A 72089-nucleotide genomic window follows, 5' to 3' on the forward strand; every position below is an offset into this window, starting at 1 on the left:
AGGAATTATGGCCCTGTACACAGGTTAGGTTGGGGGAGGAGTTGGGGTGTAGCATCTACACGACACATGCCCCAATTCTGTTTCCAGTGTGGCATGATGCCATGCGACACACCATACAGCATGTGGTGTCACGGCACTCCTCTGGTGCTGTGTCCGCATGACACAGTGCTGAAGGAGCACTGTAAAGCTGCGCTGCTACAGCTATCACACCATTTGAAAGGTGCAAAAAGGAGCCGCTTTTTGCAGCTCCTTTGCACCCTGCAAAGGCCAAATCGGGGCCTTGGTGTGCAGTTGCCGCGGCCCCGATCTGGCTGTAAAAGGGGTGACTGGAGGCTGCCCCTTTGGGGCTGTCTGCACAGGCCCCCCCCCCATTTCCTCTACTGTTTCTGACTTTTAACTGAACAAACCAGCAGCTAAAAAGAAACCCCCTCACTTTTTAAAACTGATTGAAGACCAGTTATTGTGTCGCAGAGGAATACAGCAGATGGAGTAGAGCTGGATTTGATGAGGTCGTGCGCCATAATCCATATTATGCAAAACGGAGGCCTTTGTATAAGAGAGTCCCTTATCTCTGAAAAGGAGGGCATGAAGCTGTTGTCATAACTATTTCTGAGGAAGACCTCATCCAATTCATGAGGAGGATTCTTGGTTTTGTCATTCCTGACAAGAAGTATTAGCGGAGGAAAGCACTATTTTCCAGGATTGGGGTCTCAAAAGCTCCTTCCCTGCTTTTGGCGTAATTGTTAAGAAATATGCATTTTCTTGTGTATGAAACAGGATGGAAATGCTGACAGGCTCTATCGTTTGTAGCTGCTGACACAAACTTTCTGAGCATCAGCCATAGACATTCTGCTGACGCTTACATTCTCCTTGGAACAGCTGGTGATGCTGATTCTTCTCCTCAGACTGCATCCCAGCCATTGTCCTAAACTATTCCCCTCCAACTGATGATATTAACTTAAAATGGTGAGGTGTTATTAATTGAAAATGGTGAAACTAAAAGCAAAGATCCCTACACTATCCTAACTACATTCCTTATTTCTTACTGCCTCCCCCACCCTTGATCAAACATGCTAAAGCTTCCCTGATGTGTGGAAGTTTAGAAAGGGTTATGTGTTGCCATAGTATTGGTTTAAATCTTCTCTTGTTTTGCCTATGTTGTGTTAATTTTGACTTCCAGCATGGCTTTTAGTCCATTCACTGTAGTGGATTTCCTCCAGTTGAAACAGTTGAAAATCCTAGAATCACAAACAGTTGAAGTTGGGCTCTTAATGCTCTGTGGTACTCGTCTTGAAATTTTTAAAGGTATGTATATAATTTTATTTTTGTTTCAATGTGTTTTAGTATTTTAACTATTTTGATATGTACTGTTTTAAGTGCTTTTATCTTTTGACTGTATGCTATTCTTTTAATAAGTGATGTTTTAATATTGTATGAGTTAAATGCCACAGGGTGATTGCACAATAAAAGCCTCATTGGACAAAGGTCAAAGAATTTAATATTAAAACTGATTTGAATGTGACACAATGTTTCTGCATATGACTTTGAGCTTGTCTGCATTGGCAAAAGAAACCACGGTCACTTCACAGCTGCCAAGAGCTGGTCACACAATGTTCTTCACAATTTGCAGGGAATTCAGTCTGAATTTTCAGGGGATGTGGTTCAGAGGACTTTCATGTGATTTCTAAAACGTCATCTTTTACCCCAAACATTTCTAAAAATCCGGATTTTTAGAAATGTGGCCAACACTCCCAAGTGGCATTGGTGAAGCAGTAGGGGCAAAAGGAGTTTTTGGTGGGCAGGACTGGTTGGGTCTGGCAAGCCTAGTATGTGTCATTTTTTTTACTTCAGTCTATGTTCAGCCATGAAATCAGCAGTGAGGGGTTAGATTAGGCTATCCCTTCCCTCTATCTCTCCCCTCCCCCAAGTGTTGCAGTTGCTTTTACTGTTTTTACTCTTCCCCTCTAATCTTCTCCCCACTCAATCAACATTGTGTCATCTTTAATTTTTTTACTTCAGTGAATGGAGTGCACACATTTCCTCTACACTGATCATTCTCTGTCTGTCTGTCTGTCTCATGGAAATCTCATATACTCCCTCCCCACAATCCCTCCTCCCCCATAACTCACTTGCAACAATGTGGGAAGACGGATTGGATGGGTAGGCATCTAACCAGAATGCAAAATGACAAATAATAACAGCTATTAGTTGATAGGTTGATGCATGATGGGAAGGCAAAAATAATGCAAAAGGTGTGGGCCTGTAGACTAGTCCATTGCACCAAAATGTGTTTGCCAGAGAAAATGTGTGGCCAGTTAGGTTGATGTCACTTCACTTTATCTGTGTATGGTATCAATGGGTCTCTGCGGGTCACTGCAGGCCAGAAAATGTGAGTTGAGACAGATTTTTTGGTCAGTGTAGACAAGCCCTTGACTGCCCTTCATATGCAGCAGATAAGATTAAACAAAATTAATTGGAGATTGAGTAAAGACCTTTTTCAATCAAAGCCTTGATTTAATTAGATGACTTTGGAGACAGAATACTGATTTGTTCCAAACAAGCAAGAAAACCTGACTTCGTATTTCTTCCTTGTATTTGAGAGAGGGCCACTTCTTTCTTAGAAGCAGAAAGATATTTCCTTGTATATGTTTTTTAGATTAATAAGGATGTGGTGCTAATGAACAGATTTGGCCCATATAAACCGTTCCCCCCTTCTCTCCATCTTTGTGTTTAATGGAGCTAAAAAGCTGTGCTTGTTTTAGTTAGCAACACAGCCTCTACCTATCAGCCCTTTGTCAAACATCTTTGTTCTGCATTAATGTTAACCTTGCCTTGGGAATTATGGTAATTTAGTTGCTGCTGCTAACAGATGCATTAAGGAGCAATGTTACTGTGGTATTGATGAGAATTGGGAAATAATGCTAGTTCATTTTTAATAAATGCTTTCATAGCAAACCTTCTCAGAGTGGCTTTTGGCTGTTTTATTCTTTTAGCAGGAAGGTGAACCAGTACACCCAATCTTTTAAAAAGTCTTATCTGCTCATATGTATGGGCTGTAGATAAGCATGCACCCTTCTAAATAAACCCGAATATGCAGATTCTCCTCTGTGGGTGTCTTCACACTGCAGAAATAAAGCAATCTGACACCACTTTAACTGGCATGACTCTATCGTACAGAATCCTGCCATTTGCAGTTTGGTGAGGCACTAGAGCAGTGATTCCCAACCTTTTTAATGCCGCGACCCTTTAATACAGTTCTTCATGCTGTGGCGACCCCCAACCATACAATTATTTTCATTGGTACATGCAAATATGTGTTTTCCAATGGTCTTAGGCGGCCCCTGTGAAAGGGTCATTCGACCTCCAAAATGGTCCTGACCCACAGGTTGGGAACCACTGCACTAGAGCTCCCTGATGGACAAGGCTGAATACCTCACCAAAAGACAAATCCCAGGATTCAACCAAATGGACCCATGACAAGTAAATTGGTGTCAGACTGATATTTCTGCAATATGAACATATCCTATATTGATAAAATTCCTGTTTTTCATGGTTCCTGTGCTGTGTGATAAATATGGGGGGGGGGGGGGTAAAATGAGTGGGAACCTCTGCATGCACGCATTTCAGAGTTAATTCTCCATGTTAAACTGGAAGGAAGCAAGGAAGAAAGATGCATTGGCCAGAGATGGGGATGGGGGTTGGGGTGGGGAACCAAGCAAGTGAGCAAAAGGAGGGAAAAGGGGAGGGAAGATAGATGATGATGATGATGATGATGATGATGATGATGATGATGATCATTCTTAATATATATACCACATTTCTCCAAATAATGGGACTGAAGGCAGATAACCACATATTTAAATCAATACAAATTAAAAACAATACAAAAGCATTAATAAAAGAATAAATATAAGATTGTAAAAATAAACAGATTATAAAGTTAAGACATTAAACATTAAAGTCCCCCAGCAGCTCAAGCCACACACCACATTTGAGACCACCTTGGCTAGCTCAGGAAGAGGGAGACTGTTGATCAGTGGAGTGGGTGCTACACCCATGAGCCTCATCACAGGAGGTGCAGACTGCACCAGGTGACACCCTAAAGGAGGGTGACATCACTGCTCCCCAGACATCTGCCTTTGGGCAGGAGTGGATAGTGGCATTTGCCTGCATCCCTGCAAAACATTGTATGAGTGGGGCGAGGTTCATTGGGAAAAGAAAGGAGAGGTCCCAGGGTTTTTCTAAATATAAAATTAAATTTTAAATTTTAAATGTTTAAAAAAGATTAAATATTTTTAAAATTTTACTTTAACCCCATGAAACTATGTATATATAAATACATTTAGTCTGTGTATATGATACTGTAATTTAAGGGTATAATTTAAATTTTGCTAGTTGTTTACGTCACAACTATTGCCATTTCATTCAGTGATATCCGGGAATTACGATTTATGAGTAACATTAGTACCAAAAAAATTACTGAGGATTCTGTATCGTGTGATATGGGAGAAGGTCAATGTAAGGGGTGACACTTTGAGTTACTACACTGGGTGACACCAATCCTAGTGATGCTACTGGGTATGCCAACGGAATCCCTAATCTGTCCTGGCTATCCACCTTTAAATAAGCACAATTGTATCCTACCAACTGAGGGATGCGGCACCTGGTCAAGGGGATATTATCCCGATAGACCACTATGACATCATGTCTCTGACCCCTAGGTCTTGCTTCCTGCTGTACAGGGTATCCACCCAGCCACATCCAAACAAGTCTCTGCAATACATGCCAGGTCAGCATTTTCATCAAGTCCTGAATGGCAGTTGTTTTGCCATTCACTGACCTAGCATTTAGCAGCAGCGTTTTCAGCTCAGGCAGTTTCCTGCCATGGCTATCCATGGCAGGGTTGGGAGACAGTTTGGGAGTCACTGACACCCTATTGTAAGCTCGCCTCAGAATAATGCAACCATCTCCCATTTCCGTATCTTCTTGTACCCCATATTACTTGAGTAGCTATTTCTTGAGCACCATTGCATCCCTCCCTCTGTTGACAACATATCTCCCCTCTCCACAAAAATCTTCTGTTGTTTATCCTAACAGGGCAACATCTGTAAGAAGGCAAACATTTCTTTCCTGCAAAACAGCAGAATAGGCCCTTGTACTACCACCCCAAAGTGGCTCCCTCAAAGTGGTAACCCCCCTTCAGCTTCAACCATGCTGGCAGCAGAAAAGAAGCAGCATCTGAACAATATTCTTTGCTATTTTTTTCTTTTAAAAAATGATGTAACACACACCCCGACACACCCTGGCAATACTGCCTTCAGAATTTCCCCAGACAAGCTGAGAATGTGGAGAAACAGACCTCTGTTTTTACAAACCTGAAAGTGTGACCAAGAAAGTGAATCATTCTTTGATCAGCCCTGCCAGCCAGAGACAACTGGGTCAGTGATGCACTAGTTCAGTTTCTGCCCCTTGACATTCAGAACAATGTGTGATTTAAACATGCAGCCACAGTTCAAACTTCAGCTAATGAACTCTTCAGTAAAATTGTCATGAATTTCAATATCTTCAAGGAATACTAAATGAGAATTCCCTGTTTCAGACAGAATATTCAAACATTTGTGTTTCCTCTGCCCACGCCAACCAAGGCCAATCCAGGGCTTTCTCAATAACAGAGTCCTCCTTGTGAAACACTTTAGGGAAGTCCACCTGGTGTAATTGCGTGCTGTCTTTTGTAGGCTAGCAAACACCATCCAGTCTAAATGTGTTTAAGGCCCAGTACACACTGCCAGGAAGCGGTGTCTTGGTGGTGATAGTAGGGTTCAGGAGCGCACACCAATCACATGCTCCTGAGCCCTATCACATGTGGACAGCACCATTATTGAGCAGCACCACTCACATGGGGAGTGTATATAGATGATGTGTGGGCGTCTGAGCACTGTAGCAGTGATGGAGAAACCAATACCACTAACCAATTGACTTTAAATTGACGGTATTTTTATCACATGTAATAATTGTGATGTAACTTGTAAGCCTTCTGAAGTGCCCTTGTAGGACTGAAAGGTGGAGGGGACAAGGGGAGTTAAATGTAGATATACCACAATACAGAAAACACCAGGAGATAAAAGCTTTGCTTTGCCAAAGAGCGGCTCCATGCATGTAAGTCTGCAAAGGATTCTGCTGTACACAGAAGGGACAGGAAAGATTCAGAGACATGTTTTCCTCCTGACAGTTGCTGTGCCAGGGGTAAATGAGGCTACACAGATGGATGTAGATCTTTAGCACCAGTTACAGAAGCACACAAGTGCCATCTGTTACGATCCCGCTTAAACCCATTATAATCTGGAAGGAGATGATGCCCAGAGCTAGTTGTCACTCAGCAGAGTCTGGATAACTCCTTGAAAGGTTGAACTGAATACCCCACTGACACGGGAGCCTCCGTCTCCGCCTGCTCTTTCTAGATGTATGCAATTATTTGTGAGGAAGGATTAAAAACCCCTCATCCCAGCTCTGCAGTCTGAAGGATGGACTGTATCAGTGATGGAGAAGCCAATACCCCCTTTAGGCTACAGTGATTTGGAGGAAGGTCTTACAGTGATGGCTGATATTCCCAGCTGTTGTGAAAGGGCTGAATACGAGGCAACAAGGCAAGGCTAGTCAATTAATTGAGGAAGAACACACAAGCTAGGAAAGTCTGCAGCAGGTTGCTTTTACCTGAGTTTACTAGGAAGGACACGATTTTGTCCTTCCTCTTCTGCCTCCTTGGCTGAGTTTATTGGAACTTTTGTACTTCCAACTCAGTTTGCAGCAACTGAATTAAACTGAGGACATGGGGGAAAGTGGGAGGAGGAGACAGAAACTGGGACATTTTAAAGAGCAGTTGAAAATGTGGGATAACAGAAAATTAATCAAAACTGTCCCTGCCAAATCAGGACAGTTTAACGGTAAGAGACTGCTTGCCTGGGCAGTGGGCTGGCTAATCTGCAGTTATACAGCCAGCATGCCCTAGAAAGCTACTAGGGCAGCATCTGTAAGCAGGTGCATCCAAATAACACTTACTGGGAGAAATCTGTGGCCAGTGTTAACACATTTCACTAAAATAACTGCAAAACCTAGTGGGATCCAAAAAAGCAAAGGAATGCAAGTTGGCAGCATGAGCTTTCTTAGACTTAAGTCTACTTCCTCAGATGCATTCGGTGGAGTGGTAAACCAGGGGCAGACTTATATATGACCTCGGTGTGTGGGAATGTAAATTTGAATTCAAAATCCTTTGCGCATGGAAATTAAGTGGCAAATTCAGTTCGGCAAAGTGGTGAAGAGAACAGACGAGTATAGGATCCCCCCATAAGAATGAGGTCAGGTTGAAATATGTGTAGAGTGCCAGGAAGCCATTGTCTTTGTTCAATCCATTGCTGAGGGACTGTAGTTTGTGAATGAGCTCCAATTCTGCTGTTTCTCTTTCCAATCTACACCTTTCTAGTTCTTTTGTTCAAGGACAGCTATTCTGAGATCTGAGATGGAATGCTCTTCCACCGGTTTTCATGTACTGTATTCTCATTCTTAATGTCTGATTTATTGTTGGGGTGTGAGTATTAAAGAAAAAATGACAGCAGAGGTTTGAGGAAATTTAACAAAACTTTACTTAACAGAAGTCTCAAAAACTGCAGCAAAACAATATGATACAGCAGCATGCATACATTACCATGAGGGTAGCATGGAGAGCAGGATTCAATGAATGCTCCCAAGACCCAGTAGATCCATCAGGCAATTATATCTTTCTAATGAGTTACCTTAATCACCTGGTCTACTTATCTTATTACCATGAGCTTGTACCTTACACCTGCCTGCCTGGATAAATGTGTGGGCAGTATTGGCATCTTGGTTTGTGGCAAGGCTTAGTACCTGTGTCCCCATCCAAGTTTAAAGATTGATTCATCCTGCCCCCTTTTCCCTTTCCTTCAAAAACAAAATGTTTTTTTCTTTTGAAAGGTGTGTGTGTGTTGGTCATTACTGGAGGATTTTAAGAAATGAAAAAAAATTAAGGAATATTCTCTGCTCTTCTCTAATCCTATTATGATTCATACAATGGAATCATTTCAGCCAGGGAGTCTGCTGTTATAGACTTTTAAAATGAAATAAAAACAAGGATCCTTATGTTTTTCAGGGGGAGATGAAATAGCTGTGTATAGTGATAATCTTGAGCAGATTATGAGTGTCTGCAGCTTGAGGGCAACTAAGAAAGGGCTCTTGTAATATCTGTAGATGCAAGAAAAAATTGACATTGGTTAAGAACAGACTTTTGTAACATTGAGATTGAAGTCTAAATCCAGTTGCTAGTCCCAACTAGAGTAGACTTGTTGGATCGGATGGATTTATCTAAGTGTTGATTTATACAAATCCTATTGATGTAATGGATCTACTCTGTTTGGGAATAGCAATTGGGTTTAGGTCTGATAATGAGACACTTTTTCTTGAGAACATCCTGAAATTATCATAATTAAGGCTTTGGCTCACTTACTGCTGAATTATCTATTTGATATATACAGCTGGGATATATTATCCTGAGCAGAGACCTTTGTTAGATTGGATAGTTTTCTTTTTCTTGGCGATGAAGACTTCACAGTACTATTTCCTGCTGGCTTCAGTTCTGATTAATGAACCATGTGCAGATGCCTTCTGAAGTTTCAGTATCAAATAATTTGTCAGTTGGTTTACTGAATGAGGAAGGCTTTCAGAATCCCACCTGCTATGCCCATTGAAATATTGCACTTATAAACCATTTGGAAGCACTCAGAAATGAAAACACATTTAATTTTCCAAAGCAAATCTGAAAATGAAGCCTATCTTCCACATTCTAAGTTAATTCAGGCTTTTATTATGGCACAAGAAAGATTCATTCCCCATGCAGTGAAAACACAGAGGTGATATATTTCAGGATATCAGACACAGTCCCAATTAATCCTCTGTTGTCTCACTTTTTCAGCTGCTTTTTAAAAAGGTTCCAGTTTTTTTCTTTCTGGCTCCCACTTTCCCCTTTTGTCATAAGTTTACTTCCATGGCTTCAAACTGAGTTCAGAGTGCAAAAGTAGTTTGCACTCAGTTAACTCAGCCAGGGAGAGAGGAGAGGAGAGGAGTGGAGGAAAGTTGTCCGTCACTATAGGCTCAGGCAAAAACAAACTGCTGCAACTCCTCCTAGCTTGTGTTTTCTTCCTCGTTAATAAATTTTGCCATTTTGACCAAACTCAGATGTTACTTGGCCACACAACCCTGTTTCTATCTGGACGTTGGAAGGTATGCTTTTAGAACTCCACAAAGAGGGAGCAACCCTTCCTGCAACGTGGCTCCCAATCTTGATTACCCTAACCCTTCCTGGAGAAACAGACTGAGTTCCCTAGCTGTTTTAACTGTAAAAAGAAACTTGGATTTTTTTGGTTCTGCCCTTTCACTCTTGGCAAGTTCACAAATAACTTGTGCTCAGTATAAAAGCATCACCATAACACTTAAACCAGTTGTCTCTAGCAATGACAGACACACACATGTGGAAAATGGTCCAAGTTTCCTAGTGGTTCAGTTCATTGCCAGACTCAAGAACAAACTGTAAGGAAAACAATATTCAGCATTTAGTGATTGAGGTATCCATTTTGTACAAATCCTATTCAACGGTATAATGCTGTGAACATGCAGAGAAGCAGGGGGGTGAAATAGATGTTTAAGTGCCATTTAGATGTCATAGATCCCACTTCTGTGTCTGCCTACTCAAGAAGAGCTAATTCAGGGGTCATTCCCACTGGCAGTTTGAATTGCTTCTTGGTTCACCTTTGCTCCATTTTACAAAGTGATTCAAAAAGGTCCCTAGTTCTCACTATTAAAAGGTTTTTTTCCTTACCCCAGTGTGATCGCTTTTTTTTTTTGCCACAATTGTTGTTCTCATTGACAGCTCCACTTCAGAACCCCCTATCAATCTTCAGATGTAAGAGGCAGCCTGGGCAGCCTGGCTTGGAAATTTGGGGGGGGGGGGGGAGGCTGAGAGAGTGTGAGGAGTAGGAAGAGGAAGAAGGAGGAGGAGGAAAGTGGAAGGGTCAGGGACCCTGCAGGAGAAGGGAAGGAAGGCTCTGGGGAGTCAAGGCAAACAAAGGCAGAGGAGCAAGAAGGTTCTGGGGAAGCAAGGCAAACGGAGACAGAGGGCCAAGAAGCCTGGGTCCGGGGGATTGGTGGAGGAGGAGGATGGAGAAAAGGCTGGGGGGCCTGGCGGGGGGCGAGGAAGAGGAATCTTTTTTTTTTTAATGAAATTAATTGCAAAAACGATAGAATGGTTTAGCAACTAGTTAGCTTTATGATTTATTTATTTATTTATTTATTTGGGGGGAAAAAGAACCCAAGAAGGCAGCTGTGGGGGGGAGGGGTGACATCTCTGGGGGAGGTGACATCCCTCTGCCATTTGCCCCTCCCCTCTGAAAGAATAAATTCCGATCTGGCGTTCCCACTCATGGGACTTGTGTCTGAATCAATTCTTTGGGGGAAAACCTCAAAAAAGTACTACCAAAAACCCCCAGGCTTTTTGTATTTGCTCCACATTTTTCCCATTAGAACTGATCAAATGAGGATTGGGATCAATTTCCAGTGGGAACTAGGGGTATATAGCTCAAATCAGGATTCTGAGCTTTTTGTAGTAGGAATGACCCCTCAGTGTACTTTGAAGAATCACTGTGGTCCAATACAATTCCGAATTATTGTCTCAGTTCAAGCTTCAGATATCTCACAGTTCTGAAAATAGGGCTGCACCTCTTCTCTGTCCTTCTCGTTTGATGCTTTAATAAGAATAACACAAAATCCTTTTGCATTGCACCATTTGCATTCCTAATGTTTTAAAGGCAACAGCGTGAAGACTGATTTCATTTGCTTAATTCTTAGGAAGGACTGCAACTCCTTGTTTTTTATTGTATGTTGTTAAGGACCTTTGCTTTTCCAGATATTTTGGACTTCAGCTCCAAAAAGCCTCAGAGAAAATGGCCAGGACTGAGACATTAAGGGAATTAAACCCAAAATGTTTGCCAAAGATTCCTCAAGATATGCTGAGTTTAATCTGGGTCTGTTTGTAATGTTATTTACACTGCTAACAATGCAAATCTTTTTTTAAAACTTGGGGTAATCCCCAGGTTCATTTGCCCCAGGTTAAGTGGGGGCTTTGGTAGGTCTCCTCCAAACTGGTTCAGGTGCATTTAGGGTACATGTGAACAACAGGGATTTAATCTGAATTCAACCTGGATTATTTTCATCATGTGAATTAACTCCAGGATTCCAATTCCTGCTCAGCCATGGAAACTTACTGAGTGACCATGGGCAATTCATACATTCTCAGCTTCAGAAAACCCCATGATAAGTTTGTCTTAGCATCATCATAAGTTGGAAACAACTTGAAGGCACACAAAAACAAATATGTCATCTTGTATAGGTTTACCATATTTTGAAATGCAAAAAGTGGACACATTTACCGACTATTTCAAACCACCAATCATTATGATGACTCTCACTTTAAATACTCTATAAACTCTAGGCAGATTTAAGAGAAACAACTGCTCCTAAATGGTATAAATCCAACAAACAAGACAGACCTTCCTGGTCTGTGCGGCACCATCCCAGCCACAGGGGTGGGTATCATTCTCCACTTCCATCTTCCTCCCTACAGAGCCTTTCTTTCAAGATGGAGGAGGGTGGTGGCCCTGTGGCAAGAATGGTGGCAGTGGTCCCAACCCAACTGGAAGTGTGAGTCATTGTAATCCCTATAGGGCTGAGGGCTGCTTCAGGGGCTTCCCTTGCCCTGCTTTAGCCTGGTGTGTCTCTTCCTCCTACTCAGAGAACAACTACCTGATTGCCAACTTACTCCAATCCAGAGCAAGTAAGAAAACTCACATGTTTTAAAAATCTATTTGGACAGAAATTTTAACTCTGGAAAAGAGGACATATCTGGGAAAAGGAGGACGTACTGTAACACTAATTTAGTGTCCCCTGGGATAAAAATATACTCACTCTGAACAATGACAGGATTGTCATAGCATGGGATGGGGGTGGGTGGGAGAATGAGGATAAAGAAGACATGCCATTGCTGTCAGGTCTATGTATCTTTATGATCTCTTTAGAACGGGTCGGCAAACTCCGGCCCGCGGGCGGGATGCGGCCAGCGGAGGCCTGCTGCCTGGCCCCTGGCTGCTGTTGCTGCTGCCGCCGCTGCCGCACCAGCCGCCCATCACGACTTTTCGCCGCTCTGGGCGCCGCCATTTTGGGCAAAAAAAGGCGGCGCCCATAGCCCCAGAGGCCGCTATGGCGGCGCCCAGAGCGGCGAAAAGCCGCGATGGGCAGCGGCGGCGGCAGCGGCGGCGGGCCTTTAGGAGGCCCGCTGCCGTCCCTGGGGCCCTCCAGGAGGGCTCCAAGAGCGGCAGGGGGCCTCTGGGGGGCCCGCTGCCGTCCCTGGGGCCCTTCAGGAGGGCTCCGAGGGCGGCAGGGGGCCTCTGGGGGGCCCTTTGCCGTCCCTGGGGCCCTCCAGGAGGGCTCCGAGGGCAGCAGGGGGCCTCTGGGGGGCGCTTTGCCGTCCCTGGGGCCCTCCAGCAGGGCTCCGAGGGCGGCAAGGGTCCTCTGGGGGGCCCGCTGCCGTCCCTGGGGCCCTCCAGGAGGGCTCCGAGGGTGGCAGGGGGCCTCTGGGGGGCCTGCTGCAGTCCCTGGGGCCCTTCAGGAGGGCTCCGAGGGCGACAGGGGGCCTCTGGGGGGCCCTTTGCCGTCCCTGGGGCCCTCCAGGAGGGCTCCGAGGGCGGCAGGGGGCCTCTGTGGGGCCTGCTGCCATCCCTGGGGCCCTCCAGGAGGGCTCCGAGGGCGGCTGGGGCCTCTGGGGGGCCCTTTGCCATCCCTGGGGCCCTCCAGGAGGGCTCCGAGGGCGGCAGGGGGCCTCTGGGGGGCCCTTTGCCCTCCCTGGGGCTCTCCAGGAGGGCTCCGAGGGCGGCAGGGGGCCTCTGGGGGACCCTTTGCAGTCCCTGGGGCCCTGCAGGAGGGCTCCGAGGGCGGCTGGGGCCTCTGGGGGGCCCTTTGCCATCGCTGGGGCCCTCCAGGGGGCCCTCCAGCGCTGGCGGCCCCCACCAGCTTTTTTGCCGATCTCTGACGGGGCCTGGGGCCCCGTCAGGGGCCAGCAAAGATGGGGAGGCCTGGCCCCCGGAGGGTGGAAGCTCCGCCCACGGCATGCGGCCCCGCCCCGGAGGGTGGAAGCTCCACCCCCGGCACGCGGCCCCGCCCAGTAGGTTGGAAGCTCCAGCCCCCGCATGTGGCCCTGCCCCAGAGGGTTGAAGCTCCACCCCCGGCTTCGGCCCCCCAGTCGCCTGAGGGACACCAACCCGGCCCCCGGCTCAAAAAGGTTGCCTACCCCTGCTTTAGAAGAAAGTGTTTCTGCAAGTAATGTTATGAAGTTGAGGGTGAAGAGGAATGAAAACACTCATTAAGTCTCATGAGAATCATAGCTGTAAAATTCACTTAGGCGGGTTACAGACCGCCCATTTGGGGCGGGCTGTACCCGCCCCTTTCCCCGGTGTATCGGGGCCTCAGCTGCAAGAATGGCAGCCACTGAGGCCCTGATCCGCCGCTTTTCACGCTGCGGGGAAGCGGCAAAATGCCACTTCCCCGCAGCCTGGAAATGGGTGTCCTTGGGGCTTTAAGCCCCAAGGACACCCCGCGGTGGCAGGGAGGAGGAGAAAGGGGCCGCTTGGCCCCTTTCTCCCTGGCTTCGCTGGGCGCAGCCGTCTGAAGGCTGCGCCCAGCGACGCAAAGCGGCGCCGCAAACCAGGAAGGAGCCTTGAAACGGAGCTCCTTCCTGGTCTGCGCAAAGGGCGCACTAAGCGCCCTGGCGCGGACCGACGTCACATCTGCACTGCCCCGTATAGAGGCGGCGCGGTCGTGACATCATCATGGAGGCCCCCATGTGGAAGGGGAGCCGCCATTTTGTACGGACTCAGTCCGTACTTTCATGGCGGTTTATAACCCGCCTTAGACTCCTTTCTCCAAAGAACCCTGTCTCTTCATATTTTTTCTGTACCTTTTTCTCTTCTCTTCCCAACACTCTATTGGGCAAACCAATATTCAAATATATAATGTTATTAGATGTGTTCTTCTGTCCTGATTTCACAGTCTTCTGGAGACCTGTCTGTATGTCTGTTATTTTGTATTAGGACAAAATATGGGTTATAACACAAATTTACTGTTCTACATTGCTAACCAAGGGTGGGTAACATGCAGCCTTGCAAATGGTTTTGGAATATGTAATGTAATGTAAGTATTGCTATAACATATTAATGGTTTCTATCAGAAATTAAAATAGGGTTACCAAAAAAAGGGTGAGTCAACTTGAAGGCACATAAGAACAACATATTGGTTAAGGGTACTTGTGTGGTTGTGTGTATACAGTGATTGACAAACTTGAGATGACTGGCTTAGTATCCTTGTACAGTATATGGATGGGGAATGGCTGAGAGAACAGGAGTAGGAGGTTTTGAATGGTGTTGTGTGCATGAGGAGGAAAAAGGTAAGTGGGAACAGTGATTTGGAGAGGCTTGTTCAGAAAAGATAATTGAGAAACTGTTGTGAGTTGAGAGGGAAACATACTGAATTTTTTAGTATACAGATCTTAGCTGACTATTGTTGATGTATGTAGAGAGATCTTGTAGCACCTTTGAGGGCCTGAAACAGATGGGCCAACAGAAGCAGTTTCAGGCCACTTTGGGAACATAGTGTTTAGATGATGCACAAACTCCCAAAGTGGCACGAAACTGTGCAGTGGCGATTAAGTGCATCTCCGATCAGTCCCAGCAAGTGATAAGGGTGATGGAAGCTGCAGACAAACAATATCTGGAAAGCCATACTTTCCTCACTGTGCTATAAAACTTCTTGGTGCATATTCCTTTCCATTGGCATGATTTACAAATGATCACATTATTTTTAGTGACCACTGGTAAAATTCCCATTGGAGGACTTGATTCTTGGAAGTAAAGTAGTGTCTGAATCACTTTTTTTTTCATAGCTAAACATTATTTATGATTACAGTTATCATTATGCAGATACTAACGGGCTGAACAACAAATATTTTTGTCTACCTATTATTGTTGCTGCTTCAGTCTGGTTAGCTTATTTTGGCTTTCCCATTTTTTCAGATTATACAGTATGACCCCCATATCCATGGGACCAGTATCTGCAATTTCATTTACCCCCACCAAAAAAAAAAAGTTTTTTAGGCATTTTCTAGGTCTTGCAGTGCAATTCTATGGCACGCTACAAAATGGGTATTCATAATAGAATTGCGCTGGAAGACTTAGAAATGCCTAGAGAGGTTCTCTCTAGAAAACTCTAGGTCCTCCACGGTGACTATGGTCACCTTCCTCCAGAAGTCAGTAGTGTTCGCTGTTATCTGAATTTTCACATTTCCACGGTAAGTCCGGAAATATATCCCCCACTAATATGGAAGTCATACTGTTTGTAAAATAGTATGTTTTGATACTCAGTTCTTGATATCGAAGCAATAAGAAGAACTAAACAAACAAAAGACACTACAATACTCGGCTAGGATGCTTTCCCATTTCATTTGCTAATATTTCTTCTTCAGTAATGTTGACTCTTTTTCTTTGCTTCATACTCTGAATGTTATTGCACAGTGAAGGAAAAGCACATCAAACCTATTTGGATGTTAGAATTGCTGTTCATCAGAAGCATCCTTCCAGAAGGAGACAAAATGGAGAGCAAAATCTTTCTTGGTATTTGACATCTTTTTTTTGTAAAACTTATACCCCTTCTGTCATTTAGAACAGATCTTGGAAACTAACTTTTAAAAAAGTTAGTAGCTGAAGTTATTGTTCAAAATCATGGGTAAAGTGGCAGATTTAAGAATTTACTTGCATTCTCAAAAGTAACTAAAATTGTTACATTTAGTTTCTAAAAAATCACCTGCCACATACTGCTACAAAGCACACTGTCCTGTGATCTACCTCATTGTTGTTCCCTTTCTACAACGAAGTGCAAGGCACAGCATAAACCAGCGTTTGACACACGGGGTAGTATTCACCTGCCATTCATTGAGACCTTACACCTTAACGGAAAAATAATTGAAAAGTTACACTTACCAGTGCTTACACTGTAAAAGGGAAGCTATTTCTCATGAACTTACAGCTGTGATGTAAAGTAGTTATACATTACCCATCGCAAACATGAATTGATCCAATCTCTGATGCAGAATAATCTCAGTTTTAAAGAAATGTCTAGGAGGTTGTTCAACCATCAAATATGTACAACTTCTGGAAAGTTGGCTATGCTGGATGGAGGATTCTAGAAGTTGTAGAAACCCAGAAACAGGGCACAGAACCTCCATTGTGTATTCATACCATATTGGATGGTGGGAGAGATTAGAAAAATAATTCCTACCACAGTACTTATGTGACCATAGCAATGTCTGCAAGTATCCATAGACTAAAGGGGGTGTGTGAATCTTGTGGCTCCCCAGATATTGCCTGTCCAATTGTCTCAGTTTGGCAGGGGCAGTCTTGATTAATAATCTGTCATCCCACTTTTTCAGATGCTTTTAAAATGTCCCAAGGCCTCTCTCTCCCTCCCACTTTCCCCCAGTATCCTCGGTTTATTTTGGTTTCTACTGAAGTTGACTGAGTTCAAATTGCAAAAACAGCTTGTACTCAGTTATCTCAGTGGGAGTTGAGGGAGAGATAGAGCAAAAGCAGTCTGCAAAAACAGACTTCTACAAATATTCCAAGCCAGTACAGTTCAGTGAAAGTGGGAATGTTCCATAATTCCTATAAAATACTGAAAATTTCATGAACAAAATCTGTTTTTGTTAATGAGGAAATTTGTTGTTGTATACTCTCAACAATGCTAATGCTAATTTTAATTGTTCTAATTTTGCAAGCCCACAGCTGCTCACAGATCTTATTTATTCAGAGTATTTATATCCCTCTCTTCAGCCGCAAAGGTTCTGAGAGCACCTTACAGGTTGCCCACAGATTTACAATCTAAAAAGACAAAAGGAGAAGGGAATGGCAATAGGGAAGGGGATCAAGTACTGCCAGTTCTTCTCTCCCTCCAAGGCCAGGGTGGTAGCAGTTAAAATGGAGGGAGGCCCTTTCATCTGCCTCTAGGGCTAGGCATGGTGGAGCTGCACCTGCCTCTCATCTCCCTGCAAGGCCAGGGTGATAGCAGTTAAAATGAAGTTAAGACCTTAATGCACTGGCCAGAATCCTCTATGCACTACATTGCTACATAACCACAATAGTGATATAGCTACCGAATGAATCCCAGTCCAACACCCACCCATCCCACCATCCCCACTTATCTGTCAGCAGCCACTGAAATCAAGTGAGGGTCCATTCGTCTGTCACTCAGGAAGTGTCTGAATAATGCTCCCGCCCCTTTGTCTGAGTAAACTGTTGCAACAGGTAGAAACGGGGCTCCTGTCACAATCTCCTCCCCCCCCCCCCCCCCCGGTAGCAGAGACTGCTTGCACAAATGGGATGAGAATGTGACCTCTAAGCAGGATTGGGGGACTTTCACAGTATCCCCTGGGATCATGAATATGAAACAGTCATGAATGCATAACTCTCGCTTACATGTTTGTAACTACCCGATAGGATTCCAGCTACTCTCTGCAAATCCAGAAGCTCAAACATACATCAAGGTTTAATCTTTCTACCAATAATGGCACTTCTTCTGTGCATCTTTGCACAATAAAATGTTTAGGCACTGGAGCAAGTCGCCCGGGCTGAGCAGCATTGGCAAATGTGTTTGTCCCAGAAGGCAGCATGAACCAAAAGCTTTTGAAATTAGAGACTTATTCCAAGCCTTTGTTTGCAATTCAGAATTGAAGTTGCTTTCTGTTCCACCCCAACAGCTTGTCAGCATTGTAGTGTTGCTCCTTGATCCAGCAAACCTGCATCAGCTTTCCAAATGCAAAGCAATAGTATTAGAGGAAATAGGTGTATTGCTGTGTACTACCACAGAAAAAAGGAAACACATGCATTTTAGGTTCACATACCAACAAGATGAGGATAGGATCCAACAAATAAACCAGATCAGAGAAGATGGAACATGTAGTCTAGCATTTGCACTACTGCATTTCATAGGCTTTTCTCTATAATTGAGTGGGACATATAGGATAACATGGGTGATCACCGTGGAACAGCACTGTGAAGTAGGAAGGACAGGGTGCAACTCTCCTAGGCTTACTTTTTAAAGGTAGATTTTTTTTTAAAGCAACACCAGGCCTGTATGAAGAGCTTGTTTCCGTGGCAGATAAATTATTGCTGTCTTCATCCCATTGATTGCTACAAGAATATTCGTTGCACATTAGTGCCAAATAACACTACAATAGTAAGCAGACTTATGGGGAAGCCAGACTTCATTGATCTGAACTGACTTTTATAAATTGTACTTAATACAAGATTTGAACTGTATAATTGCAGAAACTTTAGTAAGAAGCAGCTTAGTTTGTTGACCCTGTCCTTTTTTCTCTTACATGTCATCTACATCAATAAATGAACAGATACTTTTTTGAGAGAGTTGAGAGGCAGCATACTGCAAAGCTCTACCTGGTGATCCACCTATACTCTAATGTTAGCACCCATAGCTGAAATGTCAAAAGGTCTGTAAATAACTGAAGAAACCTTTTGAAAGAGGAGTGCATCTGCTGACAGGTTTGTAAAGCTGATGAGACCTATCCAGACCTTCTTGGCTTCCCGTAAAAAAAAAAAAATTGGATGTGTTCTTTTTCTTAAGTATAACACATTATACTTTGTTGTAACAGGTCACATCACGTGTGGATTGTCTCTTTAAACAGAAAGGGGGGGGGGCTTCCCATATCTTACTCTCTTGGCACAGAGTGAGCATTCCTCAGTTATAGGACCTATGGAAGAATAAATGTTTTGGAACTGGAGTACTAGTAAAGCTCATAAGTTATATGCTGGGACAGCTACCCAGCTGTGCTCTTTTCATTTCCACTGACTGTTTTCAGAGGAAGTAGTTGATTCAAAGTTCAGTCACCTGCCTTCTTAAATCCTGGTTCATATTATTTGCCAGAGAACACATTGTTAGAAAGAGGAAACAGTGAGGCTAAACAGCAACAGCAGGTTGTTGCTTTCAGTTTGCCTGTAAAGGGATTTGCTAACAATGCTAGAGACTACGGTAGTAAAACCAAAGGAAGCTTACTCTGGAGAACACACTGAAATCTGTGGGACATATGTCTGAATAACCACATAGGCTTTGTACTACATCTGACCTTTGGTCTAATCCAGCCTCCCTCTCCCAGCCACCATCTTCCAGCTGTGGCCTACAACTCTCATCAATTCCAGCCAGCAAGCCAAGGTTCTTGAGCCACAGTGTGCCTTATTTATTGATTTTGAGTTGCATAACAGTCAAAGTGTGCTGCTACTGTACCTTCACGCTGGGAGTTTCCTAATACCACGTTGCTGCTAGTCAACAATGCCAGGGAATCCTGCTGAGGGAAAAATGGCAATGATAGTATCTAGTCCAATAACCCAGACTATTATTATTCTATCTTTGGGCTCAAAGAAGAGAGGAAATGAAAATTTCACATCAGGCAGCAAAACAATAGCCTTCTCAGATTTGCTTATTACCAATAATGTGGGAGAATGATTAATAGTTACAGATGTCTAAGGGTGGCTTTTAAAAAAGTATTTTGAAAAGCTGCATCCACAGCCAGTTTACTAGGATACATTCACATTTTTGGTAATACTATGTAAAATTACAGGAGATGTTGGAAACATATAACCCTTAGAGGCCAGAATTCTGTTAGGAACTTGTGCACATGTACATTGTCCTTATGTGTATATTTTTTTTCAAGCACTGCAGGAACTGGCATTCCCTTTCTCTCTCTGTCCCCCACCCACTGAAAATTCCCTGAAGCCACCCAGCTCAGTCACGCCTTCCTTTCGGGTGAACAGGCAGAATTACGGAAGTGTCTGGCTACAGCCACAAAACCAAAAGTGAAATAATGGTATGAGTGCTGGGACCCACCAGGGTCCTTCAGGGGTCCTGGTGCTGCTGTGAGCATTTAGCATCTGGCTATGGAGATACCTTTCTGCTCATTATAAAGCATGGAATGGCTGTGAGGGGCAGCTTCAAGTGATTTTTAGTATGTCAGGGGCAGGGTATATGGCTCAGTGTAGCATTGGTCTGCATACAGACATTTATGCTACACTGAAGGGATGTAGGATTGAAGTTGAGTCCAGGGCATTGTGCATCTTTGCTAGGGTGCATCTACACTGACCCTCTCATATTATGTTCTGGAGTTGCCTCAACTTGACACAATATGGGCCAAATGTGCTCAGGGGGGCTGCCAGGCAACACACAACATCCTGCTGGCCTATCCCCTGTGCCATTGCTCCTATATCACTGGCCAAGCAGCACCGTGCCAGAGCCTGGCTGGCACTTCTGCTGAGATCAGAATCAAATGCCCAGACATGTGATCTAACCCCCTCCTTGTTGATTCCACAAGCACCCTCTTCTGACTTCAGCAGAAGCAACAGTAGTGGCCAGGCTCTCACAGGGAACTGCTTGGTAAGTGAAGCAGTGACAACTCCAAAGAGGAGCCACCCCTTCCCTACACTGCTCGGTAAAGAGATGGCACCATGTTTGCTGTCTGGACAACTGGAAAATATCAGACTCGATCAGACTTGATATAGAAAGAGGCCATGTTTGCCCAAGCCACTGAACACTTGCTTCAGGAGTTAGCCAGAATGCTCTGTGATCCAGACATATGCCAGTCCCAGCAATGTTTGTACCCTCTGTATAATTCTTTTTGTGTATGTTACCTGCATGAGTAACTAGTGATATGCTCTTACAGGTACCCAGCAGAGTTAAATATTTATGTGAAAACAAGTCCACCTTAGGCATCATCTATACCTGTGGTGGCAAACCTATGGCACACACCTATGGCACATGTGTCTATGATTCTATGTGAAGCTGTCTCTGAGGGCATGTGGAGACAGTTGAAGGCATGGGAGGGTGGAGGAACAGGTGTGCACCTGTTCCTCTTCTTCTCCCGCCCTTCCGTGGCTTCAATTGTCTCTAGGGAAGTACCATCCCCGGAAGTTTCTGTCTCTGGGGAAGTCCTGCCTCTGGAAGTCCCACCCCAGAAGTCTTGTCCCCCCAGCACTGGGTGATACCCGGTGCAGGAACGCCATTGAGTTGGGTACTCAGTCTCTAAAAGGTTCACCATCACTGTCCTATGCTGTTTCAAATAGTCCCTGATTCTCTGGAATGGATGGGGTGAGTGGGGACTGCAGAATGTATGAGAGGTGTACAGTCAAAGTCCCCTTACCATCCTTTACTCTTGATGAATGCCTCCACTAAAGTGCAATGTTTTCCATCAATGGAGACGACAACATAGCTGGAAACAATGCATATTCTGTATATGCCAAGATGCTGATTATTTTTATAAACAGAAACTGACAAGTTACTTAATATTTCCAACTGTATTAGACTATTAGCCTCCTGCTGTTCACCATTTTTCAAAATAAAAGTGCAACGATTCCCCCCATACCTAAATATGCCACTTTGTTGCAAAGATCTGATTACAGAAACAGCTGTTAAGTAATAAAGCAAATTATTTTTTAAGTTTTATAATGCAGTAATCTCTTGGATATTTTCCTTGAGCAAACCAATGTCACTAAAACAAAGGAGACATAAGTCTAGTTCAACAAATAAGCTTTATTTTATGTAATAGATGCCTGTGTTCCAGTGATCTGTTACATTTACCTTGCTGGATCATATTTCACAAATAAAAATGGACTTGTGACATTAACTGTGGCAGTTTTCATATATACACTAAAGATACTATAGAGCCACAAATTATTACAAGAGTCCTTGTTCAACTCAAGCTGTTGTCTCCATTTACCAATGAACTTGGCCACCTCACTTCTGAGGCTGATGCAAGTGCTTTATTTTACCCTGAGAATATGGGTTGTTAAGCAGGTACAATAGGCGAAGCAGCCTGAAATTAGGCAGTATGCAGGTTGGTGGGGGAGCAATTCGTGCACAAAGTTGCATTCATACATTGCACTTACATACAAACACTTCCATCAATATGGCAATCAGTTGAGGGAATCACCAAGCCTGGAAAGTGTTCCCACACGAAACCCTGCAAGCTGCAGCTGCAAAAACACATTCTACTTCTGGTTAAGTAGATCAACAAACAAGGCAACTTTGTTTAATGCTCTAATACTGAGTGCATGTGTATACAATTATGCAACACAATTATTTCAATAAATGTCAATCCAATTTCACATACTGACCACTATTATCACAGGAGATATCTGTTGTTACTAGTTTGTGAGGAGGTTTTGCTATCCTTAAAAAAAAACCTAGATGCAAATTCAAACACTACACTATAGTGTCTGTGCACAGAAAGCTGTATTTCTTAATTTATCAAAATTTAAGTGCTGCAGTTTCAACCATCCTCCAGTAGGACTGGAACCAAATCTAACTGACAAATGTTGTAAGGAATAACTCAGACCCTTGTAAAATGTGTTTAAATGATTCAGTTGGTAAGGAACTTGTGCAAAAGATGGTCTAGATTAGTGCATCTCAAGCTGTCTGACATAGCTGACTGGCAATCTCTCATGCCATTATGCCATAGATCAGTACCATATTTGTGTCCATCAGCTACAAATGGTCCTTTCCTTCCTGGAAATCCACCAGGCAGCCAATCACTTGGGGACTGGCACTGCTCCATGGACTACCAATTTAAGAGGCACTGCTCTAAAAGAGATCCGACACAAAACAGACGTCTATGGATCATGAAAACATGTTTCTAATAAGATCCTCAAAGCAGTTTAGAGACTAGGGAAAAAGCTTCACATCATTTACATAGAGAGAAATGCTCAGTCACATAACTGATAGCACAATATGTGTCACAACATTGTACTATACTTTTTATGCAGGAAGAACAAATTCATTTCATCAGTGCGTGAGCAGAGAAATTTGAGCAACTGCATATATACACTGTATGTTCTGAACATAGGGGCAGCACATCAAAGAATAAATAAAGTACAGAGGATAAAAACTCAAGACAACAAACTTATGCTTTTAATATACATACAGATGATCACATAATCACTGTAGATACCCTCGACATGAAAATAAATAGATTCCACTAGTTGCAAAATAAAAGTATTGGAGCCACCAAAAGGTACTAAACCCTGTTCTCCTGTCTATTATTGTACATATAGAAGTATGTAATCCCTTTTTTTCAATGGGACTTGTTATGATTAACAAATACATCTACTGGGTATATATGTTGGCATCTATGCTCCATGATACAAGAGAAGAAACCAAAACTGTAAAACATATTCCTAAATCTGTGAAATTTTAATCAGCATGAACTTCTAATTAGCATGATGCACTTTATCACTTCTTCAAGTAAATAAAAAGACATGACAAAACCTCTAATTCTGCAATTTTAAAAATCAAAAGCATATCTCCTATAGCAGTTTTTAATTAAAAATGTAAGTGTTAAGTGTTTTCATAAAGATTATACACTATGCATGATATGTATTATCACACCTAGGTAAGGATTGTTATACTGAAAAAGTAACGAGAGACAAAAATAAACTTCTGTGTGATAATAGCTGGGGAGGAAAAGGAACTGATGAGCCACCAAGTCTGATTCGGGAGGAAGATTATACCAGGTTCTCTGGATATATCATCTCTGACATATGTATTGTATTCTATAATCTCTTTTCCTCCTTGTGGCAAGCTTGACCTGATGGACTTCCTGATCTTCAAGTCTCCCTGGGGTCACCATGTCGAGTGTGATAAAAGGAGCATGGGATGTTACTACAGGAAGAGAGTAAGTCCACACAAGCAGGAGCATTTCCTGCTTTCACACACACACGTGTGTGTGTGTAGAGCATTTCATTTAAAAATGAGCCAGCAGAATTATTGTTATTGCTGGCAGATACTGGTGTGTAGAAATCTTTGCTCTCAAATCCACTAACATTACATTTTTAAAACTTTTTTTCTCATACATTTATTTAAAATATTTGTAGATTGTCGTTCTCCTCAAAATGATTAACAAACAAGCTGTAAGTTATCAGCAGAAAAGATATTGATTTTCCAAGCCAGATACAAAACAAATGAAATTATCTAAGTGCTTGACGAAATAGTAATGTGTTTTACACGCTCCCCAACCTCACTAAATCTGCTAAATCCTTCACGTAAATAGCTCCAGAAGCTGAGTGGTATCATTATGAATGAATCTGTTCTTAGCTGATGCAAGGCTGGAACTATGAGCCATGCCACTGGCCTAGTATTAACTCATGTGCCGTCTTGTTAAGCAAAAGCTGTCTTGAAGGCAGTCTCCTCCAAAATGTGGCTGGGAATTATGGACACTGTCATCTAGGTTGGGAAAGGTCTGCCTTATAACAAATGAGGCTCAGCTTCTTGATTTAAGCCTATAGATAATTATACACAGCCACAGTTGCCTCAGCACCAAGACAAGTATGGGACTGCACCTCCTGCCTGTATCGCTTTAACCAAGAATATCTTCAATCATGATGATCGCCAGCATGGGAATACTGTCCTTTTGCTAGTCACCGCTGCAGGCCAGATTTGACATGAAACAAAAGGGAGCTGAAATGTGTCAAGTACTGTTTCATACAGGGAACAGTGTGTAAGGTCATTCAGTGAAGACCTCTTTGATTTTATACAAGGTATTGCATGAAAGGTGCAAAAGCCCACCCTCATTTACAGTTTCTAAGAACTTTGACAGTGGCCTCTGGCCCTCCAGATGTTTTGGAACTCCTCAAAGCCCCAGCCAGCATGGTCAATGGTCAAGGATTCTGGGAGACAGAAGTCCAAATCATCAGGAGGGGTGAAAAGTTAAGAGCCACTGCTGTAAAATTTCTGCAGTTCCTCCTCTTCCTCTGCACATGTCGTATGCTTGGGAAAGATCTTCTAAAGTGAATCCCAAAGAAAGAAGTGGATCTTTAATTATATTTTTTACACTGCCAAGAAGAAAATAAAATCTGTTTTTTAAAACTACAAAGCTATTTCTGTTCAAAGAATGCATTGAAACTGCCACACTAATGTTCCCATACAAATATATTTTAGATATGTCTCCTTCTCCTCCCACTACACAGGATCTTGCGCACAAGTATAACTGCCCAGTCAGAGTTAGCATTTTTGCAAAATCAGTGTTGGTATGGAAGTAAAAAGGAAACCAGAACTAAAAGATCTTGTCATGCATATATTGGCTGCACACCACACACACGTGAAAGGGGCAGCTGCGAAGATATGCCAAGCACAGATCTATAAACAACTGTAGAAAGATGCTGCATTTTATTTGCTTTGAACAACTGATCATGTATGTGGGGTCTAAAACAAAAGTCTCCTTCCTCAGTGCTGTCTCAGTGTCCTTCCAAAAGGGTAGAGTAGCAGTTTTCTTAATGCAGGGAGATGCCTTCAAGCAGGGGTGGGAAACGTGTGCCTCTCCCTGCAAGGATCCCCTGGGACTCCATTCTGCCTCCAGGAGACCCCCCTCCCCCAGAATACCACAGCAACACATGCGTACACACATATACATTTATGTGTGTGTGCACGCACACACACACACACACACACACACATCTGACAAAACAACTGGATGAAAACAAAATTGGAAATGATATAATGTCACTTCCTGTCATTGTGGGAACATTGGTAACTCCACATAGGGATGGTGACAAAATGCCTCCTCGTCCCCTTGGTAGCTTCCCAGAACGCAACTATGAGAAACTAGGTGCTTCAAGATCATTTCAAGAAAACAATGGGGAGAACAGAAGAACTTACAGAGAGAAACCTCACCATCCTCTCAATATTGGCATTCTTCAGTCAATGGCAACACCAAGAAGATATGCAGATAACCACTTCAACATACATATGAACCTTCTCATAATTTGGCAAGGAAAACCCAGATATGCAGGTGTAGGAATGTTTCATTCTTTGGCATTAGCTTAAGCTGACTCACTAGGAGAGGACTTGGGTTTTTTTAGTAAGGGTATTTCTTGCTTCTTGCAAATTATTCATGGTCCCATCTGTCTCAAAGCTTTCCTGCCAAGCTACCTTTCTCACTCCAGGGTGGGTAATATGTGACTCGTAAGCTGCATGCAAATACACCCTAAACCATTTTTGTGCTCCCCTACTGCACCTCTAAAATTCAATGGCAAGCTACACTGTCAAATTTGGGTGGCAAACTAGCAATTCCACATTATACTTAAAACAAACAGGGAATGCAATGACAAAACAGGTTTTTAATTTTGTTGCTGAAGTTCAATGTCAGTCCATAGAAGTCTCTTTAAAACAAATATTCATTGCTTGTTTTAAAGCAGTACTTCCAGTATGGTATTAGCAGTGTAGCACATGGCAGGTTCAGTGGGGCAGGACTGAAGTCTAGAGCCTGTCATAATAGTCCACCTGTGCTCTACTCTATGGGGGAGGAAAATTACATTTTCTGGAGAACAGCAAAAAAGCAAATGGGCATACAAGAAAGATGTCTGGATTTGACGTGCAAATCTCAGTACGCATGTTTTCCCTCCTGGTCGTTCCCTGTATACTGGGAAGGCAAAGTATGAATTTGGGGGCGGGCGGGGGATGAGTTGGAGGAAGAATGAAAAGAATGCTGTAGTCTTCCTTTTGCAAACAGACTCTTCAAACTGCACCAGTGAATCGAGGAAGAAAGGTCAACTTTGAAATATTGCTTCCTTCTAAGCAGTTGAGTTAGCAATCATCACATCTTTGCCTCTTCAGTGTTTAACCTTTTCCTGTCCTTATATCCTTTACCTGCAGAAGCAGATCTCAAGCAAAGTTATTTCCTCCTACCTAAATACAGAAATAAACATTGGTGGGGGAATGCTTTCTCATGTATTTTTTTTTAGGTGTGCTAGCTGTAAGAAATGAAAAACCAGGATGGAGTTGGGAAATATCTGGAATAATAAACAGAGAACAAAGTGAGAAAATATGAGAAGCTAAAGACAACTTAATCCAGCACATTATCCATGACCAGACAGTAAAGGATACACCAAGGGAAAAGACAATGTAAGTTGTTGGCACAAGTTGGCACAATGAATGCTAGTGTGTGAGTACTACTAGTAGTTGGTTCTATAACATTTTTTCAGTATAGAAAGTGGTTTTCTATCATTGTTATATTTTAGACTCACAAGAACTCTAGGAAGTAAATTATGATTCTCATTTTTCAAGTATGAAATTGAGGCTAAGTAAATTTAGCTTGCTTTCCCATGTGACTCAAGGCTGATATAAGACTGCAATTCAATTCTCCTAGATCTATGCCTAAATGAAGGTACAATCAAAATCTAAATCCTTTTGATTTTTTTTTAGCAGCGGCAGGCATTGAAAACATTAGTATGACAAGCAGTTATCTAGTGAAGAGACATTTTGACCCTGGTTCCTTGGAAATCTATCTGGCATAAAATATTTACAATTTTTAAAAGAAAGAGATATGAAACAAAGAAGGAAACAGTAATCAATATTAAGTGTTTTTACAGAAAAGTCTTGACAAATGAATTCCCTCAGGTTTGAGCGTTATGCAGTTTTAAGCTCAATACACAGCTTTGAAAAGTGCAAACAACAAACCAAGTTAAAAAGAAGAAGAAGACATAACCCCCCTCAGAGGCTAAGCTGATGGATTCAGCATTGGAACCAGTATTGAGACGGCTCATTCTGTTTTGTACAATTGAAGGTGACACCATTTTGTCATGTTCAGTAGATTTAAGTGACTCTTTCTTCTGAGTTATGTTTGAGATTCCTCTTTGTTTTTCATGTTTAATTCCACTGGGTTTTGATCCTTACTTACATTGTCCTGTAGATATGTCGATAAATTAGTTGAATCATTTTTACTGTCACAGGAATCATTTTCTGGATTTCTACAGTCCTGGATAAGATTATCATCACTTTTGCCTTTAAGTTTTTTGACATGGGAAGCATTCTCCTTTTGTTTCAAAGGATTACCAGTTTCTTCCAGTTTGGAGTTACAACATTCAACATCATTGTTCTTTTCACCATTGCTCTGCTTAGCCCTTTCAGGGCTGCTGGTACATTTGCTACTCTGATCACTGTCTTCATCATTTTTAGTACGTTCTGCCCTTTTCTCATCAGATGTTTTACCACTGGAGTTGCAAACTGTGGAGGCATTCTTGCAGTCTCTTGCCTTTTTATGTTTAGAAGCACAGCTGGTACGATGAGAAACTGGTGATGACAGCTTTTTACTTGATTTGCTCCCTTCCAACTTCTCTTTCCTTGGTGGTCCCCATATGAAGTGTTCAGCAGGTGTATAGTGTTGCTGAGCAAAACGCAGGAGTTTTCTCCTTTCTCTCCGGTCTCTAATGGTATACACAAAATATTCCAAAGCACTTTGCTTAATGTTGGGAATGGTGTCTTCCACAAGAGCCTCATGAAGAATAAATTTCACAAGGTGAGGTTTAAAACTCTCATATCCAAGTTCTCCGAGGCTCTTCAGAATACGAGTGATTCGCAAGTAGTTATGTTGGGACCTGCAAAGAAAGATTGACTGAACTCAAAATGACAGGAAGCAAAAGAAAAAGAATTATTCCTGTCAGAGGAAAAAAGAGGCACAGGAGAAATAATCACCCCTACTTGTTACTTGACATAATCATGGTCATCACCTCTCAAGAGACAAATGAGATGGGATGGCAACTATTATATGAACTATTACATTTCTCTGTAAGCTGAAATAAGCTTTTCACACTGCCAAGGTACCACCAGATAGATGTAGTTACAGATGAATGCTTCATTCTTACCCCTAAAGGGTGTAACTCGCAAGAGAAAATGCTGAATTCCATGAGAAAACAACATTACTTTTTCAGGACTGTTTTAATATTATATTAATATTTTATTATCAACCACCTTTGGTAATCACCTATGAAGCTTGATATATCTGTCTGTATCTTCCCATGAGAGCCTGCTCAAATTTTGAAGAGTCTCAGGAGGCCCCTTCCTATAGTCCCATTACCTTCACAGTCATATCACATGTGGGGCCCAAAACAGGGCCTTTTTGATTACTACTCCCAGGCTCTGAAATTCCCTTCTTAGGGAGGGTAGAATGTTACTGGTCTTTTGTTGACAGACAATGACTTTTGTATTTTGACAGGCATTTTAGCACTGAATGTTGTTAAAGAATAGGGGATTGTACGGTTTTCAACTGTACTTTTTTCAAACAACTTTTTGTTATTTTTAGTTGCATATTCTACATTGTTTTTAATTTTATTGATAGTTTAAAACACATTTTAAAATTAACCCTTCACATGTTTTGCATACTCTGTTTGTATTTAATTTGTACACCATCTTGAATCCTAGCTTTGCCAAGAAAATGTGTGATAATAAGTTAATGATAATATAAGTAGGCATAACTGGCCTTGTTTTTCCCTCTTAGGAAGAAGTGTAGTGCCAGCATAAGCAAATATCAAATATGTGCTTAGCACTTATCCTGTACTGGAACATTTGATATTTCTAAGATGTTTTCAAGATTGCAGGGACAGAATAAGAATTACATAGTAATAATATGGGGTAGATGCTCAAGCTATGCATAAGCATACCCTTCAATAGTCCAGGATAAAGGGGGGGGGGGGGGAAGTAGGAAGAGGAGAGAGAAACTGGGGCATTTTGAAAATAGAAGAAAAAGTGGATGACAAAGGATTAATCAGGACCGTTCCTGACATGTTGGGATAGTTAAGAGCATATGTACAACCTATGGAAAACAACACAAGAATCTCATTTTTAACATCAGTTCTATGCTTCCAATGATGGATAATCCCATTCACCAATTCAAATAACCAGCACAATTGTATCATGCGTTTAAGTTCTATATTCAGTGACTTTCTGCACCTTGACATGGATAATAAAATATAAAATACTCAGTCACATGGATGAAAAGGGGGAAAAAATTAAATAAAGGATTGACAGTATTCCATCTGCATTCCCCCCCACCCCATGTTCTTTTGAATTACCATTCTCTCTTTCTCCTTCTCTCTCTCTCTCGTGCACACATGCACATATTCATAAAGGGGTTCTGGGTTGGATCAGACAAATACAAATCTTATTCCTTCACAAAATGGAGGAAACAAAATACTGCCTTTCCAGCAAGCACCATCATCCTGCCTTTGAGAGCACTGGATAGCCACACGTTTATGTAATATCTGAGTGAGAGACACGCTCATGAAATTAAACGTTTTGTAGATGGATGCAAATAGATATCTTGGTTACAGTGTGGGGACTTTTGAATTACCATTCTCTCTTTCTCCTTCTCTCTCTCTCTCGTGCACACATGCACATATTCATAAAGGCTTTCTGGGTTGGATCAGACAAATACAGAACACAAATCTTATTCCTTCACAAAATGGAGGAAACAAAATACTGCCTTTCCAGCAAGCACCATCATCCTGCCTTTGAGAGCACTGGCTAGCCACACGTTTATGTAATATCTGAGTGAGAGACAAGCTCATGAAATTAAACGTTTTGTAGATGGATGCAAATAGATATCTTGGTTACAGTGTGGGGACTATCCACATGATTTTGGTTTAAATGTGTTGGATTTTTTTTGGCAAGTACAACTTATACAAACAGCTTATGCACGAGCTGTAAACAATCATGATAACTCAATGCAGGGAGAAGTTTGCACTGAGGATTGTTTGATACCTCTGGCAATTCCAATCTATTACTGGAGATTACTTACTCATTCAAGTGCTGGAATCTTTCTTGCCAGTTAGAAGCTCGTGATACATTCCCATTTTTATCTGTAAGTTTTATTCCAAAAAACTCCAGCATCATTTTGTAAGCCAACAGGAATCTTCGGATTGCTTCCTTTGTTTTTTTGAACTCCTAGAAACACATTTTTGGAAAGGGACAAAAAAGGACATTACATATTTTCCCCCACTCTAAACCTATTACATCATCCCCACCATTCTAGTGTACTACAATTCCCACCACTGTCAGCCAACATGTTCAATGGTCATGTTGGCTGGAGGCTGTTACAAAACTGAGGACCTTTCACACTATAGTATTATAGCACAATGTTCCACTTTAGCTGCCATGGTTCTATCCCAGTGATGGTGAATCTAGAAGCCAGGGAAGGTCTGGGGGGGAGGGGGGTGATAGGCATGTGCCCATTGCTTCTCCTCCTCCTGCCCTTCCTGCGGCCCCCAGCTGTCTCTGACAGACAGCTAGAGGCCAGGACAGCCCCATGGGGAGGAGGAGGAGTGGGCATGTGCCTGTTCCTCCTCCCCACAACCCTTTCTGACCCCCAGCTGTCTTTGGCTCCTTCTTCCCAGTGCCATTTTCTGGTTTTCAGCTGTCTCAGCAGGGAGGAGGAGGCATGGTGTGTGCCTGTTCCTCCTTCTTCCTGGCCCGTGCTAGGCAAAATGGCGTCACATGCCACCTGTGGCACACATGCCATAGGTTCACCATCATGGTTCTATCCTATTAAAACCTGGGATTTGCAGTTTAGGGAGGTGTACTTAAAATTTTCTGCCAGAAAGCTCCAGTGCTTCCCCGAGCTACAAACCCCAGGATTCCACAGAATGTTACTATGGCAGTTAAGGTAGAATCATAGTGGTATAATTATGTAATGTGAAAGGATCACAGGGAAGGATATATCAGTAAGGTTATACTATAACTTTAAACTTTACCTCAATTTCATACGTTGTTAATTCTTTGGCATAGAAATTCAACCCTTGTTCTCTGAGTGGGAAAAGCCTGTATTAAAAAAAACCCACAGATTTGTTATAGATAATTTATTAAATAATAAACCAGATTTATTAAAAGGAATGGGAAAAGTTAAACATTACCAACCACTGTATGTAAGTGTGATTGTGTTCCAGTTTTTCATAGTCTCCCTTCCACTTGTTCAAGACTTCTTCAATGTAAACACCTGCAAAATACATGCACAAATGCAAGTTTTAACACATTTGGAAATCCATAATAAGTGGCTACCCCCTGAACACATGCAAAAGACAACACAAGGCAAGATACATGATGAACTAGGGTTAAAAATAGCCAGCTGCTGACAAGCACATGTTTTGTTGAAAGTACAGAAAATAGCTTTCTTCCATGCTTGGGGAAGCATCAGACTTCTTTGTTTTGTTGCCTTGCTCAGAAGGACAGGAGAAGATGATATCTTTCTCTCATAGGCTGCACTGAGCCTCACAGACACTTGGAAAGAGAAGAGTTTTTTGTGACTTTTCTGAGCAACTGAGGTTAGTGTACTGCGGATGAACTCTCTTACCTTATCTCAACTATGCAGGATGATAGGGGCTCACTCCCACAATTGTGCTGGACAAGAGCATGACAAAAATGATGTGTGTCTGAATTTAAGCTCCAAGCCCTAGATATCTGAAACTTGGCATGCCTACTAAGGGATCCTAAGGGGTGCAATGGAAGGGAGAAGTAGATATTTGTTAAAACAGTTATTTAATTTTAGATAATTTTGATGTGTCCGTGCATCTGAAGCACATAACACTATCTTCTGTCAGTAGGGGTCCTTTTACTATTCACATCTGTAGAGCTATGAATTCACTTCAACTTCCATGGCAACATCCTACAGAATCTTGGAATTTGCAGTTTAGGGAGGGGCATTTAGAATCTTTAGCCAGAGAATTCTGCAAACCCCAGGATTTCAGAGGCTGCTGCAGGTATCACAGTAAAGAGCAATCAAAGTGGCATCACTACACTACAACTATGTACTGTGAAAGGACCGTAGGTGACTTTCCCTAAACAGTGCATAGGCTTCCTGTTGATGTAATATGAAGCCCAAGGGAAGGGCACCCATGATAGGTCTGTTTGCTCTCACCTACTGTAGGAAAGTTCCCTCATCATTAGCATGAATGGAGCAAACCTCACCCTCAGGAGACCAAAGGCATGCACCATGTTGGTGAGCATCTCCACAGGTGGGCCCACAGCAATTGGCAATGTGTCCAACATCTCTACAGATTTACTTGAAGGTTTGGCATATCAAGCTAAGGACAAATGTGCCAAGGTAAGCACTTTAACTAGTAGTTAATGTAAACGATTAGCTACCAGTTAAGCTTTCCTGGCTTGGCACAGCTGTATTGTCTAAATACCCCAAAGACACCAGATCCTGCCTGATCTTGGGAGCTAAGTAAGATTGGCCCTGGTTAGTACTTGGATGGTAGACCACCAATGAATACCAGGTGCTATAGGCTATATTTCATAGGAGGGAACTGGAAAAACCACCTCCTTGCCTAAGGAGTTTATCACATGGGGAAAATTGGAAGTTTAAACAGGTAAGAACCCATGATTATCCAGTGTATTAGGTGCAAATGTGTGAATGGTTTTCACATGACATTGTGTGGAAACATAATAGAATCTGATAAGAAAGTGACATGAACCAGCAAATAGGTATAGGAAAATATCAATTCATTTCTGTTTCATTCATGAATTCGCTTTTTTTGCACAATTGCTGCAGTATGAAATCTACTTGGGGTTTATTCACAGGATACTCCCTATTTTTGTGTATGTTGCCATATTTCCCATGGGGCGAGTTTACTTTCAGTGCTGCAGGGCAATGCTGTAATACTGCTGATAAAGCTCCTAAAATAAGTACCCACCCTTCTTTGTAGCCAGAGCTCTTAAAACAAACTACTGATGCAAGGACAGAGAGAGAGGAGAGTGAATGAATGCTTGCCTCCCAGTCTGAGTCCCCACATGCTCCTCTCTCTCTCTGTCTGTCTCCTGCTTCAGCCCTCCCTCCCAAATTGTCCCCTTTAAGGGATTTTGGACTTCAGCTCCCAGAATCCCTGACTATTGGCCAACATGGTTGAGGCTTCTGGGAGCTGAAGTCCAAAATCCCTTAAAGGGCCTAGTTTGGGGATCACTTCAGCATCCCCTCCTAGCCAGAGCTCTTAAAGTAACAGCTTCTGAAGCAAAGGCAGGGACAGAGCAAGCGATACAGAGAAAAGACTGAGTTCCCCCTCACTCTTTCCTGTGTATGTCTGTCTGTCTTCTGCTTCAGCCTTCCCCCATAGCTAGGCCTCTTAAAGGACCAGCTGCTGAGGGAAGGCAGGGACAGACACAGATTCATGCACACACACTTGTTGCGGTCTACGTATGAAAATCATTTGCGCATTTGTTCACTTTTGCGTGATGTGTGTGCTTGAATCATTATTGGTGTGGAGGCACATTTGGTCCCATCATGTGAAAACCATTTGCGCATTTGTGCAGGTTAATCTCAGATTCTGCACGAGATAAGTGTTTTGCGTGTGAAAACCATTTGCGCAATTGTGAGCTAATAACGGGTTCTTACCATTTTAAACATCCAATTTTTCCCTGTGTGATAAACTCCTAAGAAAACACTATGAAATTCATGGGGTCACCATAAATCAGCAGGCAACTTGAAGGCACACACCACAATGCTACCAATAATGCCATGGATAACTTACCATCAGGTTTAAAGGGAATTTTATTCTTGTAAAAGCGAAGGTTGCACAAATCATTCTGGTATCTCAGATCTTTAAAGTTCTGCTGAGCAAAGATGAAGAGAAATACAAAGCATGATCAACCAATCGAGTTTTTGGAATCAAGTCTTAAAAGTCCTATGCTAGAGCAGAAGGGATTTCACTATGTTTTTAGTAATGCCCAGATGCACTCTAGCCAGACCCAATTTTATCTTAAAACTACAGCTTGAAAACATGGGAGATATATTAAGTGTCTTACAACTTATCTATGTCCTGTGTGACAAGAGAAGCTTCTGTGGGCACATTATAAATTGGAATTTTAAAAAAGAATAGTTTTCAAACTGTACAGAATTTACTTGTGAGGCACCTAATGAAAATCAAGGTAGAATTTCTACCCAAACCAATAAAAGTAAGAACCCAATTTAAAGGTTTGTGGATTTGTCCCAATATGGCTTGTTAAAGTGCTCACCATTCCCTAATGAATAAGCCTTGATATTTATTTTATTATGCTCTTTCATCATCATGTTAGTCCTCTGGCTCATATATCAGACTTTCCCCCTATATATAATAGTCATGGCTGACTGAAAGTTGGGATAAGGAGGAAAGGATGAGAGAAGGACTGTTTAATCCCATCCTTGCCAACCATTGACTTGCACACTGTCATCCCAAATGCCAACACACTGGTCTACTGGAAACCAATAAGAGAATTAAATGTAATGCATTTTTGACTCTTATTTCTATGGCGGAGCCCCTAAGAGGCCTACCCTATGTCTTACTAGTTAATGGTGTTTAGAAGTATATATAAGAATATATATATGTAGTATATATAAGAATATATTCTTATTCATTAATTTCATTCATTTTTTTTAATCTAGTTTGGGACTGGGCAGACACTCTGTTCTACGACAGTCCTCAGTAAGCTGCCAACCCACTTGCTGAGGTAGCTATTCAGCCATCTCCGTTCCAGACACTCATTGATTGGAACCATGCATCAGGATTGGTACCATATTACCATTAGCAAGGCCTTCTCCCACCTTTTGCTTTGTTAGTTCTTGTGTGTGAGAGAGAGTTTGTTGATTCTTTGTTAATAAAAACTACAAGCCCTATTTGGAAATACATCTGGAGTTCTGTGTGATTAACATCTCTTTCAAGACTAGCATTCCAACAGTAGTTTATAGATTTGAGGGACTTCAAGGATTTAAAGTTTCTATACAGTAATTATATCTTAATTAATGACCTAAAACCACAAAATGATCTTACTGGATATTGGTGCCGGTATTTGTACAAGTCCCTTGCTGCATAAAAACTTCTTTTTGGTTTAGCTGTCATTTCAGTTGCATCATCACCCTGGAAGGAAAAGACATATTCAATGGAAGCAGCAGAATGAGCATAACCATTCAATCACACGGGTATATCTGGCTGTGTGATGCTCTACTTAGAACATATAGGCTATGTTCCAAAGGGCCACATACAGTATACTGTTTTGCATACATACTAGTGCTCTTGAGTTCCCTTTCCATCACAGTTCCTTGCTTCCCAAAAACTGCTTCTAGATCTTTTAGAATCTACCACTTCAGCAGGATGAACAATACAACTAAAACAGATATGATAGAAAGACTGGCAATATGCAAGTTTCATCACACCTTCATCTTCATGTCAAGAGTGAATTCAGAGCCCCTCCATTCAACTGCTTTGTAAGTTGTGTTAGGCTGCTCCCATTTGAAAGCACGCTTCAGATGAGCCATGCTCTGCATACAGCTACAATGGTTTCTATTTTGGAGCCGATAGGTTTTGAAAAGGCTTTTCTTAAGAAAATAAAAGTATATAGCACCATTTTGAGAATGTACTGCACACAACACTTCCATATAACTGCATTCCTATTGCAGATCCCATGATAGCTGGCACATTCTCATAGCAATTGTATCACATTGACTATTATGTAAAGTGGTCCCAAAACGTTTTGAGTAATCAGAGGCAGAGCCTTGAAAATTAACGTTTTTGGGATACAACTCACAGAATTCCATAAACAGCATGGACACTTTCCCCAGCTCTGACCAATAAAAGACAGTCTTCCATAGTAAAATGTTAACATGTGCTACATTAACAAAAATGATATTTTACTCAAGAAAATTTCAGTAGTTTATGAGACTTATGGAATATCCTTACTTTCAACTAACTTTGCTGGACTACACTACAAATACTGAAGTATTTAAATTATTTGACTGATAGACTGATTAAATGATTGATTGATATCCCACCTTTCTTCTGGCACAGGACTGAAGGTGGTTTATTCAGTGGCAAGTAGTTTTTTTTCTCCAATAACAACATCCTCTTTCAGCCAGGCTGGAAAGCTGCCTTGCTGTAGTGAGGTATTCACTACTCCCTTTGCCAGAGATGATAAATCTTGATGTTTCTGGTTTCCAGTGTTGAGATCACTAAATCAGTTTTTTGTCCTATAGCTGTCAGGACACCTAGGATCTCTTCTCTGCCCCTGCAGTGATGGAAAACTGTGCAGCTTGACAATAAACTGCAGTTTTCCAGAAAGCATGTGGCTTCTCCTGAGAATTGTGCAGCCATCCCTGAAAACTGCAGCTTTCAGCACAGAAAGGAAAGGAGAAAGACTGATTGGGAGCAAAGGGAAGATTCCTCTGACAGGACAAAAATTTGTGCGGTTTCATTCTTTTTCTAATAAACATTGCATAACTGTGCAAGTCATAGGCATGCTGAGGGTATTTATCACTGCTAAGTGCAGCTTCTGTCTCTCCTTGCTGTGTTGGTTGCTCTCAATGCAGGATTTAATACACAATACCTTCCCCCGTTCTCCATTCCACAAGGGTGCAGCTACCCTTCCCACCATGGACCAAGAGTGGTTCACTCTTCCTCATTCTTTGCATATTAACATTTATGTTGCAAAACATCCCACTTCAAGTCACCACTGGCTTCGCCACTGTCCCCAATGAGGTTCTGTTACAATATGATATCTGTTTTTCACTCCCAAAAATGACTGAATTCAGGGACGTAGCCAAGGGGGGGGGGGGGTCTTGGGGTCCGGACCCCCCTTCTGTTAGATAAAATGAATGGTGTGTGCTGCCGCGCTGCCACACCCAAGCCCCATTATAATGGTGGCACTTAGTCTGGACCCCCCCCTTCCCAAAATCCTGGCTACGTCCCTGCTGAATTGCAACCTTTCCCACACAGACTAAGGATCCACTTTTCCTCATTAAATTGTGTGATATTCAAACTGGCAAATGCTGACGTTTCAATGAGCTCAAATTTCTTTTCCTACTCCCATAACATATGGAATGTTTAACATCCAAACTGGTGAAGGCTGAAACTTTACATATTCCTGGTATGAAACATTTGTTTTCTTCCTTTACCCCTGTAATTTCAAAGTTCCATCTCCATGTGTGTGCAAGTGAAAACTCTCAAAAGTCACTGAAATTCTCTTTGCTCCTATCTCTCTTTTGCTTTTTTTCATCACGTTTTCTGCTGACACATTGTTGAACTCCTCCCCAAGTAGATAGAGAAAAACAACATAAGCTGGTGGGCCTTTTTTTTTTCCTCAGAAAGCTATGCAATTTAATGAAAAGATTGCAAGCATAGGTTTTTGCTGCAAAACAGCACAGTGTCTCAAACTCCCACATAGTTCTGGAAAAGCGCATAGTTTATGTTGGACAAGAAACAAACCAATAAAAAAGTGCTATTTTTCTTCTTGCATACATTTCTGAAGGGGTCAGAAACTCCAAATTCAACCTCAATTGAGAAATGTCCCTGTCATTACTACCCTTTACTTACTCACTCAGTCCCCCTCTGGCTACTTTCATGAGCCAAGAAGGGCACAGATCCAATATGCATGTTGTGGCTCTCGCTGCTTCAAGGATCCTGTCAAGCTATACAAATTCAAATGTACCCAAACACACCATACAAAGTTACATCCAATTCATGTATTTCAAGTATAGCACCCAAGTCGCAGTGCAGATCTGTTACCTTGGTTGGTCCCATTCTGCTTCTGCTAAGCAGGAGTTGGACTATTTGAGATCATCTACACAGCCACCACCTATTTTTTCTACAGTACCTCAGTGGGAAATTACCTTGGGTTTCTACTTGCATTTTCCATTTCTGATTTATTCTCCCCACCCCCCTACGTCTGCGGGGGACTGAGACCAAGCAAAAGGTGGAGGAGAAGTACTTTAAAAAGGAAAAGTTAAGCAAGAAATGTACATTATCTTCCCATCAGGCAAATTTAGGAAAGTCACAGTTTATAGATTAGTCTAGATCATCTTCAGCCAGACCAGTAAAATAATCAAAAGCTCCTCACACAACTAGATAATGAATTCTCCTATTCTACTCACAGACAGTTGAAATCATGAGTCCTGCATGTCCATTAGGGTAGCTAGGAGTCTGACACTCCCCACGCACCAACCTGAGGTGGGACAGAGCCCTCAGTTCCAAGGTATCCCCTTGTTCTTCAACAAGTTGGTCAACTGAGGCTTTTCTAACCTCTGATAAGAAACATCTAGAAGCTTTGGCACCTGGTCATCTCAATGGGCCAATGAGCCAGTTATCTTTCATGATCAGTGACACTGACCCCAATAAATGTAACTTAATCTCATCACATCCTTAACCCTTTGTTACCTTCAGCTGTGTTGACCAGATAATGGAAGGGACCATTATCACAAGCTTTGGACAATTTTGTCTACAAAGTGTCATGCCAAGTCTTCACAGTGGGCTGCTGCATGGTCTGTATTCTCTTCCTGTGGGACAGGGCAGAGAATGCTCCTGGTTACTGGAGATAGCTCAGCCGGATGACACGATGCAATGGTGGCAAAGGAGTAGGATTTATTCACTATGACCATCATCAGTGCATAGGCTTTCTGTTGGCTCTAGCTTGTGATCAGCTGTACATATGTGTGTGCCTTCAAGTTGCCTGTTGACTTATGGTGACCCCATGAATTGCATAAGGTTTTCTTAGGGAAGGAGCATTCAGAGATGGTTTTACCAGTTCCTTCCTCTGAAATATAGCTGCAGCACCTGGTATTTGTTGGTGGTCTTTCATGCAAGTACTAAACAGGGATGACCCTGCTTAGCTTCCAATCTCAGATAGGATCTGGTGCCATTATGGTATCAGATGTCTCACTTGTTTCAACTCCCTAGTAAACCAGAGAGCTCAACTGGTTCCACTTTGAGACATATACGAACAATTATGTCCATTGCCCTGGTCATTTTTTCATTTGAGATCAGTCAAGACAGGAACAGTCAAGGAAACAGGAAACTCCCCAAGAGCCATCAGTCTCCTGGGGGCACCATTTTAACCAACTCTTATCCCTTCAGAGGCTCCAGATCCCAGTGCATCCAAATCCCACCAGGTAGTGATCTATCTCTGAAAAGGGAACTTTGTAAAAATCATCACACACACCCCCACCCCCTGGAATGAAAAACTAGGTCAAACTAACTATTTGCTGAAGTGCTATGTTAGCTACATGCTACTTTTATTGAGATCTCCAGCACCAAGCTTTTAACAAATTCGTCTCTATATGGTCATTTGATTTGCCCTTCATATTTCACTCCTCCTATTGTTGTTCACACAGGATAGAAGACAGAAATTTAGCGCTGTATAGTAAAAAGAACATAAGGCAGATGTTCACACAAAAGTAGTTTTACAATTCATGTTCAGTTAAAGAAAAAAAGGGTCAGCAAAAATTCATGTTCAGATGAAAAAAGGGGTCCTGTGCTGCTGGAAATGAAACTCCATTGAATCCACTTCCGAAATGATGAAGAAGCCACAGGTTTCAGACAAGAACTCAAATTGGTATGTGGGATATTGGAAGAAAAGGGCTCTTGTGGGTATAAAGATCAAATTAATAACAATGGCCTGGTACAGACTGCCCAAAAAGGGTGGTCTGTTGGCGCCTAGTTTTGCTCCACGGAGAATCCGTAGCCTCCAGACCGTGGGACTTCCCCACGGAGCAAAAAGAATCTGAAAAAGCGAATTCTTTTTGCGGCGCGATTATGACGCTGCAGTGCGCCAATGGCACACTCACAACATCATAATGGTGCCGCAACATGTGGACGCTAGGCATCCTGCACGTAACAATGGCAGCGCCCATCTGTGCAGGGTGCCGCCATTGTTACGCCCTCATCACGTGCTAGGGTTAAGGCATGTGTGGGCGGACTGCCCTCGGCCAAGCCCTAGCATGTGAGGAGGGCACCCAATAGTCCCGTCTGTACTGAGCCAATATCATGCAACAATAAATTATACACAGATGCTACGTGAGAAGAATGTAGAAACTGTACTCAAGTGAACTAATGAAGAACATCATAGCCCCAGTTCAAACAGTCATCTCTCAGATTAACAAAGAGAGATATATGTAAGCATTTTGCTAATGAGCACAGTCCCTTCTATGTTCTGCTATAAGCAAGGCAATTTCCCACTTCATCTAGAATACGTTGTTATCAACTTCTGAACAAGCTAGATCTGATTAACTGGCCTTGTTCCAAATCAACAATATAGTTACTAATTGGCATATAGTTATCAAATAGTAACTCTGGTTATTAGAGTTAGTAAAGGTAACGGTATTCCTGTTGACAAGGTTGTCAAGTCATGTCCGACCATAGGGGGCAGTGCTCATCTCCTTTACTAAGCCAAAGAGCCAGCGTTGTCAGAGACTATTCTGTGATCATGTGGCCAGCATAATTGTACAGAATGCTGTTTACCTTCCCATCGCAGTTGTACCTATTTATTTACTTGCATTTGCATGCTTTCAACTGCTAGGTTGGCAGAAGCTGGGGCTAATGATGGGAGCTCACCCCATTATGCAGCACCTAGGCCTTGCTAGATGGAGATGAAAGGGGAAATTATGGTTAAATACAGACTTCACTTTCTAAGGAAAACTGCAAAGAGAGGGGAGAATAATAATATCAGATGCCTGGTTTATATTTCAGCCTAATAAGCTAAGATATTATTATGGGAATGCAGCCACAGTGTGTGGAAGCTAGGGATAGTATTACACTACTTTGGTTTGATAGCTGCAATCCTAGTACTACAAAATGGTGGCCACATTTAAAAACAAAATATAAATATTTGGAACTGGGCTGAGGGAATCTGTGGCTCTTCAGAGTTGGTCTACAAATCCTATTGACTTTACTACTTTACTACTGTTCATGCTGGCTGAACACAATGGACAAATGAATACTGCAATGTTGGATCACTCATGCACACCCAAAAACACACTTATTTTGGGATGAGCATAAATGGTGGATATGAGAGAGCTCTGAGACATTTATCTCAAGTGTAGCAGAGGCTTGTGCTCAAATGTTACCTTGAATATAGAGATCAGGAGACAAGAAAATGTTCCCACACAAGAGGTGGCTGTTTCTCCACTACAGCAATTTCTTATTTGAAGAAGATAATTTTAATACATGATTGCTTGTGCAGGACTAGGACAACATACCTGGAAAAATCTAGCACTCCAGACTAAAATTTTCACACTTTGCACCACCCATTTCATATTCCAGCCAAGAAATCTTATACTGAATAAAGGTCACGCTGATGTTTAAGGATGTGCTTGCATACCCTATACATTATTCTATTAAAGTATTGAAACTTAAAAAAAAAAAAAAAAACAGGTCTTCTAGCCATGTCCATAAGAGACTGTTTAACTATTTATTACAAGTTCTGTGGGGCAACTGAAAAGTGTATCTGAAGAAAAACCTGTGGCCCTTTAAGACTAGCACACTATTGGTTAAGATTTCAGATTATGAATGGATCAAGAAGAGTTCTAGTGGCATTAGCCATCTTTTAGCTAATCTTCAAGCAGAGAATCTAGGAGGAGAAAGGGATTGTTACACACTATGGTGACAGAGCTATCTTTTCTCCTGCAAGTCTCCTAAATTATTCAGCTTTTCAGATGACTTCAAGAGACTGTTGAACTAAGATTTGCATGGGTAAGCGCAAGCCGGTCTATTCCAAGTGCCCTGAATTTGACTCTGCAGTCCGTAAAACATTTTGAGTGAAAAAGTTTTAAATATTAAAGAACCTTGCATTAAGATTTCAAATTGTCAAATAACCATTGTAAAAGATTAAGAAAAAGAAAGCAAATGCCCACCCTTTTATACTTTCTTTTCTTTTTGCTTTCATTAAATAATAAGGTTTTCACTGTCTTAGGTTGGTGTTTGCTTATGTAGAGCACATTAAAGAATAATAGGCACCTCGTGTGTAAATGCTTGGTAATTCCATATGCTTTATTCTAAGCAATATCTTAATATAAAATATTCTAACAATCTTCCCTCAAATTATAAATATTCCAGATTTATAGGATTTGTAACCCATCCTAAGCCTTGGAGGAAAGCGTTATGTTCTAAACCAGGGGTAGGCAACCTTTTTGAGCCGGGGGCCGGGTTGCTGTCCCTCAGACAACTGGAGGGCCGAAGTAAAAAAATAAATAATTAAATAATTTTTTTAAAAAAATTGAATAAATAAATAAACTGGGACAAATGTAGGACAAATTGTCAAATGGTGGACACTTTTTTTTAAAAAAGTGGAGGACACGCAAAAACATTTGCTGATTTTTAAACAAATGTTAATATAAATGCATGTTTCTGAGGCGTCTATAGACAATTGTCCCCCTTGCCCCTGCGCGCGAGAGGCCAAAGGCCCCGGCAACAATCGGTGGCAGGACCAGGCTGGGGCCGGTCCCAAGGCCTCGCTGGGCTGCATCCGGCCCGCGGGCTGCAGGTTGCCTACCCCTGTTCTAAACACTGTTTATGACTGCACAAGTATTGGTGGTGCAGCAAGGTCTGGTAATATTTGGTAATACAGGTGAGTCTTCCTTATCTGGATATCCAAAATCCAAACTTCTATACATGGGTAGATGAGATAATGGCACCTTTGTTTTCTGATGGTTCAATGTAGATAAACAGTGGCCCCTTTTACACTGGTGCATTTGAACTGGATAGATCCCGACAGATCCAGTAATCCCCATACCGAATCTGTCCGGAATGATGGGCTCCCTACTTTACCCTGATCAAATATTCCCGGTGCAATTTACCTCTCCGATGTCCACACTTGCCTCCTTCTTGTTGTCAAATGATTTGCATAATGACTTCCGCTTTGGCAATGGTGATATGCCATGCAGCCATTTGCCAATGGCATGGGTGCTTCCCCCCTTCTTTTTAAAAAAATCTAGCAGGAACGTTCGCATATATTGTCATTTTGACAGATTATGCGAATGCTACATGCTCCAGGGAGGGAATCCCCTCAGCTCCCTCTCTAGGCCCCCAGCTCCTACCCGCCCTTGGCAGCCTCACCAGTGGAGAGTCTGGGCAGAGCAGTCCTGGGCCCTCCTCTGCCTCCTCCTTCGCCTCCCTCTGGCTGAGAGAGTGACTTGGCCAGAGCATGTGCCTTAAACTGGTGGCGCTCAGTTTCCCTCTCCTCCCCACTTGCTGGATCCCTCCTCTGCCTCTTCCTCCTCCTCCCTCCAGCTGAGTGTGACTTGCCCAGAGAGTGCACCAGCACTCTGTTTCCTCCTCCTCCTTCTCCTGCCGGCTCTCTTCCCTTACCTGGGCCTGGGGCCTCCTTGTTCTGGCCCTGCTTCAGTGCCAGGAAGAGGAGGGGCGAGGGAGGGAGGGGAGGAGCTAGGAAGAATCCTCCAGAAGACATTCCTGACTCCTCTCAATTAATCCCTCCCTCCCTCCCCACTGCCTCCAGGCCCCAGGTTTGCCAAAAAGAAATGGGGAAAACCCCAATTTCAGAAAACCCACATTGGGGGAGATTTGCCCCCGGATCGGGTGTGCAAAACCCAGCACCAGTGGAAACAACCCACTTTTAAACCGGGCTCAAAATTGGGGTATATGATAGTATGAATGGCCCCAAAGTTTCATGCACAAAATTGACAAATACAGTGGTGCCTCGGGTTACGAAATTAATTCGTTCCGCTGTCAATTTCGTAACCCGAAAGGCTTTCGCAAGCCGAATCCCCATAGGCGCTAATGGGGAAAAGCCGCGATTTGGTGTGAAATCGCGCCGAAAAGCACCAAAAGTTTTTTCGTAACCCGAAAAAACTTTCTTAACCCGAAACAGTTTTTTTAAATTAATTTTTTTCGTATCCTGAAAATTTCGTAAGCTGGGTAATTCGTATCCCGAGGTACCACTGTATATTGTGTATAAAATTACCTTCAGGCTGTGTGTATGAAACAAAAAAGACTTTCATGTTTAGACTTGGGTCTCATCTCCCATATACCTAATTATATATATGAAAATATTCTCAAATCCTAAAAAATCAGAAATCCAAAACATTTCTTGTCCCAACCATATCAGGTAAGGGAAACTGTCTTTATTTGCCCAGCAGAAACATCACCATTCACTTTTCTAACCAGTTTTCATAACCATATTCTGGTTCTGTACTTATCATATCAACCAGAGTCCCATGATGGGTCTGTTATATGAAGAATAATTTAAAATGAGAATAATACCTCTTCCCATCACATTGGTGAAGACTGCTCACACACTATGCCCTCCCATACTCAACCCATGCTTGAGGTGTTGTTAAGTACTTAAACAAAGGGATAGGCTTCTCCCCTTTTTTCTGAAGGTAAAAAACAAACAACCTATACTTTTTCTTGATGCAAGATCTCTCCATAGTGTTTACTCACACTGACAACAGACTTCTACCTGCATACAACCCTTGCTATTCAATGTGGGGTAGATGACAGAATTGTTCAGGGATCCAAGTAACACAGCTTCTATACTGTTAGCACTGTGTGACTGTATTAAAGAGGGTTACTGAAACAGGGATGTGGTGGTGGGGTAGAGTGTGGTGGGGATGGAAGAGATATTCAACACAGTGACAGAACTGACATTATTTGGGAATGATCCCAAAGTCAAGCAGCATCAAACAAACTTAGTCCAATAGTGCCTTGGCTACAATATCATTGGGTCTACATTACCTTGCACTTTACCTTGTCCAGTGTGTTAAGACTATTCTAACTTTACACTGCTATCACAATACTTCCTGCAGGATTGCAATCAGTGGATGGTATACATGCAAGTTAAGAGGCAATTGCAGTTCATGAGCATCCATAATTTAGTGAGACACTGACAGCTCCAAAGCACAAGTGTTTGCTAAACACAGAGAAAGAAAGAATTAACTTCTGGAGTGAGGGGTTGACAGACCACCCCAAAGGGGCAGCGAGACACCACCCCTTTCTTAGCCAGATCGGGGCTGTGGCAACCTCATGCCGCGGCCCCAATCTGGCCTTTTGAGGGTGCAAACAGGAGTCGCAAAAAGTGACTCCTTTTTGCACCCTTGAAAGCATGCCATAGCCACCACGGTGCAGCTATATGGTGCTCCTTCGGCGCTGTGTCATATGGATACAGACCCAGAGGCATGCAGTAATGCCATGCACCTTGTGGAGCAGCACATGGCATCAGGGCACCCTGGGGGGGCAGAGTCAGGTGTACGTCGTGAGGACGCTACACCCCAACTCTGACCCCATGCTGGCCTTTCAGGCCGGTCTGTACAGGGCCTGAGTGAGCAAAAGCTGCACAAGCAAATCTAGAATCTACATTGTATTTTAAAGACTGCATATTGGCATTGCCATTTTCAGTATACTGTCTGTCTAAAGTACAAAATTTGTGAGATATGAGTATTAAATAAAGCAAAGGATATTTATTGCAGCATGCTGTAGGTCCTTTTCTTCTCTGAAACGTATTGACTAGATTAAAAAAGGAAACAATGACCTTCCAATCTTCCCAGAACATTTTTATTACACATTTCAATCTTTTTTCTGAATTCCATCATGTTTTCATTAAAAGTTAGATTATGTTGCAAATATTTTAGTGCCGCATTGCTTTCCTTCACTTAAATCCCTAAGACTGAAATCCTATCTTCATGTCAACTGAATTCAGTTAGGCTTACTTCTGAGAAAGCATACAGATTATTGTACTCTAGGACACCAGTTAGGAAGCTGTCAAAATATGGAGCCAGGTTTGTATATTTTCAATGTAGAAACAGAAATACATGGCAAAGCTCCTAATTTTGGACTGCTATTCACATGGTCAAAGCTGCATAGCACACAATTATTTTTCTCTAGCAATAATTAAGATTGTGAGTTAAAAATATTGGGGGAAAGAACCTTCAGTCCACCTTTTGTCTGAGATTCCTGGGAGGGGAAAGTGGTTTAAGAATATGATCTGCATCATATTCTGAAATAAATGTTTATTTAAAAAAGAATAGGAAAGAAAAGCTGAAGACACACAATTAATTTAATACTACAGGTTGAGTTTCCCTTAAACAGAAATTCAAAATTTGAAATATCAAAACCCAAAACTTTTTTCACAGGTGGCTGAGATAGTGGCACCTTTATTTTCTGATGGTTCAATATACACAAACTTTGTTTCATGCACAAAATAATTTAAAACATAGTATTAAATTACTTTCTGGGTAGAAGGTGTATATGAAACATAAATGGATTTTGTATTTAGACTTGGGTCCCATGTCCAACATATCTCATTATATACACATATTCAAATACAGACATTCTAAAATCCAAAAAAAAAAAAAGTGACGGAAAAGAAAAATCCCAAACACTTCTGTTCCCAAGCATTTTGGATAGGAAAGGCACAACCTGTACTAGCAAAGCAGGAGTTGCAGAGCAGGGGGGGGGGGGAGTTGTTGTGTGCCTTCAGGTTGTTTCCAACTTATGGCGACCCTAAGGTGAACCTATCATGGGGGTTTCTTGGCAAGATTTGTTCAGAAGAGGCTTGCCATTGCCATTCTCTGAGTGTGAGAGCATGCCACTTGCCCAAGGTCACCCAGCTGAGCTGGAATTCGAACCCTGTTCTCCAGCGTCATAGTCCAACACTCAAACCACTGCATCATGCTGGCTCTCTGGGGAGTAAGACGGTATCTCCATAGTAGGTTTATGAGTAATATTAAGTCATGTCCAGGAGTCCCAGTACAAGTAAACAAAGCAGTTGTCTCCACAGACAGCATGTCAAATAAACCTTGTTCTGAAGCTGCATTCTGTCACCACAAGTCTACCTGCAATTTAGGCTCTCTGAACTGGAGCCTGCTGACAGAAAAGATGTGCCGCGAGGAATGGATTTGTAGCAAGAAAAAGGAATGGATTAGAACTACTTTGACCTTTGACATTTCGAAAGCTTTTAAACTAGCAGATAGAAACTAGCAAGCTGTTCAGTCAGGGCAAAGGAAAATAATAAAGCCTCTTTCACACACACACACAATGCCACAGTTCCTCCTTTCTCAACCTGCTACGCAATGGAACAGGAAGAGAAACAAACACAGCTGGGCAGACCAAGCAGGGTCCTCTACTCCTTCATCCTTTCTGTTTAATGGTTTATTCCAGCATAATAACCAAAGGTAATAGATTTTCCCATAAAACACCTAGGGAGGTTTGAGGCCTTCAGCCTGCCTTCGGGTTCATCATACCTCATGCTCAGGCCTGCATCCACACTGCAGAAATAATCCAGTTTGACAACACTTTACCTATCTGAGCTCTGTGCTCTGGAATTTGGGGAACAATAGTTTTGGGAGACACTTAGCCTTCTCTGTCAGAGAGCTCTAGAGCCACAGCAAACTACAGATCCCAGAATCCCATAGCATGGAGCCACGGCAGTTAAAGTGGTGTGAAGAGGCATTATCTCTGCTGTATGGATGCAGCCCATGTTTACCTTATTGCCTAATGAGGCAACCCCCCCCCCCCCACCACCACCACCACCAAGCACCCAGGGCACACAGCTGGCACAGGCTCAGAAAGGGGGCAAGGCAGTGAAGAAGAGGAGGTGTGAGCCCCTGTGGACACAACACACCCACACACCCAAACACCTCTGCCTAGCAACCTGGCTGCTAGAAATGCAGCTGAGAGCACACAGTCTGGAAGGGCAGCTCCTCTCTGGAGAACTTGGCAGGCTGGCTGAGCAGAAGCCCTCCTTTTCCAGGACAGGCCCTCCATTTCCGCCTCCTGTCCAAAAAGTCCTCCATTTGGAACAGGATGAAGAAGCATGCATTTACTATACATTTATTGCAGTGTTTTTGCCACAGGCTGACCGGACGTCCTCCTTCTCCAGGACAGATCCTTCCTTTCCACCAGGAGCAATCCCCAAAGGTCCTCCATTTGGAGCATCACTGAGAAGCATGCATCTACATCTCTACTAGCGTTTTTAGCTCAGGGTGACCTGAGGTCCTCCTTTTCCAGGACATAGTCTACCTTTCCACCTCCTATCCAGGAGGAATCTCAAAAAGATCCTCCATTTGGAACAGGACTAAGAAGCCTGCGCTTCCATTTCTGAGGTCCTCCTTTTCCCAGGGCAGGCCCTCCCTTCCCTTCCCTCCTCCTCCCTTCTGTCCAGGAGGAACCCCCCCCCCCAACCAAAGGGTCCTCCATTCTGAGCCTGGCTGAGAAGCCTGCCCTTCCATTGGCGGCTCTTCCTTGGCCATGTCCCCCGTTTTCCCTGGAGCCTCCTCCTCTGCTTGCTCCCATTGGGGCTTACCTGCCCCTTGGGGCTTGGGGCCTGGCCTTGCTCGCCCTCTCCTCCTGCTGCTGCTGCCTCCTCCCTGTCGCCTTCCTCCTGCTCAGCCTCAGCCTCCTCCTGAGCATCCTCCTCTCCTTCTCGGCTTGGCGCAGGGAGCGGCTCCCCTGCCTTTGGCGGCTGCTCTTCTTCTTCTTCTTCTTCTTCTTCCTCCTGCTGCTCTTCTCCTTCCTCTTCCTCCTCCTCCTGCTCTTCCTCCTCGGGGCCTCCTTGCCTGCTCCCACCCCCTGCTCCGGGGCTCTCCTCCTCCTCCGGCTCCGAGTCGGTCTCCCAGGTGGAGTCGCAGTCCTCCACCGTGGCGGGCTCCTGGAAGCTGACCCCTCCGAGGAGGCTGCCCATTGGGGGCCCCGCCAAGACCCCACCGAGAGGGGGCTGAGACTAGAGGACCAGGCAGCCGGAGAGAGGGAGGGAGGGAGGCTGGAGGCTGGCTGCCTGGCAGCTGGGAGGCGCAGAGGAGCAGCCAAGGCGGAGCAGCAGCAGCAGCAGCAGCAGCAGCAGCAGCGCCAGCCTTCCTCCTCCTCCTCCTCCTCCTCTTCTTCTTCAGAGAGAGAGGAGGAGGAGGAGGAGGAGCTGGATGAAGGCAGGGGGCTTGCCACAGGAAGCACGACGAGCCCAGAGAGCCAAAAAGGACAAGGCGCCTCAAGAGCAGGGCTTGAGAAGCCTGCCTTTTGTTATTCCTATCTATGGCTGCAGCCACACCGGAGAGATAACCCGGTTTGGCACCGCTTTAATTGTGTCTTGGCCAAGGCTATGGAATTCTGGGGGTTGGAGTTTGTTGTGGGGGCCCAGCCCACAAGAAACTCCAACTCCCAGAATTCCATAGCCTTGAGCCAAGAGCCTTGGTCATATAGCCTTGTGCCTTTAGCCTAATAAAAGGCGGGCTTCTTAAGCCCTGCTGCAAGTGGAGGACCTTCTTGTTGGGGTTCCAGAAGGTGGGAGAGGAGGAGACGTCCTGGGAAAAGAGGACAGCCTAGTCCCCCAGCCCTTGCTTCAGGAAAGAGGAGGAGGAGGAGGCAGGCAAGGCATGCTTCTTGTTTTGTTGTTGAGATAAACAAGGAAGCCTCCCTCCCTCCCTCCCTCCCTCCCTCGGTTGTTGTGGGCCTTCAGTTCCCCCCCCCCCTTGAAACATATTGGGCAAGGCACACTCTCTCAGCCTCAGATTAGGACCAGGGCAAACACCCCTCTGAAGAAACCTGCCAGGAAAACCCCTAGATAGGGTCACCTTTGAGAGGCAGCATGGTGTGGTGGTTTGAGTGTTGGTGACTCTGGAGGCCAGGGTTTGAGTCCCAGCTCTGCCAGGAACCCACTGGGTGACCCTGGGCAAGGCACACTCTCTCAGCCTCAGGGGAAGGCAATGGCAAAATTCCTTGCCAAGAAACCCCCCACAGAAATGACTTGAAGGCACACAACAAACAAACAAAAGGTTTGTTTTAGGGTCACCATAAGTCAGAAAAGACTTGAAGGCACCTGACAACAACCTTTAGGTCATGTCCCACTTCTGGTGACCATATCCTAAGGATTTCTTGGTAAATTTCTTCAGAGTAGTTCTTTTGCCATGGCCAGCCTCTGAGGCAGAGAGTGACCTAGCTGGTGGGTTTACGTGGCTGAGCCAAGGTTTGAACCCAGGTCTCCAGAGTCATAGTCTACACTCAAACCACTGTGCCACACTGGCTCTCCCCTTTATCCATACACACAGGTAAAATAGTCCCTTGTCTCCTGCTTTGATTATTTTAATGTGCATTGATGATGATGCATAAATCATATCTTGCAATGGGTCATGATCAAAAGGAAATGAAAATAAAATATCTGGCCCAGTTCTAAGCAGTATCTAGCAAACTCCATTGAAGTAAATCTCCACCAAAGCAACAGAAAACCATTAGCTACCAAGGCTGCAAACCTATGACCTTTAATGTCTATTTTGGTGCACAGAGTTGTTCAAAGTTCCCTCTAGATGGAGAAGATGGAACCTTACATACTACTTCCATAAGGCCACAGAATGTTTCACAGCTGGTTCTCAAATTCAGAGGTTTGATATCAGAGCGCCAAAAAAGCAAAACAAAAAGAAATTTGGAAGACACTGTGGAGCTAATGCTCCTTGGTGTCCCAATCATGGCTCTGGAATGTGGGGAGAACAATGCTGGGCCTACAGCTGGCGTAGTCCATTTCAGAACTTGGAAATAATGCATTACAGTAATTTGTCACTTGTTAGTTATCAATTTTTAAAATGATAATTTAAAATTCTTTTGTAGTAGAAAAATGAAAAATTAATTTATAAGTTGTTATTTTAATCATTAAATGTTATTTTTGTGTACCTTCAAGTCGTTTCCAACTTATGGCAACCCTAAGATGACCTTGGAGAAGTCAAGCCTCATTCCTCTCCTCCCACCTCCGCTGACAAGGAAATGGTTTCACTGGTGGGGGCTATCAGTGCTTAATTTACCTCTACTGAATGGAGACTTGCCAAACTGGCTCAGATTGGTACAACCCCCATCCACCCCACCCCGACATTGTAAGGTATTGTGCAGCTTCCAGAGATGCTGGGCAACACTATCTAGATTTGAAAGAGGATAAATATCTATACTTAATTGGTTTTGTCTCATATACACAGCTCCATTGTTTTCTACCGCCAGATCATCATATCAGTTCCTTAAGGGCATGTTCACCCTTTTGCAAGCACATGTTTTTTGTTTCTTGGGGGAAAAACCCGCCCCCATAGAACAACACTAAGGTCAGGTTTTGCCCCACCCAGATGTGTTCCCTTCATTTTAGGAAACAGCCCCCAAGTAAGGAAGAGGTTAAATAATAGTGGGCTCTTGGTATCCGCTAGAGTTTGGTTCCAGGACCCCTTGTGGATACCAAAATCTGCAGATACTCAAGTCCCATTAAATACAGTGCCTTAGGAAAACGGTGTCCCTTATAGAAATGGCAAAATCAAGGTTTGCTTTTTGGCATTTATGTGGATACAGAAAGATGACTTCACAGAGAAAAAGAGACTCTCTCTCTCTCTCTCTCTGACTCTGTATTGAACCCCTTCTTAACTTGGGGGCTGTCAAGTCTCTGTCTCTGAGACCTCTGAGATTGGTTAGCAATAGCAGCAATAGCAGCTTCATTTATATACTGCTTCATACTGCCTAAGCAGTCTCTAAGCGGTTTACAAAGTGTAAGCTAATTGCCCCCAACAAGATGGGTACCCACTTTAGTGACCTCAGATGCAGCCCTGAGTCAATCCTGAGCCCCTGACTAGTATTGAACTCACAGCCTTATGGTTGGTGAGTGAGTGGCTGCAGTACAGGCATTTAACCACTGCGCCACCAGGGTTTTACTGCTTGTGTTGTTTCCCCCCCTCTCACTTTGAGAAACTGCATGCATTGAATATAGACTGTTCTGTTGGTTTCTTCTGCTGTCTTTTTATGTCTTTTTAATAAGGAAATAATTGTTTTTACTGCAAAATCCCCTTTCCCTCAACCTGATTGCCTCCCTTCTATCTCATCCTCACATGGAATCATTCTCGTTAATTGTCCGTTTTTAAAACTTCCAGCCCTGCAGAGAGTTAGTCCCTGGAGGAGCTTTTTATCCCAAGCCAGTAAACACAGTGCATTACTGTTAACAAGAACATCTAGAACTAAGGATTCCATAGGACAGTAGTGTCATTGGGGGAGTGCATGGTGTGTGGAGTGCACCAGGTGACACCCCAGAAGAGGGGGTGATACCTGGTTGTCCCCTGCAGGGACTTCCCAGGGCCTTAGGCCCACTCTCCCAGCTGCCACAGGGCTTTCTGGGCCACTGGGGGTGCATGGGGCCCACTCTTCCAGCCACCATAGGGCTTTCTGGGCCACCAGGGGCACACGTGGCTTACTCTCCCATCTGCTGTGGGGCTTTCTGGGCCACTGTGGGGCTTTCTGGGCTGGTGTGGGGCCACAGTGTTTTTCCGGTGCATGCTGTTGCATGTGCACCAGAAGTCCCGTCCTGAGATGCCCTGCCCCCCACCTCGCACTGGGTGACAACAAGTCGGGGTACACCACTGCCATAGGATGGAGCTATAGCAAAGTGGTGTCAAATTGCACTATTTCTACAATGCAGATGTACCTCCATCTTCTTTGAAAATATTTAGTATATACAAACATATGTGTTATGCAAACAGAAGCAGCAAGGAAGCTGCTTGGAATTATGAGCAGAGAGTTCAGTTCTTTCTCTCATTCTCCTGCCCACCCCCACAAAAGAGTATCCATATCTATCAGAACCCCCACTGGGAAGGAGAGAACACATATCCTTCCCACCCCAAGTTAGGTGCAGCAATTGTTTGCACACTGTTTGAATTTGTGAATGTAACTAATGTCAAGCTTGGCTCATACATCTGAGTAAACCTGACTCAAGTCCAGTTGTGGCAGGATTTAGGCCTAGGTGACTGATGGGTTTTTCTGGAGAATCAGGTTTGGGGGACATTTGAACTATCTCATTATTCATGCTTGTAATTCCATTTTGTTTTTTTGTTTTTTACTGTTCAGAGATGGGCAGGAATTTGAGGGATTTTCTGCTGCCACCTATACCAAAATAACTTGGCTGTTTTTGTGCACTGTCCATCTCACCTGGGCAGAAGGTGCCATTTGCTACTCTGTCTCAAACTGGAAAATATGGCACGTTACAGACCGCCCCTTAGAGTCGGCCTGTAGGCACTGCTTTTCCCGGTGTATCGGGGCCTCAGCTGCCACAACGGCAGCCTCCGAGGCCCCGATCCGCCGCTTTCCAGGCCGCGAGGAAGCTGCAAAAGGCCGCTTCCCCACGGCCTGGAAAGGGGTGTCCTTGGGGCTTCAAACCCTGAGGACACCCGATGGCGGCGGGGAGGAGGAAAAAGGGGGCGCTCGGCCCCTTTCTCCTCTGCGTCGCTGGGCGCAGCCATTTAAAGGCTGCGCCCAGCGACGCAAACCCGGAAGGAGCTCCGAAACGGAGCTCTTTCCGGGGCCACAGAAAGGGCGCTCTATGCGCCCTCCGTGGCCCCACCATGTCACAACCGCTCCACCCCGTTTAGAGGCGGCGCGGTCGTGACGCAGTCATGGCAGCAGCCGTGTGGAATGGCCACCGCTATTTTGTGTGCGCTCCGCGCGTGCTAGGATTGGGGGTGTGCGGAATCGCCAACGCTTCCTAACCCTAGCACACGCAGAGCACACACTTTTAGGCCCGGCTATAACGGGCCTATGTTACATTGGCTGGCTCTACTCCCAGCAGCTGCGTCTCTAATTTCTAAGGCAAGGGTGGGGAACATGCAGCCCTCTAGATCTTGAAGGACTTCAGTTTCTATGGATCCTCATCATTGGCTATGATAACCAGAGCTGATGGGAATTTCAGTGCAACAAAACCTGGAGGGCTGTAAGATTCCTACCACTGTTATAGGAGAATAGTTGAATGGTCCCACCCAAGATATCCAGTACTCCAGAGAGTAGATAGTGCTTCAAGCATTCTGTCTGAAAATGAAATACAAATTTACTCCATTTAGTGCTACAAGTCAAGCTTGTAAAACAGGACCATAAATAACTTCATGATAATTAACATATAGGTCCCATCTCTGGTTGATATTCAGCTGATGTGTAATTTTAATTTAATTATTTTTCAATGAGAATCAAATCAAATTCGAGTTATTTACTTTAAAGCTTAAAGCATGCTTTTCGCCTTCCTTGGCTGCACATGTGATTATCAAGAGGCAATCCTATTTTCAGCTGCTTTGCATCTGGAGAAAGCACAACATTACAGTAATTAACTTGAAGGAACTAAGGGGCAGAAAAGTCATGCTATTAGTGGAGAGTAAAGTAAGTTCCCTAACCCATAAGTTCAATTGCACTTTAGTTATTTGTGATAAAGTCAGTGCCTTTCTATACACTAGGAAATAATCAAGATGTGCTGCTATTTGTGATGGATTATTTAGAGGTCTAAGCTTTTATTTAAATAAGAGATTTTTTAAATAAAAAAATATGAACCAAAATAGTAACTGTGGTTAGAAAGCCAAGAAAAGCTTAGTGATTTATTTATTTAGGCATTGGAACACTTGTTTGAATGTTCTAACTAGCTGTGGCCACATAGCAAGATTTCATAGAGCTGCATCCAGGCTAAAACCATGTGTCAAATAAATTCAGGTTGCCAAATCCTTGGATTCCTTGGAGGTGGAACAAGAGCTGACCCATCATAATGCCCAACAGGGGAATTCTGCTAGAGCTGGCATCTCAGTGACAAAGTCACCTCTTCCTGGATCTCATGAAAAGAAAAGCTACATGTGAACAGGGTCCAGCATTTGATATTTTGCTGCCTAGGGCAAGCAGCTAAATGACATCCTATCCCACCCATATATATAGAATCTGACTGGACTGGCAGTTTAACTGTACAGTACAGGCCAAAATCCAATATTATCCACATCTTTGCTTTCTGATAGTTAACTGTTTCATGCACAAGATTATTAAAATGTTGTGCATAAAATTACCCCCAGGCTATATGTATAAGGTAAATATGAAACATATATGAATTTCCTGTTTAGACTTTGGTCCCATGTCCAAGATATCTCATTATGTATATGCAAATATTCCAAAATCTGAAGAATTCCAAAATCCCGAACATTTTTGGTCCCAAGCATTTTGGATAAGGGGGGCTCAGCTTGTACAGTCAGCCCTCCTTATACACGGATATTTTATCCATGGATTCAAGCATCCACAGCTTGAAGATATTTTAAAAACATATACATTCCAAACAGCAAACCTTGATTTTTGCCTTTTTATATGAGGCACACCATTTTACTATGCATTGTATTTAATGCGACTTGAGCTTCCACAGATTTTGTTATTCACGGAGATCCTGGAACCAAACCCCAGTGGACACCAAGGGCCCACTGTATTTCAAAATAGATGATATGATAAGCCCTTCACCAGATAGGAAGGTAAAAGAATAATTTGTGGAGATGTAGGAGAGGCTATAGCAGTGATGGCGAATGTATGGCACGCGTGCCAGAGGTGGCACTCAGAGCCCTCTCTATGGGCACATGTTCCATCGTACCTGCACAGAGTTTGTCAGAGTTTGTTACTAGAAAGCCAGAGGGACATGGCACTTTGCAATAAATAAGTGGGTTTTGGGTTGCAGTTTGGGCACTCGGACTCAAAAAGTTTCACCATCACTGGGCTATAGGGAACAAATGGTTTTGTTCTTGAAGAAAGAGGAATAGCAACTGCTGTTCCTCCCTCCCCTGCATCTGCCTTACTCTGCCTTATGGCCACACTTGCCTTGCACATGTTTCACAGTTTCAGGCTTACCTAGTACATGCTCCATAACAATGGCTTCTGGAGGTGGCCAATTTTGGCCTTCTAGATGTTTTTTCTCTCCACAGCTCTCTTCAGCCCTATCTGACATAGCCAATGGGGAACAATTATAGAAACTGCAGTCCACAAATACCCATAAGGTCCCAGTTGGTAACCTCTGCATGAAATCATATCACATCATAGGCCAAATGCTCCTAAAAGGAGAAAACTCAGTCCATTGATAATGTGTCTGGGAAGATACTCACCCACCAAATATTAAATATTCTTGTAGTTAAACATGAAAAATTAGAAATTTGTATATTTTATATGAAATGTTACATTTCAAAATGATGGAAAGCATATGCTTCTGTGAAAATGATAGTTGGCAACCTGAGGAAAGTGTTCATGTTACATGATACTTCTTCATATTCCTTCTGTCCCTGCAGAGGTTCTCAATTATTTGGCAGAAAATAATCCTTGACCTTTGGGCACTGCACACTGCAGTTAGATAATAAGATAACACAATCTAACTGTAGTGCTGAATGCCATTGTCATGTTCTCTGCATGGAGCATTGAAACTGCACCTGTTTAATGGCTTAATAGTGTACTGTTGATGAAGTTCCCATCAGGGGAAAAAGTGGCAGGCCAAATTATGACTGGAATTCTTTGAAAGTTGAAGACATCAAATATAAAATTGCCATTTGGCTAAAAACTGCTGGCCTTATTTTCTGAAACCATTAGAAAAAGGTGATAGATTTTTTTTTTAATTGTTTCCTGTCCCATTAAGTGATGATTGCCCTGGAGTGACCATGTTTGCTGGAAAAAGACAAAAGTTATGAATCAACAACCAGAATAGAAAACATTTTAGCATTAAAACTGTGGTCTTTAGCATTCACAAAACTTATTAAAATACATTTTGTTAGGAAATTCAGCTACCAAATATTAGGGGACCCAAGTAGCTATGTGTAGCTTTCAGAAATTGGTCAACATCAAGGGACACACAATAACCACATTCAATATAATTGTCTTGAATTTCTGTTGAAGAATCAGGAATATGCCTTCTGGTGTGGGAATTTACAGATCTTGTATTCCTTACCAGACCTCATATATTAAATGAAACCAAATTACGTTACTACAGCTGTCACACATTTTCTCTGTTACTCCACAGTTTATCAAGCATGTCGTGGTTCTGCATTTGCACATTTTAGTATATTACAAGAAGTAATTTACATGATCTTGATTAAATCTCATTCTAATAAGACCCTTATATATTGAATTTCTTCAATTTGTTCAGAACATAACATATTCAGTTCTTACCCTCCATGAGAACTGTAACCTTTGCTAGCTTTTTATTACTTTAATATTGAATTGGCATGATTGTCTACCTTAACTTCCAAATTGCTAATGAATCACTGATCCTTGGTATTCCTTTCAGAAGCCCATTTGACACATCCTCTCAACTAGTTATTGCACAATGCATAATTACACTGTTTAATTTTAATCCCATTTTGTATCCATTTGACAGCAGTTCCATCAAATATATATTTTATTAGCTTTCCCAAGAGAAACGTCAAATCCAACATTAACTACATTGCATGCCCTTTATGCTACTATATACCTTTATCAGAGAATACAATATTAATTGAGGCTTGTATTATTAATCATCGATTCACATTCTCCTAATTATCTATGTTCTTTTTTTGAACAGACTATATATTGATGGTCCTATAAGTAAAGGGTCATATATCTTAAATCAGTAGTACTGGCTTACAAGAGTTATAAAGCAAATTGGTATATAACCAATTGTTTATGAGTTTCTCAAAATTGCTTTCTGTTCATCTGAGAATATTCAAACATACCAATAATTTTCATCAAAGAAAATTTAGACATACATTATAACACTTCTGCTGATTTCCCTCTTGTTCATTGATTTGTTCTTAACTAATTTTTGGAAGGCTTTAATATTCAGAAATTATTATTGTAATAATTCCTGATAGTACTATAAAGGCACACTGCTAGGAACAAAAGAATACAGGCAGCACCATTTACAATATTTGTGTATTTTTAAAATTAACAACATTTGGTTCCTCAAAGTTGTTCAGAAATATGTCAGAAAACAACAATAAAACAACTTTCTTTAAAATAAAAAGTTGATAAAAATAGAATTAATTGTTATAATTTTCCTCAGTATCATCTCTGATGGAACCAAATGAGCCTTTGGGCATATCTACAGAAGCCAATTAAACCAGTTTACCCCTGCCCTCACTATGACATGTCTACATGATGCAGGGCCAGATCCCCAATTCTTCATGACATGAGACCAGTTCTGTGCTCAATCTAGTTCATCATTCCCTTAAGCCAATGTAACCCCCCCCCAAAAAAAAAAAAAAACAGAAACTCACCTTTTGCTCTGGATTTTGCAGGAAAATTCAGAGTAATGATGGGACGAGGGGGGGGGGGAGTAGCTGTTTTCACACACAGCTATGTCATCTGTCACTGTCACCAGCAGCATCACTAGGGTTGTTGTCACCCGGTGTGGTAACTCATGGTGCCATCCCACCCATTGACCTCCTCCCATACCACACCATACAGAATCTTTTCTACTAATGTTACTCATCAATTGTAATTCCTGTAGCTCATTCAATGTAATGGTAATAGTTGTGACATAAACAACTAGCAAAATTAAAATTATATATTTAAATTTCAAAATCATATGTACACTGTTTGTTTCATGTGCTTAAAGTAAAAATTTGATTAAATGTGATGTTTTTTAAAAAAATTAAAATTATATCTATCTATCTATCTATATCTAGATAGATAGATAGATAGATAGAATTTGAAATATTTATTTTCTTTCTGATGCCTCTCTTTTCTCCTCCCACTGAGCCTCACCCCACTCACACTAGCATTTCAAAGGGTCACAAGCAAATGCCACAGCCCGTTTCTGTCAAAAAGTATATGTTTGAGGAGCAGCCTGTTTCTGCAAAAAAGCATATGTTTGAGGAGCAGTGGTGTCACCTCCACGAAGGGCATCACCTGGTGTCCTAGTGCACCCCCTAGTGATGCCACTGGCTGCCACAGCTGTCATAAATTGCTCCCTTGGAAAGTACAATGAGGCATCCAGCCATGTTATCAACATTGAGCAGCTGATTTCTGACCTCAGAGGGAGCGACGTGTGCCAGTGGTAGTGGTACAGGGTGGCACAGCGGGACGCATGTGTAGACCACCACCCAGCATTGCCATGGAGTGTGACGTTAAGTGGGGGAATCTGGGGCAGCTCTGGAGCCAGAATACTTTTGGGAGCCCTCTGTAGGAAGGAAGTTCTACAAGTTGGGCACTGTCTCCCACTAGAAGTGGTCTTTCTTGTGTCTCACCTGGCAAGATCAGATTTACTATTTTGAAATGATTAAAAGCATAGAAAGCCCTATCCGGACTGGGCTGTGGAAAGATCCCATTAGTATTGGATTTGCAACTGGTAGTGCCATTTAGAAGTGCCAATAAGATTTACAGATAGTGTCAAATATAATGATATACAAATCTGTCCAAATAGTTTTGTCAGCCAGAGCTCATTAAGAAGAAAAATGTAGCTCTGGAAATATGGATGATTTCCTGGGTCATGTAACGGAGTTTGGGAGGGAGTGTTGGGGGGGGGGGGGGGAGAGGAATGGAAAATGTTCCAATAAGTGACAGCAAGTAACAGATAGTTAAAAGAGCAGATGCTGTGTTGTAGCTACAGTTGCTATCACAGCCAGGGGAACATTTGTTCACCAAAGAATGCAGGAGATGCACATTGAAGTGACATACTGTATAAAATAATGTAAGCAATACTGTGTAATGGCAGGAAGCAGTGGGTATTGCTTTGTACATGAAGCATACAGTAAGAGTCAATGAGCCTGTTGCATTACTGCACAGAGTGCTAAGGGAATGGTCATATATTATTCAACAAACCAGAGACAAAGAAAAAGACTGTCCCTTTTCTTGTTGTTGATGGTGTCTGCCTTCAAGTTGTTTCTGACATAAGGTGACCCTAAGGAGAACCTATTATGGGTTTTGTTTGGCAAGATTTGTTCAGTGGAGACTGAGACTGAGAGCATGTGATGATTTGCCCAAGGTCACCCAGTGGGTTTCGTGGCTCAGTAAGGAATCAAACCCTGGTTTCCAGAGTCATAGTCAAACCACTACACCATGCTGGCTTGTCCCTTTTCTTCAGAGTATCAAATAGTAAATATGATTTAAGGAAAGGGTCAGTCACCAGAATTCTTACTAAATCAAGGTCCTTTCCATGTACCGAAGGGCAACTAAGGATCCAAGCTCAAGGATGTATCTATTACGAAGCCATTCATTTATCAGCACAACTAAGAAAGTTACTTTTAAAAAGTAATTTAATTCCCATTACTTATTGCAATCTTTGAAAAGTAACAAATGGTACTTGTTACAGTGCTGAGAAAGTAACTCCTTCCATGACCTGTTGTGCTGTTTGTTACTTTTTCATTATATTCCATTTTTAAAGAGGAAAAAGCTCCTTAGGACTGATAAGAGTATGTCATAAAATTTTGAAGAAATCTTGTCAAATGCCTCTAAAAATGCCCTTAAAAAGTAACCTTTGAAATATATTTTAAAAAACTGTTACTTGTTGCAACAATAGAATTACATTACTCCTTGAATTGCTTTTCAAATGTGACTTTGTTGCATACCCCAACACTCTAAAAATAATTAATTACAAATAACTGGATTTCTGGTAGGTGGTCAAGCAGTATGTAGTTACAGGTTACTATGTGACTTGGTTACTTCCACACTCTGTTTTTCAGAATGTTTTACAGATCTATTTCTGCCTTCTGGACTTTGAAGATATAATTGCGGTAATGAGGAAATAGACATTTACAACAAAGAAATGGAGGATGGAAGTACAAACAAATTGAAAAGGATTTGGTGCCGGGGGAGCGGTAAAATGAGAACCTGAAACTATATGAGTTCAATTATTTTTTTTTCCACATTCAGCCTGGGAAACAGGCCAGACTGTGTACTTTGCTGCTGCTCATTAGGACTAGTGAAAGTACCAATCTATATTTATTTCCACAAGCTTACTTTCATGTCAACTTCCCATTCTTTTATTTATTAGTGCTCCCTACCTTCATGTTCCCAGTGTCTAAATCCCCTCTGCCTGCTATCTCAAGCCACCATATTATTACCTGAATTCCCTGCCTTTATATGGAAATGTACAATGATGCACAATCATGGAAGAAATGAAGTCTTATCACTGGCTGACCATTTGGCCTTGAGGATGTAAACCTCTGAACACTCCCTAATATATTTATCAATCCAGGTATAGTTTTGATATAACATTAACCGCCTGCATGAGCAGATGCACTTGCAATGGCATACATAGCACCAGAATAGGTAGTGTGAATGGCATGTAAACCCAATCATGTGGAAAGGCATGGGGATGGAGGAGCTACTGGAAGAGTGCCACCACTCCCCCACTTACTCTGCATTTCTGATGGAAACTGGAAGCCAAAATATGAATTCTGCCCAATCAAACAACACTGGAATCCCCCATTCATCTCTTATGTATTCCTAAACACCCCTTCCTGCCCTCTCCTTTCTGGGGACTCCAGATTTTGTCTAGGTGTTGTAAAGTCTATGAAGCATCATTAATCAAAATCAACTCCTCTCATCTCCTAAGTATCAAAACAAAGTTGTGAGATAGTCTGCGGATCATTGCCATAGCAACCACATAGCTGCGGCAATGATCCGGCTCAAAAAGTTGCTCCGAAACAATTCAGTCCTTATGACGCCGCTTCCGGCTAAAGCCATTTGGGCACTCTGGCACCCTTACGTCACAAGGCTGTGCCCCATGTGGACAGGGCCACAGCCTTATGATGTAATGGTGCCAATATAAGGGCTCAGCGAATCTGGACACTGAGCCATGCCAAGCCCTTATATCACTGCCACCACGCGCTTCATGCTGGTATGTACCGGCTCAAAGTTTCCACTTTGGAAACCTTTTCAGGTTCCTTTGAGGTGCCATCAAGCTTTTGGTTTCCCACAGAACTTCTATGGACTGAAGATGGCTTTACAGTAAAAATAGCATAACTTCACATTTTTGCTGCAGTTGCCCCCTTGCTTGTCCAGTGATTGTTGCCATTAGGCTTCAGTCTGTTGCTATTCCTTTGTTCCCATCTGCTTCCCTAAACCTGCATATCAGGCCTTGTGGGTTAAGCTGCTCCTGCTTTCCTGCTTTCTGTGAACCATCTCTTCAGGACTGATACATACAGTAGCCTGACTAGGGGGTGCAGAGGGTGTGGGCCGCACTGGGTGACAACCCAGAAGGGGGGTGAGACCCTGTCGGCTCTCCGCGCCCCATGGGCGCTGTTTCAGCCCGAAGTTACTGCTCTGCCTGTGCAGGCACTCCTTGGGGCCATATGGGTGCTCCTGCAGCCTGCATGGGTGCCCCTCAGGACTGTGCAGGCACTGCTCGGAGACTGTGCAGATGCTGCTCAGGGCTGTGCGGCTGCTGCTCTGGCCCATGGGGGTGCCACTCCAGCCCATACAGATGTCCTTCCGGCTTGCGCAGGCACTCCCATGCACCCCTGCTCCAGAAAACCCACCAGAAGTCCTGGCATTGGAAGTCCCAGCACCAGAAATCCTGCCCCCTGGAAGTCCCGCCCTCCCACACTGGATGACACCCAGTGAGGGGACATTACTGGATAGATATACCCCCTCATCCATTTCTCAAGTCTCACTATCCCCTTTCACTTTTCTATATTCGGTTAAATTTGTACGCTGTGAGAGAGTGAGTTATTCTTCATGTGTTCTTCATTATTTCTCCCAATAAAAGTTAATTTAGTTTCCCATGCTTGGAGTCTCTATCAGTTATTACCAGTATAGCTGGTGCTCAGTTCCTGCCTATGACACCCCATCTCACAAAGCCAAGCTAAATACTCCCTAATTAATTAAAGATAGATTGCATCTAACAGCGGGAGGCTCTACAAGCACCATACATTTTGGGTAACAAGAATGTTTCTCTCATCCTTGATACCTATAGGAAGAATATAATGATTACCTACAATATGTGGGTATTTGGAGGCAAGCATGTTAAATAATAAGGGGTCATAAAAATGTAGGACCTATCTGTCTGTCTGTGGTCTCTTTTACACTGCACAGTTATAACAATTTGATAGCCCTATAACTGCCATAGTTCCATCATATGAAATCCTGGGATTTGCAATTCACAGAGAGAGCTCTAGTGCCTCATCAAAGTACACATCCCAAGAGTCCATAGGCTGTAACCATGATAGTTAAAGTGGCATCAAACTTTTACAAGTGTAAATACATACATTTCTGTTTGTCTATCAGCATGTCCGCCTGTCTGTCCAACCCACCCCCCTGGGGCCTAGGGGTACTACAGAATTTGCAACTTGTCAAAGCAATCCAGTCAAGAGCTTTGAGTATACTGTCCAGACATAAGAGTAAAGTATTATTTAAATATTTTAAATCTGAATTTGGCACATATGATAAACTCTTGCTGACAGGTGTACAATGTCTTACACTATCAACAAAATATAATCTATTAATAGTTTAGTGTTTATCTGATGGCAAAAAGACCCCAGTAACATATGGGTTTTTTTAGAGGCTTGAAATCTCAAAAATGTGCAAATATACAGTTTTTAGTATCTGCATTTTTAATATCAGATAAACACGTTGTTAAAATTGGCAGCAGTTACACTGGTGTAGGTGATTTGTAGAATTTGGATGCAATTTTCATCCAGTAGAAAATAAAGGTATAACACCTATTCTTTTTTTAAGAATTTCATCCATTGATATGCTTGTTAAAATCTAGATAAACCAAGTTTTCTTTCCCCTTTAGACAAGCAAAAGATATAATCTGAAGTCTCAGAAGCTGCAGATCTATAGAGGCAAATCAATAGCAGTTACATGAATGGAAGAAAGGCTTGTTTTGCATTCATGGATAGAGCAATAAGAAAATAGAATCAGTCTTCAATAAATAAAATATCAGATTAATTTTATCAATTTTGTATTTGGAATAAATGTGTGTAATAATTCTACACATGGGAATCACTGCATTGTAAGCTAATGCAAACAATAACACAGTATCTATGGTAACAGACCAGCCACAGCAGTGCCAAAGGAAGACTTAAGGAACCATTAAAATTCCTGTATCACACATTTTGAAGATGGTGTCAGAATTACACTTCAAGAATAATTATCTCTCAACTTGTTACAAGCCAAGTGCACGCCTAATAAACAATATAAACAGGAAGAAATGTAAAGCTGGAAGTGGTTGTTGTAATTCTTCCATCATTTTTACTACCAAAGGCTAGAATACAGACATTGTGTGCTTCTGTAAAGTACAGCAAAAGATATGAATTGCAAATTACCTCTACAACACTAGTGTATTATCAACTTGCGTCAATTACACAGAGAAAAATCTAGCTATTTTTCTACACAATATTATTGATTGATTGGTTGAATTTATATCCCATCTTTCTTCTGGGATCCAAGGCCCCAATTATAGCAGTCTGATACCACTTTACCATCCATGGTTTTGTGAAGCAATCAGAATTCTTTGCTCAGAGTTTTCTAATATTATATTTTCGAGGACTCCACTAAAGAATGCTAAATAAAGTTTCTCACAAAACTACAGATGCCAGGATTCCATGCGATGGAGCCATGCAGTTAAATTGATACCAAACTGCTGCGGATGATGTGCAATGTGAATAAAACCACTGATGAATGAATATATATTAATTCATGACACTATATGTCCATTCTTTTTCATGTGCATATCCACAGAGAGATAGTGATGTATGTGAAGTGCTTGACTTTAGGGCTCACTTTCTTTTTTCATTGCATGTGAGAATCATGAGGAAAAAAACTCATCTGTATGTGAGCTCTGACAGATAAAGCCATTTGTATTATATGCAGATTTGACAGATAAGTTGGCTTTTTGTGTTTATTGCTGCAAACATTTTGTTTTGATTAACAGTTTTAAAGGGTATTTTTATTATTTATGGCAATAAATGTGCACTTTTAAAGTCCCTATTGAAGAAGAGGATGCATTTGTTCTTCAGACAGTAGCATTTAATTAAAAAAACAAAACCTGTATTTGCTATGTAAATCCCTCTTAGCAACAGAAGCACCATTTTCTGAGATCTCATTAGGCAGTACTTCTTAATACAGCTCAAAGTGTTGTTAGTCTTTAAAAGTATACTTTCATAAAATTACAGCAAGCTTTAAAATCCACATTTTGCACAGAGTCCTGTACTGAGTTAATATCTGAGCGATGAGTTCCTTTTGCTATCATTGCAATAGAAGCTTTTTTTGGGCAACAGAAAGGCACAAACGTGTTCAGAAACACCATGATTATTATGTTGGTGTGTAATGGTTCCTGTATACATGGGCATCTGGGTTTTAATTTGTTTTTATTAGGTTTTTTTTTTTTTGTGAGAATGCTTTTATTGATAATGTTTTTATAATTTTGAGATATTTTGGTCAAGGACCATAAATAAATTTACAACTACAATTACACGATGATTATCATTATCATCAACATCATTGATATCATCATGTTTATTGATATCCCACATTTCCCCCAAAAAGTGGAGCCACAAAGTGGCTTACAAATTAACAGTACAATTAAAAATATACAAAACTGAACATTAAAATAGAATTAGACTAATACAATATTAAAACATCACTTATTAAAAGAAAAACATCATGGAAAGCTGCTGTGGCACTGTTTTTTTCTTGCTACCCAGACCTTTAAATGGTCCTTCGGAGTATTGAGGCAAAAGCAAGAGATCAGAAAGTGTAGTGGGCAGGGCCTTGGAGAGGCACTTGGAAGATCCAAGGTCTACCTTGCACTGAGCTATTACCTACTGGGTGACGTCAGGCCAGTCAACTCTCAGGCTGACCTCAGAGAGCAGAACAGCTTCAAAACTGTACTGAGCAAATTGGAAGAAAAGCAAATTAAAAGATAACATCTGAATAAACAGACAAATTAGTGCTTCTCTTTCTGCTGTTTTTTAGTCCTATATTCCTGTATAACTGGCTGACTTTAACAATGTCATGTTTAGTATGCAATAAAAGCTTAGTCAGCATAGCAGCATAACAGAGCATGTAGTTATAGGAAACATTTTACATGTTCCTTGCCTGTGGAGCTACCTGCTTTCCATCTTTGTTTTGTTCACCATCACATCTTCACAACAAACCCATGTTCACTGATGTTCACTCATTTTGATTCTTGAGTATGTGTGTGTTGGTGGAGTTGAGAGGAATACTCCATTCATTCTTTCAAGTGAATTCCTTTACAAGGAAGTCCATAAATGTGGAAGGATTTGAAAGTACAGTTAGCTCCAAGTCCAAGAGACTAATCACTAGAGCAGGGGTGGGCAAAGTGTGGCTCCCAGGGCCATTTTGTGGCATCCAAGGCTCCCTGGGGGTTAAAAAAAAACCACACACATCCCTCTAAATCCACCAAACAGTGATAGCTTTATTGGGCCAAACAAAAATGCACTCAATTTTATTGCCTGGTCCAATAAAGGTATCACTGGTTTGTGGATTTTGGATGTTGTTGTATTTTGGATGTTATCAGTAATAGATACATAAAAGAGGAATTACAAGTTTTGCATTCATAGGTAAAGCCAGAAACAGATACAATATAAGGACTACAACTTATATGTTGTAGTGGAGTATCTGTTTGTATTTGGAGTAATTATATTTAACAGTTTTACATATGGTACTGTGGCACATGGCATATGTACAAAGGTCCATAGTATAGCCTACTTTACTTTACTTTTGACCTTCTCAGAATCGGTCCCCTTTTGACACTGCCTTTAACAGCACAGATAAATCTTCAGCTATTTGATAATGTTGGAAATCCAAAGAGACCTTGTCACACTTTTGAGGCTAACTGAGAGAAAGAAGTTTGTAGTTTGTAGTCTAACATTCTGATGTATCATCAGTGAGCTACATCCTATTTTGGACAATAATGCTGCCTCCTCAAGGGTCCTTGGTGGCAGGGCATTATTCACCTGCACACAGCCTCTGAAATTTCAGGTGGACTAAATATCCTAAAGGTACCAGATCCCATCTGATCTTGGAAATTAAGCAGGGTCTATTATTGAAAAAGGTAGGTGGGGGAGGGAATGGGGGTCCTCACCAACTGTGCCAGCTTCTCTTTTAAATGTTTGGAGAATTGCTTAGCTCAAAGAGCCTTGTGAGGGATGGTCATTTCCACCTGTTTATACCAATACTAACTACTGTTTCATGAAATAAGAAGACTTTTATTTAGAAATATGCAGGAGTGCAACCAAACACAGAACAGTAATTCAGACAGACACACCAGTCAGAGTTAACAGAAACAGAGGTATGGAAATTAGATAGGAGAGGCATACAGTTGTAAAGGAGTGATATTTACCTATTCTGAAGAAGAGACCATGAAAAGTGCAGTGTGGCTCAGACGTCTGAGGGTGACTCAGTGAGCAGAAGGCACACTATGTGATGGAGGAGGCTTGATTTGGGACTGATATTTATATCTAAGATCCTAGCCTCGAGGAGTGCTAGGTGCTGTTTTGCAACAGCTGAGAAAAGCAGCTGAGTAGAAACTAGAAATCTGCCTGAGTTCCTTTTGCATGTTGGCTGTAGCCCTGGACATCCCACTCTTGTGGCTGTGGTTTATAAGGCTACCACTTACCCTCAGTGGTGGCTCAGCTGCCACCACACTGCAAAATTAATGCAGCTTGACACCACTTTAAGTGTCATGGCTCCATCCTGTGGAATCCTGGGATTTGTAGTTTGCTGTGGCACCAGAGCTCTCTCACAGAGACAGCTAAATATCTGACAAAACTACAAATTCCGAAATCCCATAACATTGTGCCATGCCATTAAAGCAGTGTTCAACTGCTTTAATTCTGCAGTGTAAGTGCAGCCTTAGTATATCACGCAGAAGTATCACATACTGCTTAATACTTACAATATATGGACCTTGAGCCCCACATGACATTTACTGGCAATCATATTGGAAAGCAAATTAATTATTTGACATGGGAAGGGCACTTTTCCATGATGGAATAATAATGTAGGAAAGGCAGTCAATTGTAATAGAATCCTACGGTCACAAATAAATATGCTGCCTTCATATTCTTCTTCTCCATAAAGCTCAATGATGGCTGCCAATATATTATCTAAATATGATTGGCTAAAGTGCGTTTAATTTACATAGTGATCAATTAGCATTGGGTTTTATTACTAACATACAAATGAATCCATTGTAAGACATGTGGTTGTAACAGATACATGCTTTCTCCATTATCTGGTTTCTAATTTGTTTCTGGAAGGCTACCAATTCCAGCTATTCAGTATTCACTCATATATTAAAATTAGATATTCACCATTCCTCTAACAGCAAGGTCACCTTAGACTTAATGCAATCTCAGAACAAGTTAATAACTTGTGACAGAAAGATTCCCCCCCCCCACACACACACACACTTCACAATTTGACTTGCACTTTAAGTACTATAGGTTAGTGACTCCTCTTATTCCCTCCATATGCTTCAATAGGCAGATATCTGTGACCTCCTGAAATAATGCAAGACACACGTATAAGTGACATAAAGGATGGGGATGAGTAATGTCTCATGCACTTTCATGTAGTCATAGAGATTAGTAATGAATAGTTAGACATGTGAAGAACAGGGCCAAAATTTGACATCTTGGTGCAAAATTGATGGATGGCAGAAGTCGGAGCAGCCCACCTGTGGCAGATTTTGCATGAGACTTCCCAGCCATACTAAGAGTTGCATTATTCTGCCCGCCCTATTGATTAGTGCCAAAGCCAATACAGTAGTCCCTTGATATCTGCTTGGGTTTGGCTCCAGGACCCCCCATGGATACCAAAATCCATGGATGCTCAAGTCCCATTAAATAGTAAAATGGTGCCCCTTATATAAAATGGCAAAAACAAACTTTGCTTTTTGAGATTGTTATATTTCTTAAATATTTTCAAATCGTGGATGGTTGAATCCATGGATAAAGAAGTTGTGGATATGGAGGGCTGACTGTACTGCATTAACACAGTTCTCTTTGCACCATGCACAGAGTTTGCTAAGAAAACCTACAGAATTCATGGGGTTGCCTTAAGTTGACAGGTGACTTGAAGTCACATACACAGAGAGAGAGCTGGGGAAACTTGAGTTTTTTTTTTTTTTTTTAATTACAACTCACAGAATCCCTCAGCCGGCACAGCCAATGGTCATATTGGCTGAGGGATTCTGGGAGCTGAAGTCCAAAAGAAGAACTTTTTTCCTTTCTGATCTTCTGCATAAACAGGTATCACACATTTTGCACATGTACCACATTTGGTAGGGATGTGGTGGCTCAAGTGGTTAAGATGCTGACTCTATTGACTGCAAGATTGGCAGGTTGGCAGTTCAAGTGCTGCATGATGGGGTGAGCTCCTGTCACTAGTCCCACCTTCTGCTAACCTAGCAGTTCGAAAGCATGCAAATGCAAGTAGATAAATAGGTATTATTATTATTATTATTATTATTATTAAACTTTATTTGTATAGTGCCATAAATTTACACAGAGCTGTACATACAATCTTTTTAATTAGACAATACCACTTCGGTGAGAAGGTAAACAGCTGGCCACATGATCACAGAGTAGTCTCTGACAACACTGGCTCTTCAGCTTAGTAACAGAGATGAGCACTGCCCCCTATGGTCAGACACAACTTGACAACCTTGTCAGTGGGGAATACCTTTACCTTTATCACATTTGGTACACCTGTCAGCCACAACACAGGCTTAAGAAGATGGAAAACTCCCATCGAAATACAGCAACTGTTTTGTTTCAACAGAATAGATTTGTATATCACAGCCACTGCTGGCCAGTCCCTCGGTGTACCTCTTATAAGATGAAAGGAACAAGAACAGAAATTGTAGAGAATCTGGCAAGTGCAACCAGTACCATCTGGCAACTTGGGATTTTATATTCATTGCCACTAAACTCTGAGAGGAACATTTAAACAAAGCTGGCTGAAAGTGGAAATCCTTTGGCTTTTCAGTAGTGCAAAGCCTGTGAGGGACCTTGGCAGGGGTTTGGCATAAATGCTAGCATGGCAGCTATCCAAATGTAACACAGAATAGTCACTTCATTGTTCTGGACAACCCCATGGAACAACTGTCAGCACTTCAGTCAAGGAAGTAAAAGGCTGTTACAGCAGCTAAAATTTGCCTTTTTGAAAAGGAGTGTTGTATGTCTGGTCATCTTGACTGCTGCTATGAATAAGTCTGTGATCAGTACCGTTTTGTGTAAAGTGTTACATGGTGGTAGCCTTGTGGTAAACAAAAGAAAATTATTATTTCCTTGGTGTTCAAGACAATGTCACTCTCCTTCGAATTACACTGGATGAAGGCAGGGGCATGTAAAATCATCTAGTAGGTTTATCCCAACTCTTATCCACGGACCTAGATGGGGCCAAATCAACTGTCAAATTAATGGGCATACATTACCAAGAGCTACAAGGAGTTGCAAGGAGACCTTGATTGCTTCAGTCACTGGGTTTATCCTCACAAGGATGAATGACTTACCCAGGTGGGTGAACTATTCCAACAGAAAGGCTTTTTTCCATGGCAAGGTTGAATGTCTTTCCTTCTAATCTATTAATTGACAGATTTAATAAAACTCAGTAAAATAAGAGATGCTGATCCTGAGATAATAAGGAAATTGAAACCATATTGCCTGTATTTTTCCACTGCAATTTTTACCAAGAGGCGAGGAAAGATTATGCAACATTTCCCTGGGTGCTCCCCTAGTCTCTTGCAGTTAGCCTACTCCAGGGTTATTGACAAATCACTCACTCAGCAAAGTGGCTAAATTTTAAACCTGTCTGTTTTGACTAGTCTCCTCATCTATGTAATATTACTATATTTAATGTATTATATTTTTATAATTACCAATTTGTTTCAACTGTACTAATATTTTTAATGTGAACATCCTAATGTGCTGTTTTAAAATGTATTTAATATGCTGTTTTAATGGCCTTTTGACTGCAATAAAGTAATGTACAGTCCAACTCTGTACCTGTGCAATTGGTAACTGCGGTTTTATTATCTGTGTCCTCCAGCATAACTCTATGATCAACTTCTGGCAGAAATATAGTGTTCACCATTATCTGCAGTTCTTGCTATCCGTGGTAAATCTAGGAATCTATCAGACTGTATGTATGTATGTAATTATTTTGGAATATCTTCAGGTATTTCCATAAAATGGTGATTTACCTGTGAGATCTCTCTCTCTCTCTCTCTCTCTCTCTCTCTTTTCTGAACCCTCCTAGTTATATTACATTGGAATTCTTAGTAGTTTTTCTTGGCTTAGATGGTCCCAGAGTTACCCACCTCTCACAAGCTTCTTTGAGCTAAGCAAAATTCTCCCTACATTTTAAAGATACACTTTAAAAGATAATTATTAGTGGGTGCTTTCCAAGCCCCCCACTTTTTTGGGTAATACTAAGGATGAAAGTCAAGCTGCTGCTGCTCTTGTCAATGTCACTCACATTTTAAAGAATTTAATTTAAACTAACAGGCTTCTTATCCCTATAAACAACATTTCCCCCTCTTGTTGCATGTCTGATAACTTGATACCTAAACAATAGAAACTTTAGGCCCAAACAGACAGGCCAAAATAAAGCTGCTTCAGGTCACTTTGGAGGTATGCTGTTTAA

General features: G+C 42.2%; 1 protein-coding gene across 2 annotated transcripts; it reads right to left on the reverse strand.

The window, feature by feature from the left end:
* Positions 1-21743: 21743 nt before the first annotated feature.
* LOC149311386 (opioid growth factor receptor-like protein 1) lies at positions 21744-49530 on the reverse strand. 2 transcript variants are annotated; one of them, XM_089530978.1, is made up of 7 exons: positions 49030-49530; positions 35781-35867; positions 34506-34584; positions 31900-31978; positions 31737-31803; positions 30785-30930; positions 21744-28586 (listed from the first exon to the last, which is right to left on the reverse strand). In XM_089530978.1, exons 1-7 carry the CDS (start codon positions 49405-49407, stop codon positions 27827-27829), a joined length of 1596 nt encoding a protein of 531 aa, XP_089387104.1. In that variant the 5' UTR covers positions 49408-49530; the 3' UTR covers positions 21744-27826. The 2 variants fall into 2 exon arrangements, with proteins under 2 accessions (XP_089387104.1, XP_089387103.1); XM_089530977.1 differs by having other exon boundaries at positions 34506-34587.
* Positions 49531-72089: the final 22559 nt, after the last annotated feature.

The sequence above is a fragment of the Sceloporus occidentalis genome, unplaced genomic scaffold (assembly GCF_023333645.1).
Source record: "Sceloporus occidentalis isolate IW3139 unplaced genomic scaffold, rSceOcc1.0.p SCAF_6, whole genome shotgun sequence".
In the NCBI taxonomy this organism is placed as follows: Eukaryota; Metazoa; Chordata; class Lepidosauria; order Squamata; family Phrynosomatidae; genus Sceloporus; species Sceloporus occidentalis.

Excerpts from the sequence above, each read along its gene's own strand:
- LOC149311386 (XM_089530977.1), bottom strand. The coding sequence starts at position 49,407 with ATGGGCAGCCTCCTCGGAGGGGTCAGCTTCCAGGAGCCCGCCACGGTG. Across the intron at positions 35,868-49,029 it reads CCCCAAGCCCCAAGGGGCAG|GGTGATGATGCAACTGAAAT; the intron begins GTAAGCCCCAAT and ends TTTTCCTTCCAG. Across the intron at positions 34,588-35,780 it reads AATACCGGCACCAATATCCA|CAGAACTTTAAAGATCTGAG; the intron begins GTAAGATCATTT and ends ATCTTTGCTCAG.